Source organism: Syzygium oleosum, unplaced genomic scaffold (genome assembly GCF_021117445.2).
Source record: "Syzygium oleosum isolate NSW1041296 unplaced genomic scaffold, Sole_v2.1 Sole_v2.02, whole genome shotgun sequence".
Classification (NCBI taxonomy): domain Eukaryota; kingdom Viridiplantae; phylum Streptophyta; class Magnoliopsida; order Myrtales; family Myrtaceae; genus Syzygium; species Syzygium oleosum.
Genome location: NW_026607486.1, coordinates 14,923,157 through 14,994,347, shown reverse-complemented (window position 1 = coordinate 14,994,347; position 71,191 = coordinate 14,923,157). Strand labels below are relative to the sequence as shown.

At 40.4% G+C, this 71,191-nt stretch overlaps 6 protein-coding genes and 1 long non-coding RNA gene across 7 annotated transcripts in view; 3 read left to right on the top strand and 4 right to left on the bottom strand.

Moving 5' to 3' along the window:
- The first annotated feature begins 7,543 nt into the window (after window positions 1-7,543).
- Window positions 7,544-9,856, top strand: LOC130137403 (uncharacterized). The gene is made up of 2 exons (XR_008815846.1): window positions 7,544-7,580; window positions 9,693-9,856. It is a non-coding gene; the product is annotated as an uncharacterized LOC130137403 (long non-coding RNA).
- A 15,343-nt stretch (window positions 9,857-25,199) lies between these two features.
- On the top strand, window positions 25,200-26,032 carry LOC115686872 (MLP-like protein 28). Its single transcript, XM_030612288.2, has 2 exons — window positions 25,200-25,486; window positions 25,565-26,032. Exons 1-2 carry the CDS (start codon window positions 25,300-25,302, stop codon window positions 25,855-25,857), a joined length of 480 nt encoding a protein of 159 aa, XP_030468148.1. The 5' UTR covers window positions 25,200-25,299; the 3' UTR covers window positions 25,858-26,032.
- Window positions 26,033-32,952: 6,920 nt separating this feature from the next.
- On the bottom strand, window positions 32,953-35,411 carry LOC115686869 (protein C2-DOMAIN ABA-RELATED 5-like). Its single transcript, XM_030612286.2, has 3 exons — window positions 34,623-35,411; window positions 33,857-33,952; window positions 32,953-33,419 (listed from the first exon to the last, which is right to left on the bottom strand). Exons 1-3 carry the CDS (start codon window positions 34,731-34,733, stop codon window positions 33,126-33,128), a joined length of 501 nt encoding a protein of 166 aa, XP_030468146.1. The 5' UTR covers window positions 34,734-35,411; the 3' UTR covers window positions 32,953-33,125.
- Window positions 35,412-37,088: 1,677 nt separating this feature from the next.
- LOC115686870 (protein C2-DOMAIN ABA-RELATED 7-like) lies at window positions 37,089-39,160 on the bottom strand. Its single transcript, XM_030612287.2, has 3 exons — window positions 38,912-39,160; window positions 37,973-38,068; window positions 37,089-37,531 (listed from the first exon to the last, which is right to left on the bottom strand). Exons 1-3 carry the CDS (start codon window positions 39,020-39,022, stop codon window positions 37,238-37,240), a joined length of 501 nt encoding a protein of 166 aa, XP_030468147.1. The 5' UTR covers window positions 39,023-39,160; the 3' UTR covers window positions 37,089-37,237.
- A 4,721-nt stretch (window positions 39,161-43,881) lies between these two features.
- LOC115686875 (uncharacterized protein At4g22758-like) lies at window positions 43,882-45,166 on the top strand. The gene is made up of 2 exons (XM_030612292.2): window positions 43,882-44,518; window positions 44,794-45,166. Exons 1-2 carry the CDS (start codon window positions 44,272-44,274, stop codon window positions 44,970-44,972), a joined length of 426 nt encoding a protein of 141 aa, XP_030468152.1. The 5' UTR covers window positions 43,882-44,271; the 3' UTR covers window positions 44,973-45,166.
- Window positions 45,167-54,709: 9,543 nt separating this feature from the next.
- LOC115686887 (DELLA protein GAIP-like) lies at window positions 54,710-57,153 on the bottom strand. Its single transcript, XM_030612304.2, has one exon. It carries the CDS (start codon window positions 56,994-56,996, stop codon window positions 55,116-55,118), a length of 1,881 nt encoding a protein of 626 aa, XP_030468164.2. The 5' UTR covers window positions 56,997-57,153; the 3' UTR covers window positions 54,710-55,115.
- Window positions 57,154-69,771: 12,618 nt separating this feature from the next.
- The window catches only part of LOC115686906 (pectate lyase-like), a 2,748-nt gene continuing 1,328 nt past the window's right edge, over window positions 69,772-71,191 (bottom strand). Inside the window, exons 2-4 of the mRNA XM_030612327.2 lie at window positions 71,108-71,191; window positions 70,757-70,999; window positions 69,772-70,297 (exon numbers count right to left, since the gene is read on the bottom strand). The exon at window positions 71,108-71,191 is cut by the window's right edge and continues 568 nt beyond it. Of these exons, the coding sequence (XP_030468187.1) occupies window positions 70,079-70,297; window positions 70,757-70,999; window positions 71,108-71,191 (546 nt within the window). The 3' untranslated portion in view covers window positions 69,772-70,078. The remainder of the gene's footprint in view (window positions 70,298-70,756; window positions 71,000-71,107) is intronic.

The window sequence follows — 71,191 nt, the reverse complement described above, 5'->3', positions numbered from 1 at the left end:
TCCCAAAACTTGTCACGAAAGTTCAATTGAGTCCTAAAACTTTTAAATATTGCATTTTTTGACAAGTTTTAAGACTTAATTGTACTCTTCGAAAGTTTTAGGACTCAATTGCACTTTTGTGATAGGTTTTAAGACTTAATTCCCCTTTTTAAAAGTTTTATGACTTAATTGCACTTTCGTGCCAAATTTTAAGATTTTCAATACACTTATCCCAAAAAAAAGGGCAAAATCTTTCAGGATTTTGTTAAAGATTTGGTTTAACGAACCAATCTATATCTTCCAAACATGATGGACTTTGTATAAACCACCCGAATTCGAGACATGATTTAGGGTCCGTTTGTTTCGCGGAAAACATTTTTCGAGAAAACACTTTCTTCATTTTCTGGCGTTTGGTTTGCTTAGGAAAATGAGTCAACGGAAAATATTTTCCTAGTCAATGGAAAAGGTTTTCTTACCAAAGCTTAAATTTAGGAAAATGATTTCCTCTTTAAAAGAACCGGAAAACGTTTTCCAAAGTATGACTATATATCGGAGCTTGGACCCAAAACTCTACGCTTGGGCATGAAAACTCCAACATTGGCTCCCGAGTCCTAACATTTAGGACCAAGTCTTGGTGGGCGGGCTCGACACCTCAGAGTCCAAGGCCCGAGCACCCGGCACCCACACCCGGGTCCATCGAGGCTGAGCTCGAACCCCTAGTGGCCGTACCCGATGCTCAGGCACCCGAACTCGGGTCCATAAAGGCCATGCTCAGATCCCTGATGCTCGAGCTCTAATCCCGACCCTCCGGCCCGAATCCACAAAGGCCGTGCGCAAGTCCTCGGCGCTCGAGCTCGGGTCCTTAGTTAATGAAACTATTGTTTTTATAAAAATATTTAATTAAAAAATCAAATATTTATTAATTTATTTATTTTTTAAAAAATAAATTTTATTATTTTTTTAAAAATAGAATTATTTATTCTTTTCCTTTCTTTTCATTTCTTTTTCTTTTTTGTTTTTCTTTTCTTCCTTTTTCTTTTTCTTCTTCCTCAAGCCGATTGCCGGCCACGGCGACAGCCGGTGAGCTCGTGGCGACCTCTGGAGGCGAGCTCGCGGCGGCCTCTGGCGGCGAGCCTCGAGCTTGCCTACGGCCGGCGAGATCGCGGCCTCTGGCGGCGATCCTCGAGCTTGCCCGAGGATGGCGAGCTCGCAGCTCGTCGAATCCAGGAGAGCCCGGGCTCGGCCGAGGCCGGCCAGCTTGGGGATCGCCCGATCCGGGCGAGCTCGGGCTCAGCTGAGGCTGGCAAGCTCGAGCTCGCTTGTAGCCGTTGCCGGCCAGTCCCGGCTGAGGAAAAAGAAAAGGGCAAAAAAAAAAGAAAAAAAAAAAGAAAACTAAAAAATAAAAAAAGAATTGCAAATTTTTGAAAAAAAGAAAAAAAAATTAAAAATTCGAGTCTTTAAAAAAATATTAAAAAATTCGATTTTTTTTTGCCTGGAATAAAATCATGAGATTGAAATTATTCTCTAATGAAATCCAAACATCAGAAAACGATTTCCATCGTGTATCACCAAACAAAGAAAAACTAAGCGTATTACTGGAAAATGATTTTTGAGAAAATATTTTCCTTTATCATTGAGTTTTCCCCGAAACAACAATGCATCCGTGCTTCCAAGGAAAAGATTATCGATATTCCACGAGTCAATAATGCGGCCAATGCATAAGATATTTTTCCTAACAGGAAGACCGATAACCAGGTTTAAATCGTGGCTCCTTAGCAAATTTTGATCTCATTAACTTTTTTACCCATTCCACTAGTTAGCTACATCAAAAATAAATTTTGTTGCTTGATCCTCTCTCTGAAGAGATTATCATGTCATCGCACAGGTTCAAGTGATCCACCTAATTAAAGGGGCTAATTGGCGTCTTATGTTATCAATGCATGAAAAACTGTTATCAATGAAATATAAAGTTTTTTCTAGAATAGATTCGTATCATTAGTGTGTCGACATTTCTTCCTTAGGTTCCCCACATAACTAGTGCTTCGTTAGCTCTAAATAATGGACAGATAGGTGTCATATCTAGTGCTTCCTTAGGGAGGACTTGCAATTATTTTGCAGGTATTTGCACGCCTCACCATGTATAGATCACGCTCTATGGACCCTAAAGCTAGAACCATATAGAAATTAACGAATCGTTTGGCGAGACCGTGGGTATGCACTTAAAATATGATTGATTTGATATGAGGGAACGGGATTGAGCTTCGCTTATCACGTGGAAAGCACAATAAATAGTACGCGGCAATGACTTATGCATCGTCCTAGTGTGGTCCTATTTAGGATTTTTGCGTGAATCACATGTTATGGAAGCCCCTAGATAGTCAACAAGAAGGACAATTCTTCAACTGTCACATAAATATGGTGACATTGAGACATGCCACGCATAGATTCCTCAAAACTGGACACGCATATTAGGCCATGCTATATCTGATGATCCCAGTCTTAGTCTCCAATGAGAAACCTAACTTTGATGTTTCTAATTGATTCAATGACGACCACAAAGAATGGGGCTCTAGGACATCAATTTTATTCGTCACACTCAGGCTCTTGTTTACATCTTTTCAAGACGTAGAAAGGCAAAGTTTTGCTTTATTTTTAGGGGAATAGCACCACCAATACGTACTACTAGTTTATTTAGTGTTTTAGAAGATCAATAATTAAACTTAAGCGCACTATTCGAACAAGTTTATGTTAAATGGTTTAAGATGAACTTCCCGACCAGCAACCAGACTCAAATTAAACAACAATATGATTCACTAGTCATGAAACTCTCTAGTTTTATTTTAGAATCTCTAAAAAAAAAACAAATATTATCTACTGAGATTGATTTCCCAAACAAAAAAAATCCGCAGATAATTGGGGAAGCTGGAAGGACACTGTGGAAGCCATCGATAACACGGCGATGTCCATCACATTCACTTTGTTGGACGGAGTGCTGAAGGATAGAATCGACGACCATAATTGAATTCAATTACAGCGCAACTACTCCTCTTTTAACTTTGTACCATAAAACTTCCTCTCAATACGTAGGTTCCTCATCTGAACACACTTCCACCTTCAATTATTAGTATGCAAAAGATAAAAAAAAGAGAGAGAGAGAAATTGACTTGCTCGTATAGATACAGACTCTAAATGCGAATGTGCATATTCAATAATTGAAGTCACGGGCTCACAGCTAATATTTTTAGTTACTACTGCTTGAAACAATAAATGAGATCGGTGTTGATTCGACTATTTAATTTATTCCCATGACATCATTGTCATGACGTCATCATTGATATCATCGCTCACCGTAGTGAGCTTTCATTACCGGTGCATCTAACACTAGTTAATGCACCCTGTCGTGCGAGTTAATGTTTCCCACGTAAATTAAGCCCAAATGCACATTATTGATAAATAAATAATTCAATTTGAATGTAAAGCTCCCGGCACATCAGTACTCCTACTGTGTGGCTTGAAAAAAAGTAACAAAACTTCCAATAATACTCTGGCCAGCAACAACAAGCGTCTGAATCAATATAATGTGCGGCCAACATTCTTTGTTTTTTATTTTAAACGTCCACTGTACAGTTTTATTAAGAAGTCTAAGTCTTGATCAAACATTGGATAATTACGGAAAAACCACCGCCCGAAAGAAATCCACCTGCTTATTAAAAAAAGGAATAAATATATTAAAATTCCTAAAACCTGGCACGAAAATGCAATTGAGTTCTAAAACTTTCAAAAAGTACGATCAAGTCCTAAAATTTATCGCGAAAGTGCAATTAAGTACTAAAACTTTCAAAAAGTACAATCAAGTCCCAAAACTTGTCACGAAAATTCAATTGAGTCCTAAAACTTTTAAAGATTGCATTTTTTCACAAGTTTTAAGACTTAATTGCACTTTTCGAAAGTTTTAGGACTCAATTGCACTTTTGTGATGGGTTTTAAGACTTAATTCCACTTTTTGAAAGTTTTATGACTTAATTGCACTTTCGTGCCAAATTTTAGGATTTTCAATACACTTATCCCAAAAAAAAGAGCAAAATCTTTTAGGATTTTGTTAAAGATTTGGTTTAACGAACCAATCTATATCTTCCAAACAGGATGGACTTTCTATAAACCACCTGAATTCGAGACATGATTTAGGGTCCGTTTGTTTCGCGGAAAACATTTTTCGAGAAAACACTTTCTTCATTTTCTAGCGTTTGGTTTGCTTAGGAAAATGAGTCAACGGAAAATATTTTCCTAGTCAATGGAAAAGGTTTTCTTACCAAAGCTTAAATTTAGGAAAGTGATTTCCTCTTTAAAAGAACCGGAAAACGTTTTCCCAAGTATGACTATCTATCAGAGCTTGGACCCGAAACTCTACGCTTGAGCACGAAAACTCCAACATTGGCTCCCGAGTCCTGACATTCAGGACCAAGTCTTGGTGGCCGGGCTCGAGACCTCGGAGTCCAAAGCCCGAGCACCCGGCACCCACACCCGGGTCCATCGAGGCTGAGCTCGAACCCCTGGTGCTCGTACCCGATGCTCAGGCACCCGAACTCGGGTCCATAAGGGCCATGCTCAGGTCCCCGGTGCTCGAGCTCTAGTCCCAACCCTCCGGCCCGAATCCACAAAGGCCGTGCGCAAGTCCTCGGCGCTCGAGGTCGGGTCCTTAGTTAATGAAACTATTGTTTTTATAAAAATATTTAATGAAAAAATCGAATATTTATTAATTTATTTATTTTTTAAAAAATAAAATTTTATTATTTTTAAAAAAATAGAATTATTTATTCTTTTCCTTTCTTTTCTTTCTTTTTCTTTTTTTTTTCTTTTCTTCCTTTTTCTTTTTCTTCTTCCTCAAGCCGATTGCCGGCCACGACAACAGCCGGTGAGCTCGTGGCGACCTCTGGAGGCGAGCTCGCAGCGGCCTCTGGCGGCGAACCTCGAGCTTGCCTAAGGCCGGCGAGATCGCGGCCTCTGGCGGCGATCCTCGAGCTCGCCCGAGGATGGCGAGCTCGCGGCTCATCGAATCCAGGAGAGCCTAGGCTCGGCCGAGGCCGGCCAGCTTGGGGCTCGCCCGATCCGGGCGAGCTTGGGCTCAGCTGAGGCTGGCAAGCTCGAGCTCGCTTGTAGTCGTTGCCGGCCAATCCCAGCTGAGGAAATAGAAAAGGGCAGAAAAAAAGAGAAAAAATAAAACTAAAAAATAAAAAAAAATTCCAATTTTTTTCAAAAAAAGAAAAGAAAAAAGAAAAAATAATTAAAAATTCGAGTCTTTAAAAAAATATTAAAAAATCAACTTTTTTTTGCCTGGAATAAAATCATGAGATTGAAATTATTCTCTGATGAAATCCAAACATCAGAAAACGATTTCCATCGTGTATCACCAAACAAAGAAAAACTAAGCGTATTCCTGGAAAATGATTTTTCAGAAAATATTTTCCTTTATCATTGAGTTTTCCTCGAAACAACAATTCATCCGTGGATCCAAGGAAAAGATTATCGATATTCCACGAGTCAATAATGCGGCCAATGCATAAGATATTTTTCCTAACACGAAGACCGATAACCAGTTTTAAATCGTGGCTCCTTAGCAAATTTTGATCTCATTAACTTTTTTACCCATTCCACTAGTTAGCTACATCAAAAATAAATTTTTTTACTTGATTCTCTCGCTGAAGAGATTATCATGTCATCGCACAGGTTCAAGTGATCCACCTAATTAAAGGGGCTAATTGGCGTCTTATGTTATCAATGCATGAAAAACTGTGATCAATGAAATATAAAGTTTTTTCTAGAATAGATTCGTATCATTAATGTGTCGACATTTCTTCCTTAGGTTCCCCACATAGCTAGTGCTTCGTTAGCTCTAAATAATGGACAGATATGTGTCATATCTAGTGCTTCCTTAGGGAGGACTTGCAATTATTTTGCAGGTATTTGCACGCCTCACCATGTATAGATCACGTTCTATGGACCGTAAAGCTAGATCCATATAGAAATTAATGATTCGTTTGGCGAGACCGTGGGTATGCACTTAAAATATGATTGATTTGATATGAGGGAACGGGATTGAGCTTCGCTTATCACGTGGAAAGCACAATAAATAGTACGCGGCAATGACTTATGCATCGTCCTAGTGTGGTCCTATTTAGGATTTTTGCGTGAATCACATGTTATGGAAGCCCCTAGATAGTCAACAAGAAGGACAATTCTTCAACCGTCACATAAATATGGTGACATTGAGACATGCCACGCATAGATTCCTCAAAACTGGACACCCATATTAGGCCATGCTATATCTGATGATCCCAGTCTTAGTCTCCAATGAGAAACCTAACTTTGATGTTTCTAATTGATTCAATGACGACCACAAAGAATGGGGCTCTAGGACATCAATTTTGTTCGTCACACTCAGGCTCTTGTTTACATCTTTTCAAGACGTAGAAAAGCAAAGTTTTGCTTTATTTTTAGGGGAATAGCACCACCAATACGTACTACTAGTTTATTTAGTGTTTTAGAAGATCAATAATTAAACTTTAGCGCACTATTCGAACAAGTTTATGTTAAATGGTTTAAGATGAACTTCCCGACCAGCAACCAGACTCAAAACAACAATATGATTCACGAGTCATGAAACTCTCTAGTTTTATTTTAGAATCTCTAAAAAAAAACAAATATTGGCTACTGAGATTGATTTCCCAAAAAAAAAAAAATCCCGCAGATAATTGGGGAAGCTGGAAGGACACTGTGGAAGCCATCAATAACACGGCGATGTCCATCACATTCACTTTGTTGGACGGAGTGCTGAAGGATAGAATCGACGACCATAATTGAATTCAATTACAGCACCACTAGTCCTCTTTTAACTTTGTACCATAAAACTGCCTCTCAATACGTAGGTTCCTCACCTGAACACACTTCCACCTTCAATTATTAGTATACAAAAGATAAAAAGAGAGAGAGAGAAATTGACTTGCTCGTATAGATACAGACTCTAAATGTGAATGTGCATATTCAATATTTGAAGTCACGGGCTCATAGCCAATATCTTTAGTTACAACTGCTTAAGACAATAAATGATATCGGTCTTGGTTCGACCATTTAATTTATCCACATGACTTCATTGTCATGACGTCATCATTGATATCATTACTCACCGTAGTGAGCTTTCATTACCGGTGCATCTGACACTAATTAATGCGCGCACCCTGTCGTGCGAGGTTTTGGGTGTGAGCGATTCGAAAAAATGTAAAATCGCTAACCAGAAGGCCCAAGCATTTCTATAAATTGGCTTCAGTGCCAGCTGCCCATTTGTACAGTTCTAGCTACAACATCCACTTTCTCTACATAGTTTCCGAACCTTTTTTTATTTACAAGAGCAAAAAGAGAGAATATGGCGCACTCGGCCGCGAATCTATCGGGGGGTTCTTTGGTGCGTCAATTGGAGTTGAATGCATCAACTGATGGGTTATATGAAATCTTCGGGACCAATTTGGAGCTCTTCCAAGAATTCTGTCCTGGACTTATGAATGTGACAAGGTTCGAAGATGATACATGGCTCTGAACTTGGATTGGTGGTAGGTCCAAAAAATTGTCACTTAATCTAGTCACATTAATTCCCATATCCCATTTCATATCTTTCTCTTCTTTCTTTCTTAATTAATTAGTTGTCTCGGCGTCTTATTAATCACAAAAACGGTAATTTTCTCCGTGTTCTTTGTTTTGTGATTGACAGTTCCATCGATAAACAATGCGATTGTCGTTGATAATTCATTGTCATGAGTTCAACAACTACAGCTAACGTATAACGCCAGTGTCAATCATTAATCTTTCATCCCGTGGAAGATCTCGACATTTGATTATTGTTCCATGAGCTTTGATTTGGGAACCCTAGGACATAGCTTCGATTAATGATCACTAACGTTGGATAAGTTTTTTCGTTGTATAGTCTTTACTAGTTTCTAAGTTGAGGAGGCGAGAAGACACACATGTATTACGCATGTGAATTCTAACTGAACTGGAGTCCTATGTTAATTTAAGGATTAGCATGTAGTGATAATTTTCACCACCTTTAAATGGGACTTGGCACATGCCATTTCTAAAGAAGTACTTTTTTCTGACTTGATGTGTTGAAGTAAAACTAGTAAAGATACATGTGCGTTGGTCGTGAGGAATGTCGTGACTTCAAAGGTTTGAGATGTGTACTTCCTTTTTAGAAGAAAAAGGAACTTATTTGTATCGAAATGTTATTCTTTGTGGATGGACGATAAAAAAAGAGTCTTAGATCTTTCTCTTTCATTATATTTTCTTTATTTTTTTTCTAGCTGAATTGAGTTAGCTGAAATGAACAAACTTGGAAATTTTTTTAACTAAACCGAGATAGGAAAGTAGTAACCCATGGATCGCTAGATTGCCTAAAGATGGTATTAGGAAATAGGGAAATGCCTACATAACGGTCAGTCACTTTTTGCATGAGTAACGGAGCATCATTAACCAAAAAAAGTGTTGCTTGGAACCTTATGACCGGCTTGTCCAATTCCTACAACATTGTCTTTTAATTTTGGACGCAAACTAAGAAAGAATTTCAAGAAAATGTAAATAATAATAATACCACCACCACTACTAATAATAATAATAATAATAATAATAATAAGACACCCGTTTTAGATAAAATATTTCTATTTATAGTAGAAACTTATTACTTAGACTTTTCTCTAAGTTTTGAAAACGAATCAATTGTACAATTCATATTTGCTATTGAAAATTTTGAACATTTTCCAAATATTTCGTGATAAATAAAGGTCAAAGAGATAGTGTCGTAAAATTTAAAAAATGTGAAGAACGAACCAATTCTGATATTTCAATAATTCAAAATTTTCAAGTATTTCATGACGATGTTTAACGAAGTTTTATTGTAACCAAGTGCAACAACGAATTTTTTAATATTGCGGTTATGATAGCATACGAAGAATTTCCGATTTATGTTATAAGTGCAAAACTTTATTAAAAGTGAACATTTATATTTATAATATGCGAATTTCCGGCGTTTGACTACGTGATGTCTTTTTTTTTTGTTTAATTTTGAATCAATATCCACCGTCTAAAATTCGTTTTGGTCATGCTAGTAGGATTCCAAAAAATTCATTTAACTTTTTAATAGCCAACGAGAATCATTATATAAATGGTTTAAAAAAATGAGCACAGTAAAAATGAAAGCTGCAATTTATGATTATGCTAGTTCCTTTTGTCGGTCTACGCACCAGTATTTCAAAAGCTTCTTTTCTCCTGGGGATCCATGTCCTGGAGGAATTATGTGTTTTTATTTCCTTTCATAAAATCAGGGTTGAAGCAGTCTTGGTGAAGTAACTGCTGATGGATCTCACCTCAGTCCCGGTTGGCTGTTGCCACGTAAAGAAACAAGCGGTGGAAAATCCTCCGTCATTCTCAGTGTAACAGCGCCGTTATCTTAGCAGGACCCTAGAAAATTGTGTTTTAGAAGATCAATAATTAAACTTAAGAGCCTTTCGAACAGATTTATGTTAAATGGTCTAAGATGAACCTCCTGACCAGTTATGAGACTGAAAATGATAATATGATTCACGAGCCATGAAGCTATCTTGTTTTATTTTAGAATCTATAAAATATATATATGATTATTGAGATTGTTTTACAAAAAAAACATACCGCAGGCGCAAACTGGAAAATCAAAGTGGAATGCATTGAACAGACGAAGTTCGTCACATGGACTTGGTTCGACATAGAAGTGCCCAAAAAAATTTACGATACCCTGACGGTGAATTTTGAGTTCTCTGCGGAACACAATGGCTGCAAGGTGACAGTGACACTGACTTACTCGAAAGATCCGGTTCCCAACTATTGGGAACTATTCCCTTGCTCAAGGCGGCAGCCAACTATTCCCTCAGGCATTGAAAAAATATGCTTAAAATGGTGAACCAATTACGCGCGGTTAAAGTATTCAATAACATGCTATGGAAGCATGAAAAGATGTTTAGTTGCCTACTACTAAGTGTGTAAGCTTTCACCAATGCATGGTGTATGTACTCCAGTTTAAATATATAATATAAGTAGTGCTTTGTGTGTCTAAGTTCAGCCAGTTGTGTTTACAATTTGTTTTTTTTGCATGTGGTATGATAATTTCGTATTTTTTGTGGCTGAAATTTGCTTTCCAGTACGTGAAAAATTAAAAAAAGACCATAGACAAACCAAAACGTTCGAAACGAGTGATGCAAATTTTACCATATTCTTATATTACTACTCCATTCAAATTATTTTATGTAAAAGAGATGCATACAACATAAATCTGGTGGAGGTTGGTTTACAGCAGTCGAGGAATGAAATTTTTTTGTGTGAAAATTAGGCGCACAACTCAAGTTCAACTCCTCAAATCACTCGGAGCAAATCAGAAGTTCATGTCAGTTGGACCATTCACCTAGACTTAGAAATTGCGTTTTACCATATCCTTGAGATTAGTGAGGTTTTTCATGAAATTCGATGCTGATGTCTCTTGGACACTTGTTTCTGAGAACTACTTCGAAACCGTTGACGAATGAGCTCCTGCTACCTATCTTTGTTCTATTTATGTTTGAGATTGTTGAATAAATTTGGGTCATTTCTTTTCCTGCTAGCTGTCTTTGTTCTGTCTATCTTTGTCCCTTTGAAGCTTTTCTCCTTTCTATGATTTTCACTCGTCAATCGGCTCCTTTATATCGGTTGTCGAACTTGATGTCCTCAAGGACACAATTGTTTGTGATTTGTGCATTACCTGTAAAGAATTATGGACTACATACTTAAAAAGAAAAAAAAACAGAATATGTCACCGGTTTCAGGACTAGGTGGGCCGATTCCCGGTTTCAAAAACGGGGAACCGGTCCCTGGTTCCTAGGTGAGAACTGGCCTACCTGGGAACTGATCACCTCAGAATGAACAAAACATTGTAATTTCTAGTAATATGAACTCAATCCAGCGAAAGGGATCTAAGAAAACGCCAATATAGAACATTGAAACATAACCAAGTCCAACTTATGGTGAAAGTATAATATTTTACTTTCTTTTTAGTTGAAGAACTTTTCTCTTCTCAATTTCTACATAGTGGGTTTATATGAAGCTTTTCACATTGGTGCGTTTGTTTCGCGAGAAATGAATGGTTCAGAAAATATTTTCCTAAAAATAATCGCTTTTATCGTTCCAAAATAGAATGAACGAAAAATAATTTCATCGTTCACGAAAATATTTATACTTGAATTATTGTCGATAATGAAAATATTTTTTGTTGACTAATTATTTCAAGCGATATGAACGATTATTTTTAGAAAAATATTTTCTGCGAAACAAACGGAGCCCAAAATAAGTGTTACAAATCAAGCACATGAAATTTGAAAAACCAATTCGTGGAAATCATTTTGATAAAAACAAACACACCCTAATTTTACATTTCCGCAATATGCATGTTTTCTAATCATCAAATTAGAGACCGGTAACGTGAAAATTTCCTCCATCGTAAAGCATGATCCGAAGTGAAAATGAGGCGGGAAAGAAAAACATTCTTTCAGAAATTGACCCTCGCGGAAGAAAATTCATTCTTTTAGCACCGAAAGGCAGAACCGTCACGGCAAAGTATTAAAGTTGGCATGTTGCGATTCGTTATTTTTCAGAGGCAGATCTTATGGCTGCAATGCAAAGAAGTGAGAAAATGGGTGACATTCTTGTACTTAATGGACGCTGAACTCAGACCCAAGTTGAGCTCAATCTTAGCAAAACATGCCTCAAATGTAGCTAAGTCCAAGATAAGGCTCGAAAGAACCCTCATAATGGGCTTAGCTCAGACTATTATTTTGACCTCCATTTCCAATAGTGATTGGATGTTAGTAGCAGCAATTTGAATATGTTATCGGCCAATGCATTAAGTTAGGTGATTGAGTAAGCTCTATACAATTTTTCTCGTGCACCATAGAATTTCTTTTCTTCTTTTGGCATAATGCACGCTTTTCCTCTGCATGATCTATCGGTTTTGTCCCTCGCCGATTATGGGGTGAAGTATCCATGTCTCACTTCATCATATCTAGAAAATTTGCAAGCAAAGACTTATTCAATCCACCGAAACTATCACACAACGTGAGGATCGCTCGATCCATTAGTTCATCTACTAAACTCGGTCAATGCATTCATATTCCAAGGCAATCCACAGACGATCACAACACGCGCCGTCTTCACCAGCGATCCCTCGAGAAACTCACAGGCGTCGAGAGCCGCCGGCGAGGTCGATCCACGCCAGCTGGATCTCCACCTCGCTGGACTCAACATTACTCAACCGGAGCGCCATGTCCTGGTAGATCTTGCCGTCTTTCCACACGATCGAGCTCTCATCCGCCAGGCAGTTGCCCTTTGAATGCTGGACTCTGGCGACCATGGTGGGGGTCAGGAGGTTCTCCAGGTGCATCTCTATGGCATCTATGTACGGCTTTATGTCGATCTTGGCCTCTCCCATTTTGTGGTTCACGGTGAATGTGTCCTTGTCATAAACAGTCTGCAAAAGAGCATAGTTCGATAGGACTATTACTACTCTGGTGGATGTTTACTGTGTGACTTCAAACTTCTTCAATCCCTAAAATTGATGTATATTATATTTAACATTTGAAAACTCGGTTCAAGAGCGATTCAACAGGCGATCCTCCTGAAATATCGTTCCAGAGTGATCATTTTAAACTAAGTGGGCGCATACAGAATATGAATCAATGGAAACTCTAGAACAGAATGTTGAATCATCTCAGATGTTTGGCAAATTCTGGGCATCATCCGCTTCGGGGTTCATTTCGGGAGGGTCTCCAAGCAGCGTGTCCTTAACTCATTGCTAAGCATGTCGAACACTAAATTAATTGAACAATCTAAAAACACGAATGTCGCGACCTCACCTCCCGCGGTGCCCCACCCAGGGTTCGGCTAATGGATTATTAAGCCTAGACTTAACTCGGGCTCTTCCAAGCCCATACCAATTCACAACTTAGGTTCAAGTTCTTAACATGCAAAATTATTTCAATCAGGAGTCGCCACTAATCTATTTTTTGCTGGGTCGATTAGAAATCCAAGTAAAGTATTGGGAGAATTACTTTACTCCTACAAACCAGAGATTATGAATTCGGAGACTTTGTTACACTAGATTACTCTAATGCCCTTTCAGTACCTTTTCTCTTTTATTTCAAAAATATTTGCAGGCAGCTTGGATTGATTCTAAACCTATCTACTAACATGCGATGTGATCATACGGGTGCGCAACCAATAATATAACACTCAATAAAGCAAAGCACTAAATAAATTGCAAAGATGAGGAAAACTTACCTCGAAGCAATGAAAGCTTCTGCAATGTTAGTTAGAAAATCACATCAACAGCTCTAATATGATTTCTAATTAACACGCAATTTCACTCAAATCCTTTTTTAGGGTTTTCTCCGATTCAATGAAAACTAAACTTTATGCAATGCATTATACGTCTAACATGACATGCGACATACAATTTATTTAAATGCCCTAATTCTAGCAACAATTAAATGCACTATCTCTAATATGACACGCAAATGGACCTAGGCATTAGATTTCTAATGACGAGAATTAATTAATATGCAACTACTCTAATATGACATGCACGTGGTATTTTTATATTTTTTAATTTAAATTCGGAATAAATAATTAACCTAATTTAAACATGTAATAATAATATCTAAGAAAAGAATCTAATATATTCTAAGAAAATAATCAAAATTTATCCTAAACATGCAATATATTATCTACTCAAATTTTACTTAATCTTTTTTGTATTTTTTATGGAAAGATGATCAATTTAATTCAAACAAAAGACGGAAAGAAATAGCAATGAAATGAACACGACACCCAATCACAAGAAATATTATCCATATCCATTTAAATTTAGAAACGATAGATTGACAAATCATATCTCGGGCATGAGGATCGGATTGGCCAATCTTCCGCACAATCGCGAATCATATCTCTGGCGGAAGATCGGATTGACGATTTCCGTGCGGTCACGAATCATATCTCGGGCGAGAGATCGGATTGATGACCATAGCACGTTATGAAATTAGGAAATAATTCCTAATTTAAATCTACCTGAGGATTTCATGGATATGAATAATATTCGAAGATCCAAACAATACTGCAATTTCACAAATTAGGCAACAAAATATACGAAAATCGAATTAATGAAGATTCTTACCTAATTCGCAACACCACCTGAATAGCGTTTCCAATTTCAAACTCGACGGGATGGCTCGGATTGCGATGGCCGACGGTGGTGCTCGTGGTGATGGGCTCCTCGGCTCGGTGAACTAGCAGTGTGGCCGAAGATGAGGTCTCGACCAAAGGGATCTCGGTGTTCAGCTGTGTGGTGGTTCACGATGGTGTCGCAACAGCAAGGTGGACTCCACGAACCACTGCGGATCAGTGGAAGCAGCAACTCCTGGGTTGTCGTCGAAGGTGGGCACAGCAGCGGCAACTTCTTCACGGACTGCCGCCGACTTACTTAAATGACACAGCGATGAGCGGAAGAACAGCCACGAGGCGGTCCGAAAGCAGCAAGAAACAGAGTCTGGTCGTGGAGCTCTCGGTCGTGATCGTGGAGACACGCACCCGAGGAAGCAGATAAATCTTCTCTCTCTTCTCTCTTGTCTCTTCTTTCTGTGTTTCTTGTGTGTGATCAGACACAAAAGAAAAGCCCCCCTCTTTCTTGTCCGTAGGTGGTCTTTTATAGGGGAGAGTGTCTTGGTTTCATATAAAGAAAGGAGATCTTATTTCCTTTTGTGGTTACTTCGAAAATACCATACCTTTGTTCTTTCCTTCCTGCTTACACCTATAGACGCGTGAAGCTCTTCTTGACAGTATACTCTTTCTTGGTTTGTGAAAGATAAATTGCTCAAATAATATATGTCCTCACGTGAATATTTCTTTCCCAGTTGCTCTTCTTTTTTACTATTTTCCATTGACCGACGAAATCTTGTTTATTTCCACAAATATCCGAAAAACAAAGCCTATGAAATCGTGGACATCCTCAGGAAATCATGAAAGATATTTTTGCACATGTGCCCAACCGAAAATATATTGACCGAGAATTACACACCAAAATTTGGGAAAGTTTAACATGTTCTTGCACGTTATATATTCCACTCTTGGTCGCATCTCTCCAGGCCACGAACCTCCATGCATATATTCCGAAAATTCTTCATAAATGTAATTCATTTGGTGATAATTAATGAAATTACAAATTATTTCCATTTTGAAGGCATGTTGAAGTATATCAAACTAGCCCGGTGATGATTTCCAACCATAAAAAGAAAATATCATCCAAGGAGAAATTCTGAGGACTGGGCTTCCTCATACTCCCTCCAAAAAAAGGCTTTGAAAAAAATGGAAGCATTTTACAGTTAAGAAAAAAAAAAACTTTTCCAAAGCGTGCATCAAATAAACCTTGTTTGGTTGTCTGACTCGTTTACTTCATGTCTCAGAGCATAATTCTCCAGCTTGTTGTGATGAAAAATTGACACATCGAGTTCTATTGATGATGAACTTGTGGGGCAAAGGATGAACACCTACTTGGGCATGATACTATCTCCGAAGAGCGAAAATGAGTGCTCAGCAGTAGGGGATGACGTACTGAGGGGCATGTCGAACTGTAATGATGATAGTGGACCGAAAAATCTGTCTGAGATAATGCCATGGTTCTAAGTGGAATGAACAAACAGAATCTTCTATGTCTCAATTCACACTTGCTTAGTACCCTATTAATGCACGCTTTTTTGTGCAGGGGTAAAAGTAACGATGGAGCATTCATGTGTCTATCCTTTCCAAATAAGGGCAATCAAAGGACTCTCGTTCCTACGGACACTCTTCTTGTTTGATATTGTTGAGCAATGACATGTTCTTGAAATGGATGTTATGCTTCTTGTGCATTTAATGAAATATTTGAGTTATGAACCTTTGCATGCTTAGAACCAATAGCTTCTTAAAATACTCATATCTTTCAAAAGTGAGTTTTGCATGATGATTTACCTGTTTAACTCATCAGGTACACTGAGAATTATCATAATGGACAATTTAATGAATGAGGTGGAATTGCTTAAGTGTGCTAGACGATGAGATGTGTCGGGATGATGAAAGGCAACCCATGTTTCATACACAATCCCTTCTTTATACACCGTGAGATGAGAGGAAAAATTCAATGTCTACAAGGTAAAGGGTTTTCTCGCGAAAGGTACGCTTTCCAAAATAACAAGAGGCATTTTATTTCTCTATCCTAAACAGTATGGTTATCCATTGTCTCGCCCCTTTGAGCCTAAACACTTGGAGAATTTTTTTCAAATTACCTCTGTCAAGAACCACCCCATATCGAGGTCAATTGGAGGAAAGTCATCATGAGGTGAGAAAAATGGATAAAAATTTTCTTGCTCACACTTACATCAATCTTTAAGTGTTGCTATTTCCTATGAACTCATACGAAATTTAAGTGCCTTAGGATGATGAAGAGCATTTCTTTCTCTATCCTACACACTTATATCCATTGTATAGCTCACTTGAGCCTGCAATTTAATTTCATAAAAACCCAGTTGGTGATCATCCTCCACACTGGAGTAAGGTAAAAGCCATCACTGTCCACGCAGTATATCCGGAGCGCCAATAGAAGACGAAGACCTTGAGAGTTCAAATGTTAGTCATTCGATCAAAATAAGCCAAAGTGTGGTTGGCCAATGTATGCATTGTAGACAGTGTGTGTCAAAAGTCAAAAAAAAATGAAATGATGAAAAAAAATGAAATATAGGGCATGAAAAAGCAGTGTGCCTGGTAAAATCAAGGCCAATGCTCATGAACAAAAATTTGTAAAAAAAAAGAGAACTTCAGAGGAAAAAAATGTCAAGATATGACATGTCAAAATCATGAAGATATCCCAGTGGAGCAGTAGTCCTACAAGTCTCGAAGGAATCAAGTGACGAACTCTCGAGGCCAATAGAGCATATACCAAGAAGACAATCCCTGGCGAAGAAGAGGACCGGTGATAATGCCTAGATGATCACCAACTCTCACCCTTTTACACACATTTTGAGCCTAACAATCCTTTCATTTCTTGACCCATGAACCTAGCCTACATTACGTCCCTTACAAAGTCTCTTCGGATTATGGCACTTGAATTAACGTAGAATTCATATGTTTATAAGCATGGCTCGAAGAAGTGTGAGCAAGGCTATTTCTGTTTCATTTTGCAGGGTCTTGACTTGTAAACCCGGAGATGATTGCGGAGTATTTTTTTTATAGCCTTGACTTGGACAGTCTCCTTTGTTAAGCCATTGACCAAGCCCACATTACGGTCCTGATGAAGACCTCTCAAATTGGTAAGGTCGTACTGCTTGCGAGAATACTTGGACCATTGTCGACATAATGATGGTGAGATAGAGTGATTCTCATAAAATAGCCCTCCTGAATGAGAGTGAGTGAAAGCCCTTTCTAATTAAAAGTCTCTCGTTTAGCATTTTTAAGAAATCCACATTATGAGTGAAAATTGTCTTAATGATAATTCTCCCCAGTGGAAATTTGGTGATGCAAATATGGTAAAACCATAATGCATAAACCTCAATAGAATTGATAAATTCTGAAATATGTGTTCTAGAGTAGTCATGATTGCTAATCTCTTTGATGAATGCATATGCGTTTTTGCTCTAGTCATGTCCGACAGGTAATGTTTCCTCGAAGATTGAAGAGTTCCCAACGCTCGAGTTGCTATATGAAGCTTCGAATTCGTCTAAATATTTTTCAACATTCAAATATCTGATTGAAGTTTGAGGTATCATTTCCGAAAATCCGAAGGGAATTTTTTATCCTATTAATCATATCTGATTGCAGTTTCAGATATCTTTTCGAAGATCCAAAGGGAATCATCGAGCCCATTCAAATATCTAACTGAAGTTTCAGATATTATTTTCGAAAATCCGAAGGGAATTTCCAATCCTATTAATCATATCTGATTGCAGTTTCAGGTATCTTTTCGAAAATCCGAGGGGAATTTTCAAACCTATTAGTTTCTTTTCGAAAGTCCGAAGAGAGTTTTCTAATCTTTCAAACATCTGAGTGGGTTTCCAGATGTCTTTTTCTCAACCGCCTGAGTGGTTTTCCAGGTTGTCCATCCAATCATCTGAGTGGGTTTCCAGATGATTTTTCTCGACTGCTTGAGTGGTTTTCCAGGTTGTTTATGCAATCATCTGAATGGGTTTCCAGATGACTTTTTCTCGACTGCCTGAGTGATTTTCCAGGTTGTCAATCCAAATATCTGAGTGAGTTTCCAAATGACTTTTTCTCGACTGCCTGAGTGATTTTTCGGATTGTCCAACCAATCATCTGAGTGGATTTCCAAATGACTTTTCTCGACTATTTGAGTCGTTTTCTAGGTTGTCTATGCAATCATCTGAGTGGGTTTCCAGATGACTTTATCCAACTACCTGAGTGGATAGGTTTCCAGGTTGTTTATCAATCATCTGAGTGGGTTTCTAGATGACTTTTCCAATTACCTAAGTGGTTTTTCAGGTTGTCTATCCAAACACCTGAGTGGTTTTCCAGGTTGTCTATTCAAACACCTAAAAAAATCTCCAAGCCTCAAATGTCTGAGTGGAATTCCAGATATTTGGCTAGTCTTCAAAAGTTGTTTCATACCCAAATTTACTTTCCCAAATCCACAGGTAAGTAAGTGCAGGTATGTTTTCTATCTTTACATTAGCATTTGCATTTCATATTACATTAGAAAATGGGTGTGAGCTCATTGAGATCCCATTTGCTCGAAAAAAAAATTTCTCATTGTACTTGCATAGTCAAAATTTAGGTATCATATTGTCTTTGAATGAAACCTCTTCGAGCTCCCCTTCAAAGAGGGGCAGCTGTTGATACCTAAATTTTGGCGATCCGGTTAATCGTTTGTTGCATAAAAATTAGGGATAGATCCCGATCTCTAGAAAAAAAAAATTAGTTAAATTGCATATAGATTAGGAGCATTTGAATTAGTATTTAGGCTCATATAGCTGCATTTGCATTGGACCGGCGGCGGATGGATTTAAGTGAATGGTTTTGAGCTTAATTGATTGGACTCAACCCAAAAGATTAAATGTTTGTCCAAGCCCATTGAATACATATATGGCCGAAATTTACATTAGAGAGCAAGTTTGAATAATTGAATTATCAAATTATTAAATAATATACTTGGAAGATAATTCATATTATTCTATGAATATTCAGCTAGAGGAAATAATCAGAAAATTGCCTAAGTTGAGTATCAGAATTAGGAAATAATATATCTTGGCTCTTGCAAGATAACCCTGACTAACTCTTATAAATAGATGTGTTAGGGTTCGCAATAAAAGGAGGCCACACAATTTCATACACGGACACAAGAAAGCGAGAGAGAACCACAAAAGAGAGGAGATTTACGCATGATCTCTCAAAAATTTTCTCCGGCATCCACTGAGCTACGTCTGCAAGTAACACCACTTTGATGCCCCTTGAATACATTGGCATTTCCCTGCTCTTGGATCATCATCCGCGAGGAGCTTCACCAGCGTTCGCACTTTGGAGTATATCAACCCACTTCACTAGTGGTTGAAATTCGATCAAAGAACGCGAGAATTCTTAGCTCTCCGATTCACGATCATCCATGGAGCCAATGAGTCTCAACCAAAGGAAGACCACATGAAAAGTGGACAACGTCCAGCTTGAAGCGGTGCAAATTTAGCCGTTAGCGGGGGATAGTGGAAGATTTGAGACAAAGGCCACGTTTTGTCAACTGGGAAGAAGTCAAAAGGGAGTAGAGGTTTCCATGCGGGAACCCACACGTTGAGAGAGAAAGACAAAGGAGTTTGCCCTCTCCCTTCCGCGGTTGCGGCTGTTACGCCTCCCACATCTACGACGGGCCTGCTCAATGCACGCTATAATCCAGCCCGACGATAGCTAGGCATGGTGAAAATTCTCTCAGATTTGCTGACCATTGTTCGACGCCCACTGGTTCATACCGTGCTTCGATACTTCACCAAGCAACACTGGAGCCACACCGCGACGCCAACGAGCTGCACGTGATCCACAGCAAGCTCGACGCGGAGAGAAACTGCTCGTGATCCACCGCTAGCCACCATCCGTCGAGTCTCGTGATCCGCAATCCGGATCCGTCGTCCGTCCGAATTTGGAAACGCTATTCGAGCAATATTGTGGATCAGGTAAGAATTTTCATTATTCAATTTTCATATATTTTGTTGCCTAATTTGTGAAATTGCAATCTTGTTTAAATCTTTGAGTAATATTACCATATCCATGAAAACTCCCAAGTACCCTTAAATTAGGAATTATTTCCTAATTTCGTAACGTGCTATGGTCGACAGTTCGATTTCATGCCCGAAATATGACTCGCAATCGCATGGAAAATCGTCGATCCGATCTCCCGCCCGAGATATGATTCGTGATTGTGCGGAAGATTGACCAATCCGATCCTCATGCCCGAGATATGATTTGTCAATCTATTGTTTCTAAATTTAAATGGATATGGATAATATTTCTTGTGATTGGGTGTCGTGTTCACTTTATTTCTTTCCGTGTTTTGTTTGAATTGAATTGATTGTCTTTCCATAAAAAAAAATACAAAAAGATTAGGTAAAATTTGAGTAGTTAATATATTGCATGTTTAGATTAAATTTTGATTATTTTCTTAGAATAGATTAGATCCTTTTCTTAGATTTTATTATTACATGCTTAAATTAGGTTAATTATTTATTTCGAATTTAAATTAAAAAAATATTTAAAAAAATAGCACGTGCATGTCATATTAGGGCGGTAGTTGCATTTTAATTAATTCTCATCATTAGAAATCTCACATCTAGGTTCATTTGCATGCCATATTAGAGATAGTGCATTTAATTGTTGTTAGAATTATAAATCGTATGTCACATGTCATACTAGACGTAGAATGCATTGTATAAAGTTTAGTTTTCGTTAAATCATAGAAAATCCTAAAAAAGATTTGAGTGAAATTGTATGTTAATTAGAAATCATATTAGGATTGTCAATGTAATTTTCTAACTAACATTGCAGATGCTTTCGCTGCTTTGAGGTAAGCTTCTATCTTGCAATTTATTTATTACTTCGGATTATTGAGTGTTATATTATTGGTTGCGCACCCGCATGACCACCTCGCATGTTAGTGGATAAGTTTAAAATCAATCCAAGCTGCCTGCAAATATTTTTTTTTTTGAAATAAAAGAAAAAATGTACCGAAAGGGCATTAGAGTAATCTAGTGTAACCAAGTCCCCAGATCCATAATCTCTGGTTTGTAGGAGTAAAGTAATTCTCCCGATACTTTACTTGGGTTTCTAATCGACCCACCAAAAAATAGATTAGTGGCGACTCCTAATTGAAATGATTTGCATGTTAAAAACTTAAACCCTAAGTCGCGAATTGGTAGGACTTGGGAGAGCCCGAGCTAGGTTTAGGCTTAGTAATCCATTAGCCGAACCCCTAAGTGGTGCACCGCGGAGGTTAGGTCGAGACACATATATACCATTCAGGTGATGTTAGCAAAATGGTGCGTACTATATAGTAATATAATAAATTATGGAACCTCACACCGCGCAAAATGATGAAACCATCGGCTAGATAACGTAGGTGAATGAGTAAGAACTTGATCCTTATCCTAAAGACCACATGATTTGAGTGTTATTATGTGCATTTCTGATGTGTGATTATATATGGAAAGTGTCATGCTATATTTTGTCACCCATATCGGCAGCGACAATGTCCCGTGAGTCGGGATGCCAGGAAGTATTTGGGATACCTCGGAGTAAAGATGCCCCGTGTGTTGGGATGCCCCGAAATTGGGATGCCTCGGGAGTCGGATGAAATGAGATGAAATAATGATTATGTTGCATGATTATGTGCACACGTGTCTCTTAAAAAACCAAAATGTGGGTAGACATGCATCACTACATGTTATGTCATCCGCTTGCAATGAAGTGAATAATTTTATGCAACATTGTTCATCGACTTTCATGGGCATATGTGACAGGAAGAATAATGCATTTATTCTTTCATTTGCCTCCTATATTTATTTTGTTCTCGTCTCGATTTAACATTGCTTTGTGGTTACCAGGTTGAATAGGGAATTAATCTCCTACTTTAGACATAGAAATTTCATTTATTGGACTTTGGCTTATTCCTTATTTTACATATTTGTAAAATGGATCACTCTCCACCCCTGCAGTTTGGACTTCCTGCATATTTTGACTGCAAATATCAAAACGTTTTAATACTTGAATCAGCATTAATTTATACTGAGTGTAGTTCGGTGATATGGATCGACGTAGGTATATCTTGGTGGATCCCTCATCAATTTGTTGCTCAGTATTTTAACATCGACAGGGAGTTGGTTGGACCACTTAGAGACTTCGATTGTCCCCTTTAGGGTTGTCAAAAAAGCCCGCGCCGGCCCGGCTCGGCCCGCGCCGACCCGGCCCGACCCTAAATTTTGGGGTATTTTGGATTGGGTCTTAGTCTTCTTCTAATAGGGCTTTTAGATGTGGGTATTATTAGGGTTGGGGTAGGGTCAGCCCCGACCCATTGACACCTTAGACCCACCCACAAAACTCTCTCTTTCCCCTTCTCTCTCCTCTCTCACGATGAAACCCTAGATCTAAGCCAACAGAAGGACTGTTCTTAATCGCCTGAGCAAAGAGGCGCCATGGCTTCGAAGCTCAGAGAAGTCACGACGGCGCTAGCAATCGCGGCCACCAGGCGCCCCCTCACCACGCCGCTCCAATCTCGGTCGTTTGTCGCTGCCGCCGCCTCGTGGCCCGGCGACGATGGGACATCCGCGTCCCCTAGCTCCGGCAGCTCTGGCGAGCTGTACCGGGAGCTGTGGGCACTGCGTGATTGGACGAAGTCCCCGCTAGCCGTGAACCTGAGCTCCAGCACCCGAAACGGCGACCGTGCGCGGCTGCTGGGCTAATGGACGGCTGGCTTCACGGGCAATGGGGGCTTCGGGGCCTCCGGGAGCGACGGCCTCGTATGTGCACCTCACCGGCAGAGGAGGCAGTGGCGGTGGCGTAGGCGGCTGAGCTGGAGATTTCGCCGCTGGTGGAGGCGGAGGAGACGTTGGAGACGGAGGCGTGCGGAGAAAGAACGTGTCCACCGGGATCACTTTGACATCATCCTCATCGATGGCACTTCGCCATCTCCGAAGGGGGTTTACTTGCTGCTGACCTCAAAATCGTCTAAGAATAAATTAAACCCGGCCCGGCCCGACCCGACCCGACCCTCTCTTGGGTGTGCACGGTGAACAGGGTCTCGGGTGGGTCTGGGCGGGTCAAGCACGACCCTGTAAGTTTCGGGTCGGGTCGGGTATCAAGAAAGCCCGACCCGACACGACCCATTGACACCCCTAGTCCCCTTAGCTTCGATGACGACGGCTTGTCAATGGGCGAAGTTGTCGATCCATAGTTTTTTTTTTTTGGACGTATCAATCCATAGTATAGTAGCACTACTTTGTGTAAGCAAGTTTTTGGGCGTAAGAGTATGGAGTAGTATCGATAAGATGCGACCTTCTTCCTAGAGTTCATGCCTTGTATTTTGTTGTTTGTGGTACTTGTATTGATTCTTGGAAGAGGGAAGATAATGGAAAAGTGCATATGTATATTATTCAAACTTACGTTTCTCGTGCGATGTATTTATTGCGCTTCCGCATGCTAATAATAATTACGAGTATTATTGGAATGGGCACGTGTCACTTGTGACATTATGAAGTGTCACAGTTAGCACTTATCAACCCTCTCAATCCTTTCATTTATAAAAGAAAATGCATGAGAATATATGACAATTGACCCTTATGGCTTGTGCTGCGTTACCTAGCCACGGCACACCTCATGTGGAGAGATTTCTTAACTACTAATATCTTGATAGTGATGCAGTGCGCCGATCTAGGATCTAAGAATTTACGGTGGCGAGGAGTAGTTATACTCGAACAAAATAATCCACAGCGAGTGAAACCCTTAAGGCTACGTTTGGTAATCAGGATAAAATTCGGAATAGGATAAATTTTATCCTATCCCATGTTTAGTGCATGCTCAAGTTAGGATAAAGTTGGATATAGGAGGGATATAGCCCGAATAAAATTATCCCATGGGAAAGGTGGAATAAAGATAGATAGGATTTCTAATATACATAATATAAAAGTTATTTTTCTCGAATAACAAAATTTTTAAATTAATAAAATTAAAATAATATTTGAATATAAATAATGTTTGAATTTTAATATATAAAAAATATGGAATGCCAAAGCACTCATTAGGTAAATCACCTTTTACTATCCTTTTACAAAATACATGAGAAGATATGACAGCCGGAGACCATTCCGATATAACATATAATCACAATTATATCTTTTTTTTTATAAAGTCCACGGCCGTCAAAATCAGAAGTCAGAGAAATCTTTCAGAAATTTATGTCTTTAGATAAATTTTCAGAACAGTCATGTTGAAAATGATAGGTCTATTAAAACGAATATACTAAACTCTGATCGGTGTTGAAAAACTTCACTGGACACCTATAAAAATAAATTCTGACTTTTACTTTAAAAGCATGTTGTGTAGAATAGTGCAATATTACCAAATCAGACTTTTCAGTGGCCCAATAATTTCGGCTTGACGTGCGTGTGATTCGAGAACCCTAGTAAAAAAGATTAAAGATAAATTAAATAAGTATAAAGCAGCAATCATCCAAAGTTCTGAAAATCTCACTTGAACATACGTATGACATCACAGTGAAACATGATCCATTCATTAACAATCATACACAATCAATAACCAAATTTTTTTATTCATGTAAATTAAGACTGAGTTGGTGGAGAAGGTGGACCGACGATATTTCTTGAAGATTATTAACTAGCATTGTTGATTGTTACTTATTTTCACCTTTTCATATATAGGCATATAAATTTTTCCCTTTTTCTCCAAAATGCATAAGTATACATTAATTTAGTTGCATCAATGGTGGATAATAACATCCTACGACTTGTCATATAACTATTGGATATTGACGTAGATTTTCCTTATTATTAACTCAGTTTTTTTCCTTGCATAAAAAGGAAACAACAAAGACGTCGATATGTACTTGTGTATATAAATATCACAGTCGAAGCACACATACTTTCTTCGTATCAGTTTGATCACTGAGTATCTATCACAAAAGGAGAAAAAAAAAGAATGACAGTCCACGGGAAGATGGAGATAGACTTGGAGATCAGGGCTCCGGCGGACAAGTTCCACAACGTCTTCAGCTGCCGGCCCCACCACATCTCGAAGATGTCCACCGATAAGATCCAGGGCGTCGATTTGCACGAAGGCGACTGGGGCAAGGCCGGATCCGTCATCTGCTGGAGCTACACCCACGGTAAATATTCGAATAATACAAATTGAAATGGGCTTTCATCTGGTAACTTTAACCTTTCGCGTCCAATGAACTTCACAGATGGAGAAACTAAGGTCGCGAAAGAGGTGATAGAAGCCATAGACGACGAGAAGAACTCGACGACATTCAGAGTGATCGAAGGCGACCTGATGAAGCTGTACAAGAACTTTGTCCTCGTCGTCCAGGCCACGCCCAAGGAAAGAGGCGGAAGCGTCGTCCACTGGACACTCGAGTACGAAAAGCTGAGCGAGGAGGTGACTGAGCCCTACTCGCTGCTTCAGTTCTGCGTCCATGTCAGCAAGGACATGGATGTTCACCTCATGGAACAGGCTCAGGTTCAGGCTCAGGCCTAGCAGAAACTAAGGAACTGGGTTTTTATTTATACGCGCTGGTTTGCAGTCTCTGTTGAGTTTGATGTTATGTATGTTTGAACATGTGTTACAACGTGTCTATAGTGAAAGGAATATGCTTGTGCTATGTGTGGTTCTTGGGGTTCTCGTGGGGAAAACTAATGTAATGATCTTCAAACAGATCGTTGAATATCTCTACTGTTTCCATGTGTTTGTGGGACTTCATTCATAGTTCAAGGGATGATATGCGTCGTAAAATGATTTGTTCAGCGATCCAACAAACGTAATTATTCGGGTGTGCAACACCAAACTTCAAGGGGCTGTTTTCCTCTCCATCTCTGATCTGTAAATCCTTCTCACAACATCTTGATAGTCAACTTTCTTTTTTAAAAATTTCACACGTAATAAACCTACCAACCCAATAAAGAAAGCGAATAAAGAATCCCAGTTTCATCACTCTTGCGTGTGTACCATCTCAAGTCGAAGCCAATCAGAGGTCGCCTGTGGCAGATCTGAGGTTGTGGTGGCTTGGGAGGGAGGGGGAGGGGGCAGCGCATGGGGGAGTTTTAGCTGTTGAGTTTTGTGCATGTTAAAGTAATACATGAGTCGCCTTTGAACGTGTAAACCACCGGTTATAGTGCGGCGATGGATGAACAAAACAATGTAATTTCTAGTAATATGAACTCAATCCGTCCAAAGGGGTCCAAGAAAATCCTAATATTGAACATTGAAACAAAACCAAGTCCAACTTATGGTAAAAGGATAATGTTTTACGTCATTTTTAGCCGAAGAAGTTTTCTCATCTCACTTTCTGAATAGTGGGGTTTATATAAAACTTTTCACAACGAGAAAAGTGTTACAAATACGATGACGACAAACAGCGAACCGTGCACATGAAATTTGAAAAATCATTTCATGGAAATCATTTTGATAAAGACAAACACACCCTAATTTTACATTTCGGTGATACGCATATTTCTAATTATCAAATTAGAGACTGATAACAGGAATATTTCCTCCAATGTAAAACTTGATCCTAAGTGAAAACTAGGCGGGTCAAAAATATTCTTTCAGAAATTCACCCTCACGGAAGAAAATTCATTCTTTTAATACGAAAAGGTAGAAACGTCACAGCCAAGGATTAATGTTGGCTTGTTACAATTCGTTATATTTTAGAGGCAGATCTTATGGTTGCAAAGAAGTGAGAGTTGATTCATCTGATGCGATTGAGAAAATGGGCGAGTTACTGTTGGGGAGAACTGGGCAATAAGTCACCAAGAACTAACCCAATTTAGGATTCATTTCTTCCCCAAAACTAAACCGATCAAAATTGACTTAACACCAGCAACAACCAGCAATATATTCCAGCAATACATTATCAAAATAAGTAAATATAATGTTGAAATGTTAAAGAGACACGGCAACAACAATACCAAGATTTTTACGTGGAAAACCCAATGCAGGAAAAACCACAAACCACTCAAAAAACTTCCACTAATTACCAAGAACAATATGATAACAAAGGTTCTTCTCTAGCCACACACTAGAGGCTCAACATCAATAATACAACAATATTTCATCACCACAAAGGTGGATTAACACGAATGGAGCAAAAAAATCTAACCATGGTTGGAGATTACAAGAGATAATTTGGAGAAGGATTTCAACAAATGATGCCGATTAACTTGTAGACCTTGGTTGTACGGACAATATATTGAAATTTGAGCCAATTATGCCAATGTTTGGCCGTCGAATCTCCGCCGGAAGTCATAGCCCTCTTTCCCTTCTTCTCTGCATGTTCTTCTCGGTGAACACACTCTCTCCCTCTTATCTCTTACATGCAAGAGAGTTCGATCTCTTCCTTTTCTTCTCCTTTGACTTTTTGACCTCCTTTTCTTTTGCTTTTTTGTATTATTATTTTTGTTAGCTGGGCCTCACATAGAGGCGGACCCAGCCAACAATCTCCCCCTCCATCTCATGTGGGCAATTCCATCATATGCCTGCTTTGTTTCTACAAAAGTTTAGTTTGACCATGGGCAAGATTTTGGTCATCATTCAGATTCATTGTCGTCAGTGTGGACATTCTCAAACAGGAAGAGCTTCTCTTCTAATTTCTCTCTGATTCAGTGATATTTCACATCAATATGTTTCGATCTCGAGTGCAAAATTGGATTTTTGATAAGATAGATAGCACTTATGCTATCACAATACAAAACAAACTTCCCTTGCTTCAAGCCCAACTATTGTAGAAATTTCTGTATCCGTAAGAGTTCCTTACCTCCTTCGGTAATAGCAATGTACTATGCTTCAGTCGTCGATAAAGCAACACATTTTGCAATCTTGATTGCTACGAAACCGCTCCCCCTACAAAAGTCATCATTTAACCTTACATGAACTATCGAGAGTCAATGACACCAGCATAGCCTACATCTGAATAGCCACACAACTCAAGCTTTCCATTTCCATAATATAAGCATAATTTGGAAGTACCTTTGAGATACCTCAAAATCCATTTAACAACGGTCTAATGCTCTTTGCCTAGATTTGAGAAAACCCACTCATGACACCAATTGCATGAGTAATATCTGGTCTTGTACAAACCATGGTATACATCAAACTACCCACAGCCGATGCATAATGAATTTTTATCATTTCTTCCTTCTCTTTCTCACTTGTAAGACTCTTTACTACTTAACTTGAAATGGCCAACAAGTGGAGTAATTACCGGTTTACATGTGCTCATGTTGAATCTTTCCAGCACACTTCTAATGTACTTCTCCTGAGATAGTCAAAGTTAAATGTTTTTCTTGTCACGAGAAATTCTCATGCCAAGGATTTGCTTAGCCAATTCTAAACCCTTTATTGCAAAAGCTTTACATAACTCATTTTTTAAACTCTTAATTTTCTTAGCATCATGCCTAACTATCAACTGGCCATCCACATAGAGTAGGAGGATAATAAAATCATTATTTGAGAATCTATCCATAAAGATACAAGATCAGAGTTGGTCTCACCATATCCATGATTTTCCATGAATAATTCAAACTTCGTGTACCTTTGTATTGGTGCTTACTTCAGACCATTTAAGTTTTTCCTCAACCTGCATACAAGATGCTCATTGCCTCAGCTTTAAAATCTTCTAGTTGCTCCATATATATTTCTTCTTCTAAGTCTTCATGAAAAAAAGATGTATTTACGTCAAGCTTTTCGATTTCTAAATTCGAACTGGCTGTCCACCCAAGAACAATTCAAATAGAAGGTATTTTTACAATTAATGAAAAGATCTTTTCAAAATTAATTCCTTTCTTCCGACGAAAACCCTTTACAACAAGCCTAGTCTTGTATCGTAGTTGCAAACTACTTTGTTCCATCTTTAACTTGTACAACCACTTATCTTTTTGTGTTCTCTTGCCCTTAGGCAACTTCACCAATTCAAATGTGTTGTTTTCATGCAAAGATTTGAGCTCCCACTCATTCTTTTAATCACATGACATAGCATCTTCATAAGTTTCTAGCTCTCCTGCATTAGTGAGTAACAGATACTCGTGCGATTGATATCTTTGTGAAGGTTACATTCTCTTGCAAATCTTCTCATTTGAGGAAGGACTAGTTGTTCTTGCTTAACTGGCTCCTCTAGCTCAGCTGGTTGCTCTTACTCAATTGATTGTTCTGGCTCAATTATTTCACCTATCTCAGCTAAAAAATCAACATTTTATGAGGACTCACCATCTTCATGATTTCCATGCACTTCTTCCCCGTGATTTCCAACCAATACGACAGGAGGATTTGGGATGAAACTAATAAAGTGTTAACCAACATTCTTTGTCCTCCCTGGCTTGTCTATATCTTCAACAGTTTGATGCTAAAAAAACGCCACATCTTGACTTCTAATGACTTTCTTTGCTGCCGGATCCCATAACCTATAACCAAACTCTTCATGTCCATAGCCCAAGAAGATACACTGGTTAGACTTGTCATTAAGCTTGGACTTTTCATCTCTTGGAACATGTACAAATGCCCAGCAAACGAACACTTCCATATAATTGTATGAAACATCTTTCCCACTCCAAACTCTTTGCGGAACATTTCCATGAAGAGGAATTCATGGGGAAAGGTTTATCAAGTCCACTATTGTTCTCATCGCTTCACCCCTAAATGACTTAAGCAACCTCGCTTGAGAGAGCATACACCGAATACGATCATTAATTGTACGGTTTATTCTCTTAGCTACTCCATTATGTTGTGGAGTTTTCAAAACAGTCTTCTCAAACTTGATACCATAATCTTTACAATAATATTCAAACGGGCCTCTATATTCACCGCCGTTATCAACCCGAACATATTCAACTTCTTCCCGCTTTCTCTTTTCATGTTGATATGAAATTGTTTGAAAGTTACAAGCACCTAGTCTTTGGATTTCAAAACAATAGCCCACACTTTTCTAGAGCAATCATTAATAAATGTCACAAAGTATAATGCACCACCAAGTGTTCTAGCATCAATACAACAAACATTAATGTGAACTAAAAAGTATATCTAATTTTGTGTATGGAGAAGAATTATGAAATGAGAGTCTATGTTGCTTACATGTTAGGCAATGAGTACATTCCTTCAGATTTCTTTCCTTTAATGAGAGAAAATTCTCTCTAGCAAAAGTTCCAAGCCTCTTCTCGCTGAGATGACCAAGTCTCATATGTCCTAGGTCAAATGAGGAGTCATCCACTGCATTTACCTCTTCTCTAATCAACTTAGCTTGCATGGTGTAGAGAGTGCATGTATTTTTGCCCTTAGCCACTACCATTGAACCTTTAGTCAATTTCCATTTGCCATTATAGAAGAAATTGCAGTAACCAAATCATCAAAGTTACTTGTGGAGATCAAGTGAAGTCGAATGTCCGGAACATGTCTCATATTTTTTCAGAAGCATATTACATCAACATCGGTCTTCAAATAAACATCTCTCATGCCGATAACCTTGGAAACACTAGTGTTTCCCATCCTGACACAACCAAAACCACCGCTGCAATAGGATGTGAAGTAGTCACGCCGTGAGATGACATGAAATGAGGCTGAAAAATCAACAACGCAACTAAAGTCTTAGCATATAAGGTTTACACAGACATCATCACAAATGAATACAATATCGACATTGGCTGCAACTGTCTCTGTAACCTGTTTCTCTTCTTTCTTTCAATCTCCATTTCTATAATGGAATTTATCTCTCTTTGGCAACCTGCATTCTCTAGCATAATGTCCCACCTTGCCACAATTGTAACACTTCACATTCCTCCTCGACCTTCCTCTAGACTTGCCTCTTTATCACAATTCTGAAAATTTTTCGATTGATTTATCCCCCTATTTTTCGTGATGAGAACCTCCGAATGAGAAGCATAATTCATGCATTTTCTCCTTGTTTCTTCATTGAACAAGCTTCCTTTAACCATGCTCATAGAAAGCATACCATAAGGAGCCAAATTGTTTAATGCCACAACCAAGGTGTCCTAACTGTAAAGAAGAGTACCAAGCAATGACAAGTCCATAACTCATCTCCAAGATTAATTTCCAGATTTGTCAACTGATTTATAGCACCTTGAAATTCACTCAAATGTTCTGACATGCTACTCCATTTATTGTATCTCGAATTTACAAGTCTTTTAACTAAAAGTACTTATTTTGTGGGGTTCTCCTCTGGTAGAGATCTTGTAATTTCTTCTACAAAGTTTCAGCATTTGTTCCTTGAGCAACATGATGAAAAACGCTATCATCAATCCATTGTCAAATACACCCAACAGTTTTTCGATTCATTCACACCTATTCTTTGTCTTCATTGTTTCCTTTAGCCTCATCGGTATCGACGGGATCATATGAATCTTTATAGTATAATATGTATTCTATTCGAGGCTTCTAAATAGAGTAATTCAAGGCATTTAACTTAAACATTGTGCTGCTATCCTCCATTCAATTCAGCTACTCACGTCGGCTCTAACACCACTTTGTTGGTGAGAACCAAACAATAACTCATCAAGAACTAACCTAATCCAAGATTAATTTCTTCCCCAAAACTAAACTGACCAAAATCGACTTAACCTCAGCAACAACCAACTGTATATTCCAACAATACAAACTCAAAATAAGTAAATATAATGCTAAAATATCAAAGTTACACGACAATAACTACACCAAGATTTTTATGTGGAAAACCCAATAAAAAACTTTCGCTAATCACCAAGAATAGTAGGATACACAAAGGTTCTTCTCTAGTCATACACTAAAGACTCAACATCAACAATATAATGGTATTTCATCGCCACGAAGGCGAATTAACACAAACGGAGCAAGAAAATCTAACCATGGTTGGAGATTACGAGAGATAACTTGGAGAAGGATTTCAACAACTGAAGCCGATTAATTTGTAGACTTTGGTTGCACAAACAATATACTAAAATTTGAGCCAATTTCAATAACGTTTGGCCATCAAATTTTCGCCGGAAGCTGCAGCCCTATTTCCCTTCTCTTCCGCAGGTTCTTCTTGGTGAACTCTCTCTCTCTCTCTCTCTCTCTCTCTCTCTCTCTCTCTCTCTCTAACATGCAAGAGAGTTCAGTCTCTTCATTTTCTTTTCCTTTGACTTTGACTGCTTTTTTATTTGCTTTTATTTTTATTATTATTATTATTTATGTTAGTTGGGCCCTACAAAGATGCTAACCAGGCCAACACGTACCTTTTTTTTTATCGAAAGGCCAACACGTACTTAACGGACGCTGAACTCAGACCCAAGTTGAGCTCAAGCTTAGCAAAACTTGCCTCAAATGTAGCTAAGTCCAAGATAAGGCTCGAAAGAACCCTCGTAATGGGCTTAGCTCAGATCATTATTTTGACCTACATTTCACATAGTTATTGGATGTTAGTAGCAGCAATTTGAATATGTTATCAGCCAAGGCATTAAGTTAGGTGATTGAGTAAGCTCCATACAATATTTTTCTCGTGCACCATAGAATTTCTTTTCTTCTTTTGGCATAATGCACGCTTTTCTTCCGCATGATCTATCGGTTTTGTCCCTCGCCAATTAAGGGGTGAAGGATCCATGTCTCAATTCATCATATCTGAAAATATGCAAGCAAAAACTTATTCAATCCACCGAAACTATCACACAACGAGAGGATCGCTCAATCCATTAGTTCATCTACTAAACTCAGTCAATGTATTCATATTCCAATGCAATCCAGAGACGATCACAACACGCGCCGTCTTCACCAGAGATCCCTCGAGAAACTCACAGGCGTTGAGAGCCGCTGGCGAGGTCAATCCACTCCAGCTGGATCTCCACCTCACCAGACTCGACATTACTCAACCGGAGCACCATGTCCTGGTAGATCTTGCCGTCTTTCCACACAATCGAGCTCTCGTCCACCAGGCAGTTGCCCTTCGAAGGCTGGACTCTAGCAACTGTGGTGGGGGTCGGGAGGTTCTCCAGGCGCATCTCTATAGCATCTATGTACGGCTTGATGTCGATCTTGGCCTCTCCCATTTTGTCGTCCACGGTGAATGTGTCCTTGTCATAAACAGTCTGCGAAAGAGTATAGTTCGATAGGACTATCACTACCCCGGTCAATGCTTACAGTGTGACTTCAAACTTCTTCAATCCCTAAAAGTGATGCATGTTATATTTGACATTTGAAAACTCGGTTCAAGAGCAATTCAATAGGCGATCCTCCTGAAGTATCGTTCCAGAGTGATCATTTTAAACTAAGCGGACACAAACAGAATATGAATGAATGGAAACTCTAGAACAGAATATTGAGTCATCTCAAATGTTTCTGGGCATCATCCGATTCGGGTTCATTTCAGGAGGGTCTCCAAGTGGCGTGTCCTTAACTCATTTCTAAGCATGTCGCACGCTAAAATTAATTGAACAATCTAAAAACAAGAATTGAAACGACTTAACATGGTTATTCGCAAAATCGACACATTAAGCATGATGAACGTGAAGGAAGCAACACTGACTAGGTTGATTGGAATGTTGGGGTCTGTTATGGAAAGAGTCAAGTCATCGTTCCATTCAGGGTTGCAATTGTTTTTCACCACCCGAGTCTTCAATTTCTGCAATCACATATATAAATTCCAGGTGACGTCAGCAAAATGGTCTGTACTATATAGTCATATACCACACAAAATGATGAAACCATCGGCTAGATAATGTTTGAGTTAGGTGAATGAGCAAGAACTTGATCCTAATCCTGAAGCCTAAGTAAGGAACTTAATGCCAATTACAAAGATACAAAGACAAATTCAAAGTCATATTTATTTACATACTCGAACTTTCAAAATAAAACCCGCATTTCCCTTTTAAACAATGAATTTAAAAGGAAAAAAAAATCGGATTGATCAGTAAGGCACCACTTATAGAATCCAACAGGTCAACATGATCTGTTTAAGCCAATTTGTACAACCAGGCAAATGATGTCCCTCATATTACAGCATGATCTTCATCATGGAGGGATCTGAATTTTTTTCCTCGATAACAAGATGAAATCCATTCTCATCAAGACGACGAAAATTTGCGCAAACACAAGGGCTTTAATCATCCCACAAGAAAAGAAAAAAATCTTCCAAGCATAGGAATTAGGAAAGATCCACTTTCTCTTAGGTCAAGAAAAGGGCTGTAGAGAGATTCAATCGATGATGGCACCCACAAATTTGTCTAATCATAATCGGGTACGAACAGCACTAATCAAAGAATTACAATGGACAGAGAGAGAGAGAGGGTGACCTGATAAGCCATGGAGACGACAACGTAAGGATCGCTGCTAAGGGTGTCGCGGACGACGAGGTTGATGCCTCGCTTCACCCGGATTTTCAGAAGCCCCATTATGTTCTCCATTCTCCTCTTCTTCTTCTCCTCGTCCTTCTTCTTGCAGACACCTAACCCAACACACACCAACAATAGAGGGCGAGGGAGAGAGAGATGATGGCTTCTTATCTATCCTGATTCTCCGTCTCCTCTTTTTCTCCTCCTTTTCTTGTTTTTCCCTGCTATAGAATGGAGGTGGACATTAAGATTAATAATAGTGGACAGGGCTCTCCTTGGGAAAAAATCATGGCGAGACACGTGCAAGGTCGTGAACCCGCACGCGAATCACCAGGAACAATTTTTGTGGTGGAGACGTGCTCGTCGGTACAAAAGGGTCATTGACAGAAATATGCTTCCTCCTCTGTCTTCTTTTCTCGTTTTATCGTTTTGTGGGTCGGTGGACGCACCACTCACACACCCACAAAGGGAATCTTAGTGCTACGCAATGAATAGAATGTGTCTCGCTTTGTTAGGAAAAAGGTGGATAATCTGGACATGTTCCTTTGCTTTTACTGTTTTTTTCCACAAGTATATCTTGGCATCTTTGCCACAGTTGACACCAGTCGTTATGTTTGAGCCATCCACATCGGTAGAAATTTTACATTGGGACAATCTGTGTGTGGTGTGGAGTCGTGGACATACATTGATAATGCTTGTGAAGTGTAGGGGTTTTCACCATGTGAACTATGTGTCAAGGGAACCGTCTTCATCCACATTATCCAAAAGAATACATTTCTTTTTCGAATTACTTTTCATGTAAATCGCAATAACCACAATCATTATGTATTTCTTTTTTTTTATCCTTTTTCAGTCCTCGTATTCTTTTTAGACTAGTGGCTGCTTTTTTTTTTTTTTGGTAAAGTGACTAGTGGCTGCTTTATGCTGCACAGATGTGAATTTTTTCGGGAAAATTGTCAAAAAAGTCCTAAACCTATTGTCGGCCGGCGGCCACGTCAGCGCCGGCCGGCCAAAATTGGCCGGAAGGACTGAATTGGCAAGAATTAAAAAGGTTTAGGACTGAATTGACAAACTTAAAAGGTTTAGGACTGAATTGGCCGCCGTACAATAGGTTTAGGACTTTTTTGACAATTTTCTCAAATTTTTTCGATTGTGTAAAATAGAATGTGTATTTTGGCATAGCATAAATCATATGTTAAATTATATCCCTATATCATATAAATCTTTCTCTTTTGAAAAAATAGAAGAAAAATTCTCGGTTTATATTGTCTACTATTGTGTAGAGATTTAATAGCAATTAGAAAATTTCTTACTATCGTTGTTATACGATGATAAAAAAAATTATATGTAATTAACAATATTATAGATAATAATAAAAACCTTTCGAGGAAATATTTAATAGAAAAAGTTATAACAAATATTAGTACATCCAATAATTGCTAATTCGTAACACTAATGGTCGCTAGACACTCGAGCAAACTTTTTTGCTAAATCTAAGATTTTCCAGATCCCATGTGTCTCGGGTTCAAATTCATAACAGGCCTCGATAGGATTTTCGCAGTTGCCACCGCGAGTCTCTCATAGAGAGAGAGTGACGACAACGATAATGACAAAGACAACGGTTGTTTGTGGTGGTGGTGGACAAAGCTAGCACGACAGATATGGAGCTCTTCGATAGTAGCATGGCTGGAGAGAGAGAGAGAGAGAGTGTGTGTGTGTGTGTTAAGTATAGTGTCAATCTTATAAGTTTTTCAAGCATTAAAAGCTTGTGAAGCACGAAAATATACGATGTGGTCTATAAATCATGTAAATCAAATTCATCTCAACCATTGATCATGTGAGTCTTGCAGTGAGAGATCCACATAATTGAATTGATGAGATGATATTGATTTTCATGATTTATAAATCATCCAATTACTTCTCGTGCAACACGGGTTCATCGGGTCCCATTTGGTCACGAACAGCGTGGATGATTCCGGAAACGAGGAGTACCCATCTATCAATGTAATCAAGACAAGAGAGCCTGTTGAGCGGCTTCCCTTACCACATCCGCAGGCCGTATACGTGCACACGCAGCACTCAGAAGCCCAATCAAGAGAAATACTTGTGACTAAGCTTTTTCGATTATTTACCTGATAATACTTGTGACTAAGTCAATCAGGCATGTGGCCCTGCTAGTAAAGAGATTTGGGGGTGGGGGTGGGGCCGGAGAGTACCAAGTCCGAGATTCAATCACCGTGAACATCGTATACACATTTACATAAAAGAGAAGAGTAAGACAAAAAAAAAATGAAATTCCTTTTCAAGTGAGAAAATGATTTCAAATTATTATTAGCTTCATGGTTCGTCGTCGTGACGTGGGTATTTGAAATTAATAATGCAACCGAATATGTCACGGAAGCTAATAGTCTTTCAATAGATTACTAGTTAGGCGGGAAAATATTTATAAGATTGCGTTTTTCATAAATTCAGCACGTACTAACGAGAAAATATTTATAAAGCAGAACGACTCGAATTTAGAGACTGATCCAGAGGTAACCGTTGAAGATTTGAGGTTTGGCACAAGGTGACCCGACTCACAGGCGCCGAGAGCTGTCGAGGACGTGGATCCACTCCAGCTGGACCTCCACCTTGCCGCACTCGACGTTACGCAACCCAAGCACCATGTCCTGGTAGATCTTGCCGTCTCTCCACACGATCGAGCTCTCATCCGCCAGGCAATTGTCCCTGGAAGGCTGGATCCTGGCAATCGTGGTGGGGGTCGGGAGGTTCTCCAGCCGCCTCTCTATAACATCCATGTAAGGCTTGATGTCGATCTTGGCCTCTCCCATTTTGTCGTCCGCGGTGAACATGTCCTTGTCGTAAACAGCCTGCGAAAAATCATGCAATAGGACTATTACTTTCTCTAGTGTATGCTTATTATGGGACATAAAAAGTGCTTTAATCCCTAAAAAGAAGCACAGCGATGAATATTATTTTCAGAGTATTGTGAAGTTAGGATAGATGTGCTTCGCTTTCGGCAATATTTCCGAATGGAGTTCACAAGTTCATAAGGTTCTAACTACACAAATCAACAGGCGATCCTCCGGAAAAATTGTTTCCGAAGCAACCAGTTTAAACAAAGTGCAAACATACAGAATGAGAATATGAAGGAAACTCTCCAACAGAAGGTTCGAATCATCTCTAGCACGTCGAACACGAAATAATTGGACAATCTAGAAACACAAATTGAAACGACCTAACATGGTTGTTCACAGAATAGACACGAGCGAGTAAGAACGAATGATGAATTTGATCGAAGAAACACTTACTAGATTGATTGGAATGTTGGGGTCTGTAATGGAAAGAGTCTGCTCATCTTTCCATTCTGGGTTGCAGCTGTTTTTCACCACCCGAGTCTTCCATTTCTGCACCCATATTTATACCATTCAGGTGCCGTGAGCAAGATGGTACATACCATATAGTCATATTATAAAGGGAAAATTCCAAATAAAGGTTTGAAATGCCCTTATTTTCTTAAATAAGGGCCTGAAGTGGACTTTGTATCAAATAAGGACCTGAAGTTGCATATTAGTCTCAAATAAGGGCCTAAAGTAGATTTTGTGTCAAATAAGGACATGAAGTGACTATATCTGATTCAAAGAAGGGCCTGACTTTTCTTATGGTAAGGGCATTTTCATCTTTTAACTTTTTTGAATTTTTTTCCTTTTTTCTGGTTTTCCCTTCTTCCCCGGTGGCCGTCCGGCCGACCACCGGCGAAGCTCGGCGAGGGCTGGCCAAGGGTCGCCCTCGCCTGATCTAGCGAGGGCCGCCCTTGCCGGCAATAGTCGAGGAACGGCCTCGCCAAATCTGGGCGAGGTGGGTCGCCTTGCCAGATCGAAACCATTGGCTTAATAACGTTTGAGTTAGGTCAATGAGGAAAACTTTATCATAATCCCGAACCCTAAATGAGAAACTCAATGCCAGCCGGAAAGAACCAAAGACGTATTCAAAGTCAAACACTCTTATCAAGTGGCTATATACATACTCAGTGGCCGATCGAAGGTAATTCAACCTCATGACCTCGCGATCTGAGGTCAATGAACGCTAGAACAAACTTTTTCGCTAAATCTAAGGATTTTCAGATCTCTCGTGTCTGAAATTCAAAATTGCAACGACCCTCGATTTGAGGATCTTCGCAATCGCCGCCGCTAGCCCTCATCGAGATCGAGAGATCAAGAGAGAGAGAAAGAGAGTGAGAGAGGTGCGACCTGATGAGCCATGGAGACGACAACGTAAGGATCGCTGCTAAGAATGTCGCGGACAGCGAGGTCGATGCCTCGCTTCACCTGAATTTTCAAAAGCCCTGTTATGTTCTCCATTCTCTTCTTCTTGTTCTTCTTGCAGACACCAAACACACAGCAACAGCGATATGATGGAGAGAGAGATCACACGTTACAGAGGACACCAATCTGTGGCTTCTTATTGACCTTGTCTTTTTCTCTGCTTTTTCTATCTTGAGTAGAAATTGAAATTAAAAATGGCGGACGGTGCTCTTCTTAGAACAAAATCATAAGAAAGCTTGGCGATTTCAATCATGTGAAAAACGTGCAAGCTCGTGAACTTACACCCGTACCATTTGGCAGGGGAAGCTAGCTGGAGGTAGGAACCCATCATGGTCCCGCGAATCACCTGGAAAGATCTTGTGATACACTGATACATACGCGCCTCGGTACAAAAGGCTCATTGATGGAAAGCCTGCCTCTTTCACAGGTATAGTTTGGCGTGTTGCTATTAGGCAACACCCAGCTACAGCTGCATAAACTATAAAAAAAAAATTTATGATCGAGCTATCCACATTATTACGAATTTTACATTGTGAATCAAAAACTTATATGATTCTTGATCGAAAAGATCATTGATGTACGTGGAGACGATGGAGCCACAGTGACCTGCAAATAGCTTAGGTTGATAGTGAACTACATGTGTATCACAGCAAATTTATGCTGAAAATTTATGCTGAACATAGAGCAGATGCATTGGCATAGTCATTAATTATCTCGACTGGAATCTCCCTATGACTTCCCGTAGCTCCAATGTAGACATTGGTCTGCAAAAAGAAAAATGGTTACTAGAGAGCTAAGCGTGTGTCAAAGCAAACTATAGTGAAGTTACATCAGATGCATTGGCAGAATCATCAATCACTTCCACTGGTATCTCCTACCTTCACTACTATAGTCATTGACCTACAAGAAACATATGCTACTAGAGAGCTATAGATAGATCTCAAAGCAAACTCATGGGAATCACATTCACTGGAACTTGCTGGAGATGCATTGGCATTTGTCTCAGAGCCATTAATCACTCCAACTGGAATTAGATTTCACGAACTACCTTGCTAATGCACGCACTAGATTGAACAGTTTCCTAAATAAATACAAGGGTAAAGGTTACTATGCAAAACTTAACACGAGTCGGAGAGAGAGAGAGAACATAGTGACAGAGACAACGGCGGTTTGTGGTGGTGGACGCAGCTAGCAAGCACCTGTGGAAGTCTTTGGCGATGGCATGAGTTGAGAGACTGTGTATGCGCGCGTGGAGTGTCAAGGCATAGTTTTCAGGCACATAAAATTTGTGAAACACGAAAAATATTGGATGGTCTATAAATCATATGGATCAAATCCATCTCAACCATTGATCATGTGAGTCTCATGGTGGGATTCACGTAATTAATTGTTGAGCCGATGACTGGATTTGAAATGAGGGCCCGCACTCATTTGATGGATTTTCAATTGATCTTTAGCCCAATCAAGACAAGAGAGCCTGTTGATCCACAGGCCACATATGGCACACGCATTCCCTCAAAGCCCAATTCAAGGTTTTAAACCAATTAGTCTAAGCTTTTCTTAATAGTTCCCTTTGACAACATATAGTTAGATTGGCTCCGTTTCGTTTGTTCGAATGGAATTGTTTTCATGCGAGAAAATGATTTCGAATCATTTTTATTATTACCCCCATGTCCGGTGTAAAAATATAATTTACACGTTTGTCCTTAGATGGAAGACATGCGTATTTGAATTTAATTATGCAACCGCATCTTTTCACGTATGAACTCTATATCAAAATGTGACCACTTAAATAGATAACTAGTTTGTGACAAAAAAGTTTACAATACTAAACTCTTCAGGACTCGAGTACCTTAGCTATTACAATGTTTAACCTGATATAGCTGCGCAACAGACTCAGTTGGGAATCATTGGATGTCGATGATTAACATAAGGATCGTAGAGACCAGGGTTTGGCTTCTAGGGTACCAATGGCGATTCAGGGATCTAATGCGGATACCTTGGATCGTGGTTCGGCAGCTAGCTACCCATGTTGGATCCAGTTCACCAACACCCTCATATTCTCCAATATGAAACCATCTTCCTCCTCCCTAGCAAAAGTCAAAAGAAGGAATTCAATGAACGGTCGATGCTTTTGTCTGCAAAAACAATGGCCGGCGTTGGGTCCTCGGGGAATCGTTGTAAGTCGAGGGCATCTCAATAATGGAGGCGTGTGGAAGAACAATCATAGCTTAAAAACTAAGATACAAAAAAGTAAAAACGCAACATAAAGCTTTTGATTCGTATTGAATGGTGCTACTAATGTCGCCCTGGAAAGACCAAGACTTACCAGCCTCTCGCGTCGATTTCTCTCCGCCGACTTAAAGAAATCGAATTTTCGTCGCCCCTTTTGGAATATGCTTCCCTCTTTTGGATGCACCGCATTTTTTAAAAAATTTGATTAAGAAAAACAAAGCGGAAATCAAATGTTAAAATGACTTCATTTGAGTGCTAAGTTAGGTCGGATTTGTCAGGACGGCGAGAGGCCAACATAGACGGCGCTTGGAAGTAAATGGTCAAGGCCTTGCGATTGACTTTGCAGCAACCATGTTGAAAGTGTGTGAAAACGAATTGAACAAGCATCTTAAAACCATGTGAGCCTCGTGCAAATTGTTACCAATGCCAAATTTAGAATACGAATCACCAAGAAAAAAAAAAGAGAAATTTGAAGATTATCGTTTATTTGTGCTGATTTTCACACATCATGTGAGCCTTGTGCAAATCATTACCAATGCAAAATTTAGAAATTGGTCACCAAGAAAAAAAAAGAATTTTGAAGATTATCATATGTTTGCGCTGGCTTCCACAAATCATGTGATCGTCGTACAAATCATTACCAATGCCAAATATAGAATATTAATCACCAAGAAAAAAAAAAGAATTTCGAAGATTATCATATGTCTGTGCCGACTTCGACGATATATGTTAGGTTCAAAACTGATCTTAATTTGGTCAAAGGGAACTTTCTTTGTTCTTGTTCCCATAGGTCTCCAACACACCCCATGCCTTAGCTCCTAACAATTTTACGATCTATTCAACACCTTCATTTAATAGCTCGATATCGACTCGGAGACGATTGCATTTGGGTCCTCCAACTTTAGCTACGCAGGTCAAAACCTTATCTTGAGGGAAAACATGACACTTATTAATTTCACTAACAATGCCTAACCTTTCGAGTGCGAAAAGGGCATCTCATGCATCGATCGGATGATCAGCGTGGGGCAACGAGTCAATCACAATATCCCCGCACAAAGAGATTCTCGATGGTCATTGCAATTGGAATTTTTGTAATATCCCGATACAATAAGCTAACTTTGATTACTCCACGCATCAATGGTATAATCGGTACCCATTCACCAAACGATCTTTTTCCATAAGCAATTAATAACGTTTTGTGAATTTGACCATATTCCCACGAAAATTAATTAGCTCAAATTTCTCATGCATGAAAAGGACAAAGTAGCTTCGATTAATTTTTAATTTGATGCAATCAAAGAAGGAAGATACCGGTGAATGTGTAATTTTTTGGCAATTACGTTCGTTCCGTTGACGAAGGACTGTTTTTGTCTCGAGGCTGCTTGTATAAAAAAAAAATACTTTTGACACACTTATTAGATTTCTAAATTGAGTGGCATGTATGGTGTGCGATGATTGATCCATCACACTATATCTACCTTGTAAGTCGTGCATAAAAATGATTTCTCCTTATATAGAGACAACATTCGTCAAATATCTTTAACCCCTCCCCCCCTCTCCCCCTAAAGATGTATTGATGTCGGAATTACCTATACTTTTGCTCGTTTTACAATTGAGCCCTAATCTTATTTTTTTCAATCAAGTATCTCAATTTCTAAATGTGGATCAATTTGAGGCCCTTGTTAAAATCGCGGACCGAAAAATGTCTACTTGAACACTAACACCACTAAATGACCGTTAATAGACCACATTGGCATTGTTGGGGTTTATCCTACATCGATTGTGAAATGGGCTGGAGCTAGTGATCAGTTAATAAGTGTAAGAGAAAGTCTCAATCTTTGAGCTAATTTTTTAGGTAAGAAATGCCCAAAATCACTCGACATTGGCGTGGCCTCTCGAGAAGATGCTACCTCAGCAGACATATTGGATGTTTAAAATTGTCTAATTTCTCGTAATTGACTTTTGCTTAGAAACGAGGAGCATAATTGTCCAAAAAGCCGGAATAACTACATTGGCAAATGTCAAAAGATTTAGAACTGAATTAATAATATTGAAAAGTTTACAACTGAATTAGTCACCGTAGAATAGATTTAATATTTTTTGAACAATTTTCTTGTAAATAAGCTTGGGTTAATACCACAAAAAACCCCAAATTAATACATCTGTGACAAATTTACCCCAAACTAAAATCCCAAACTGGTACACCTATGATAATTTTACCATCTGTTAGTTTTCTTTAAATTTTACCATCAAATTTCTGAGTTGGATGACACGTGGCAGTTGATGGGTATATCAGTTTAGAGTTTTACCTCTGTTTGTCACATGTATACTAGTTTTTGATTTTTTATGATATTATTTCAATTTAATGGAAGGTAACTTTGTCGCAAATGTACTAATTTAGGTTTTTGTTGGTTAAAAAATTAGTTTTTGGTAAATTTGTCAAGAATATACCAGTTTGGAGTTTTTCGTGATCAAAAAATTAGCTTCGGGTAAATTTGTTATAAGTGTACCGATTTGGGGTTTTTTATGGTATTAACCAATAAGCTTGATCTCTAACTGTGCTTAAATTTTGCTAAGTGAGCGACCAACCACAGCAAAATCACAGGACATTGCAAAAATTTTGATATGGGTGTGACCCTCTCCTTAAATACCATCGCCCCATAAGAGAACCGGTCATTCACCAAAACCTGAAGATTCGCAATCTGCCTTCTTTACTCCTTCCTTCTCTTTCAATCTCTCACCGGTATCATTGGCTCTCTCTCTCTCTCTCTCTCTTTCTTTCTAAATCGACGGCGAGATCAAGGAGGTCTTGTGAATGTTGGGAATCCTGAACGACGTTGAAGACCGGGGTTTGATGCTCTCCCACCGCGATCTCCACCGGAGGGCGAGCTCGCTCGCTTTCGGTTTTGGCTCCTGCAAACTAGGCTGGTACTATCGTTGCCTTGGCCTCGACCCCTGAATTCTAGCATAGTAGATCCGTTTAGGCTTCCGGAGGCAAGAGAAACGTTTCTTTCTTTGTTTTGGTCGAGATCGAGATCGAGAGAGAGAGAATGCTGGCTCATAACGGCAAGCAGCAGAGGAAGAGCCAGAGCGGGAAGGGTAACGTGAGCAGGTTGCTGATCAGCATCAACGTGATGGGGAGCCCCGGGCCGATCCGGTTCGTGGTGAGCGAGGACGAGCTGGTGGGCTCGGTCATCGACACGGCCCTGCGATCCTACGCTCGCCAGGGTCGCCTCCCGGTTCTCGGGTCTGACCCCGGCGACTTCTTGCTCTACTGCGCCAACGCCGAATCAGATGGTAAAACGCATATTAGCTTTTTCACCCCTATCTCAGTTTTCAAGGTTCGCTGTCCTTTCTTCTTGTTTTATTTGAACGTGCTTTCGGTTGATGAAGTTAAGTTTTGTTATACAAATTCGATGAATTTAAGGTTAAATATTTACAGTTTTAATAATCGATACTATACTTTAGAAACTAAAAAGAAAAAATTCTACAAGAGTAGACAAAGCTTAAAGAATAAGGAGAAGTTCTGTAGAAGACCCCTTATGATTGTTACTTGTTGATCTTTGATGCAGCTCTGAGTCCATGGGAGACAATCGGGTCGCAGGGGGCTCGGAATTTTCTCCTGTGGAAGAAGCAGAAGGCGGAGGAGGCGAGCAAGGGTAGCCCGCCGGCGGCAATCGGCCAGAAGGGGAGTGGGAGCTGGAAGGCGTGGATCAATAAGTCCCTCAATCTCAAGATTCCTTCACATTAGTCACCAAACGACAATACTTTTAGCTCTCTGTGTCCATAAATTTGCAGATTTTGTCAGTTCTTAGATTTTCTTGATTGATGCTTTTGGTTTTTGTCGTGAAGAAGCAAAGAAGCAATCCTTTTTTCCTGAATTCATGCTTTCCATTTGCAATCGTGTACATGTTCATTATGCTATTATAGAAACTCAGTCCAAAAGTGCGAGGATCAAGTCTCACATCTGTATGTTGTCGAAGCCTAATGAAATAAAGCCAATTTGAGGCTCAAACGAATTCCCCTTAGTTCTGCCTTCAGTGCAGAGCAGAACCCCTCAGCGTTCATGAACGCACCTAGCCGCTCGCCAACCTCGTCACGAATGAGTCCGCCAGCAGCCGCTAAGCCCGGGTTGCCTCTAGAGGCCCCGCCCGTGTCAAGCTTCACCTACTCCACTGGCGGAGTCCATCCAACAAAAGCATCTGTTTTTCCATGGATTACCAGATATCCGCATCTCAGCTAACCTCGCCTGTAATTATCGAAAAGCTCGCAGCTGTGACTTTAGATTGAAAAGTACTCTTATTTGTACGTTGCCGCAAAGACCAGCAAGCTACACCGGATGCTACCGACCAAAGCGAATCTCCTTGAGAGTAATGGTTGTGGAGATTTAGAAACAGCCGCCTTCTAATACTGCAGTTAAAGAAAGTATATGCTTCAAGGCACTCGCGATCATTTCGGACCATATGGTCGTATCGTATGTGCAATCTCTAACTCTAAGCACATTTAAAACCGCCTTGTCCGTGTGAGGGCATAGGCCACGAAGCGGATGACCCGTAAGCCTGCGTTTATAGCGATCCTCTCGTCAGTAAGTAGTCTCTTTCATGAACCACAAAGGACGGTGTTCTTCCTCTAACCATCTGGATCAGCTACGATGGTACCCCCGCTCTCTTCCTCAAACCAAGCAGCATTCATGACGCTTCACGGCCCACAGTCCCGAACCCCCCCGCGATCTTCGGGTCAACATGAAGTTTCCCGAACCGATCGAACGTGTTCTTCTCTTTGTCATCACGAATTTCCTGCGACTTCGCCCGATTTGATTCGCACGCTTAAGTCGCTTTGCATCATGCGGGGATCGGTGAAAACATTGCCGCAGACCGATCTCAGCATGTAAACGGGCCTTGCCATTTCAGAAACCGATGAGGGCTTACATAGGAGGGCAAGAGAAAAGGCTCGAATTTGCTGCAGGGACATGAGTCCAGCATCACTTGAGTTATACGGGCCCAAAAGGAAGAGATATCTCCACTTTCTTAAGTTTAACATTTCTTCGTGTAATCAGCCCCGCAAATTCCGATGGAGTTAGTCACATAACATTACTTTATCATTCGTCTCTGCGGCCCGTAATGTTCACGTACATTCATAAATAAAACCTTTATGCTATACATTATGTTATATATAAAGCCAACGGTCAAATTTGATTTCTGCTTTTCATACGACCGGAAAACCCTTATTCCATCTCGATATGTAAAGAGTAAAGATTAGCTTATTTATTACTAATAGATAAAACTCGATAGCTTTGGGCGATTACTTAACAGATCTCTTATTTTTTATGGGGACATGTCCTCAGCTTTGAAATTCATATACATATTGTCTGCTAAAAATCATTCAAATTCGTCATCATTCGTCCCTTGCCTGTGGCCAATCGCTGGCTACCGCCGTAGCTAGCCGAAGAAGAAAGGAAAGGAAAAAAAAATGAAAAAGAGAAAAAGAGAAAAAAAATAATTAGAAATTCATTTTTTAAAATATTTTTATAAGAATGAATGTTTCATTAACTAAAGACCCGACTCTGAGCGCCGAGGACCCACACTCTGCCTTTGTGAGCCCGGGCTTGTGTGCCGAGGACCCAAGCACGGCATTTATGGACACGGAGATTGGGTGTTGAGACATCAAGCACAAGCACCAAGGCTTCGGGCCTAGCCTCGATGGACCTGGGCTTGGGCCGGGGCACCGGGGTCCCAAGCTTGGCCTTGATGGACCCTGGCCCAGGCGCCGAAGACCTGGTCCTGAATGCCGGGGACCCGAGAACCAATGTTGGGGTTTTCGCACCCAAGTATAGAATTTCAGATCAAAACGCTAATATCTACTCATATTTTGGAAAATGTTTTCCAGTTTTTCAAAGAAGGAAATCATTTTCTTGAATTTAAACATGGGTTTTACATTGACTCATTTTCTTAAGCGAATCAAACATCGAAAAACGCTAAAAAATGAGAAAAATGTTTTTCGCGAAACAAACAGAACCTTAATGTGCAATCCTTTTCGAATCTGTGCACAATATATTTCCGGTTACAATAAAAAGAAAAAGGTTGAGTACATTTAGTGTCTGACCTCACTTAATTATTAACTTGCTCTAAACGCGATTAGCCAATATGAAAAATCCAAAACCTTACTTTACGTGATGATTAAGCATCAATGGCAAAGATTATTTAACAGAAGATATCACTCGTTTGAAAAGGAACCGATCTCAACTCCTTTCGTGCGGGACTTGGCTATCTCGTGTTGTGGCGTGCTTTGTGGTAAAAAGCGAAGGAGAAAAAACCAAAGAAAAGAAGAAGACATCAGAAGCACTAACGATCACAGTGATGCTAAATTTATAAAACACCAGATTCAAGTGCTGACCCACAAAAGAAGAAGAGAAACTCTATCGCAGGTGTTCGAAGAGCCATACAAGTGTACGCATGTACAGAGAGACGAGGTGACGAGGTGCACAGACGTTTGATTTTTCGATTCACAAAATGCAAGTAATCTCGTATCGGAACCTCGTGTCCGAGTTCCCATTTGCATTTTGCTCATTCTCGAGTTTAAATGGCGGACATATATTTCGTTTATCTACTGAAGACGGGCCCTTTTCTGGTCGTCACGGATCGAGGGTCTTTTAGTCTTCCATCCAATGGAAACTTCTCGTGCGACGTCGCGCTCGGCCTTAGCTGTAAAATGCTTGGATGGAATATGCTCTGTTGGAACTGAGGATAAGGGAATGTCTTTGACAACACTTTGACCATTCGTGTGGATTTTGTGGACTAATCTCGACCAGAGAAAAACGAGCGAAGAGCAACAGGAGGAGGAGGGAAAGAAAGCTGGAACGATGGAGATGGTCAAAAGGGAATCGTTTAAAAAGACGGCGTCTCGCGCTGAAAAACATGCACCGCTATTGCAGCACGAGCGGTCGATCCTGATTGACGGCAACCAATTCCACGGGTGGTTTGACAAAACCGAACCGCATTGGGCCCCGTCGGTGACGAATCGAGGATCGACTTGTGGAACGTGGAAATTTCAGCGCCTCCAATGTGCTCGTGTAGCAAATCATCCCGTGGAAAGATATTCACGGATGTTCCCCCTATTTTAGCCGAAATTCGACAAGCGGTCCTCGGTTTTTCGGCGCCTCTTCTTCTATGCCTCTCGTCGGAGACGGAGACCCGGCCCCGTCTTCGAGAGGATAGAACCCTTTTTGTGTTTCGTGACGAGTGCTCTGAAGGGAGGTCTCCCTAGCGAATCTGGTCCGGGGTTTAGCAGCGTGTTAAGCCCTGAAATGGAATTCGTCGAAAGACGGCACCCAGTAATTAAAGATTTCGGGCCACTCGCTCATCGACCCTCGAACCCGGGATCCTTAAGGGCTCCATTTGCGTAGCTCCCGATGCAAAAAAAGGGGTCGGAGCCATCCGTGCCCTCGCCGGTTGACTGGCCGGGGGCATAAATAAAATTTTCGAAAAGTTAAGGGGATATCCCGTTGAATTTCGTTAAAGTTGTGGAGCTGTTGGTGAAAATTACTCATTGTATTATGGACAACGTCGCGGTTTATACGTTACACATTGTTTATCATCATAGACCGATGGCGCGACGGATGGTCCAACAAGGAGATGAGCCACTACATGGATGTGGTGGACCAGAAAACGATCACAAAGAATATGGAGATAAACCCCACAAATTCGACAATTCTTCTTAGCTTAGATGATGTTGAATTGACTCTGCAAACCAATGGTCCCCAAAACAAAAAAGAGAAAAAAAATCGGAACGTCCATCCTAATGGATGATCATTATTGGAGAGAGTAAAGGTGACGTCCGGAGTCCGACTTGTTAGAATATTTAGATATTTGATCGCGTGTTATTCTGACAGTTTAAACTTTTAAAACAGTTAGCGATGGAAAAATTACGGATTCATACGTTAAAAATTACTTACGGATAAAAGGAGATGAAAATCAATCAATACCATAAGATGGATGCATCACTCCACGCCCTGCCCCCTACTAGACCTGATGTGTGGATCCGTATCCGCACTAAGGTCGATTGATTTAACGTGAAATGAAAATCAACTATGGATGACACATGACGGACGATTTTTTTTATTTTTTTTGGGCTAGATGATAACAAGTGGAGAAGGGGAAATTGAGTGGAACTCACGGAAGTCCTTTTAGCTACTAGATATTTAAAATGAAGCTAAGAGCATAGTCGAATGACATTATAATACTTTTCCAAGTATAAATTATTTGACTAGAACGATACTGGCATGGTGGTGGGTCGAGGAGTCATTTTCAATCGTCAACCCTCTTCAAGAATTTGCACCTATCAAAACAAGTAATTTATTTTCCGACGAAAAGACCATATCTATATCGATTGATATCCTCGAATTTTTTTTTATTAATTTGGGTCGAAGAAGCAATTGCCAAAAATGACTGGCTAGTGGCTATACTCCTCACCTTTCATATACATGATGATTCCGAAGAAAATGTTTTCTAGATTTTCCTAATTGTGTTGAGATAGTATAAACGGTGCGAAGTAGGATGAGAAAACACGTCGAGTGTTGATAGTTTCTGTAGCTACCGTGTTTTGTAAAAAATTCATTTAATTTGACATTAAGAATTTTGCAAATACATATTTAAGTACCGAGTTCGTGAGCTTTCATTTGTCGCGGTGCAAAACCTTTTTCATTTCAATTACGTTCAAATGAATTTTAAATAATTGATAAGATTTATGGTCATAAGATGATACTTTAATTTAACAAAGCCATGTTTAAAGATGGAAGCTTTATGAATTTATAGTAATGAAAAAATTCGTGTGCTGGGGAGCCCCGGATAATTAAATAAACCATTCTAAACCACACCTTTCTCCGGATCTTCCATCGAAAGATTCTAAGAAAAAACTTATGAAGAGGACAAGGAGTCCAAAGATCGATGAGAAGAGAGAATAGATTAAACATAAATTTAGAGAAAAGATAAATCCTAAATTTTTTTTTAGATAATCGTATACTGAGAATATAAGAAAAATAACGACATGATAAATTCATGAAATTAAATTCAAGATATTTTTTTCATTATTTGTAAATTATTCCTTATTTTCTCGAAAACTTTATTTCGAATCTATTGCACTTTTGGATCATCAAATAAATAGAAACAATGCGAAAATTGTTTAAAGGTTAATACCATGAAAAATCCAAATTGATGTACCCGTGACAAATTTATCCTAAATTAATTGTTTGATTATCAAAAACCCCAAACTGATACACTTGTGATAAATTTACCCACCGTTAGTTTCAGTTAAATTTTACTGTAAAATTGCTAAGTTGAATGACACGTGGCAATTAACGAATGTACCGGTTTGGGGTTTTACCCTCTACTTGCCACAGATATACCAGTTTGTGATTTTTCGTGGCATTAATTGAATTTAACGAAAACTAACGGAAGATAAAATTGTCACAACTGTACCGGTTTGAGGTTTTTGGTGATCAAAATATTAATTTGGAGTAAATTTAGTACAAGTGTACTGAATTAAAGTTTTTTATGGTCAAAAAATTAATTTGAGATAAATTTATTATAGATGTACTGATTTAGGAATTTTTCGTTGTAGTAACCCTTATTTTAAACAAAGGCGGATGAAGCTAAAATTCCTTTTTATCTTTACTTTCAAAAACTAAATGCCAAATATGTAATTAAATAAACCATTCTAAACCACACCTTTCTCCGGATATTCCATCGAAAGATACCAAGAAAAAACTAATGAAGAGGACAAGGAGTCCAAAGATCGATGAGAAGAGAGAATAGATTAAACATAAATATAGAGAAAAGATAAATCCTAAATTGTTTTTTAGATAATCGTATACCGAGAATATAAGAAAAATAACGACATGATAAATTCATGAAATTAAATTCAAGATATTTTTTTCATTATTTGTAAATTATTCCTTACTTTCTCGAAAACTCTATTTCGAATCTATTGCACTTTTGGATCATCAAATAAATAGAAAACAATGTGAAAACTGTTTAAAGGTTAATACCATGAAAAATCCAAATTGGTATACCCGTGACAAATTTACCTTAAATTAATTTTTTGACTATCAAAAACCTCAAACTGGTACACTTGTGACAAATTTACCCACCGTTAGTTTTCGTTAAATTTTACCATAAAATTGCTGAGTTGAATGACACGTGGCAATTAACGAGCGTATCGGTATAAGATTCTACCCTCTGTTTGTCACAGGTATACCAGTTTGTGATTTTTTGTAGTATTAATCCAATTTAACGAAAACTAACGGAAGGTAAATTTGTTATAACTATATCGGTTTGAGGTTTTTTGGTGGTCAAAATATTAATTTTGGGTAAATTTATTATAAGTGTACCAAATTAAAGTTTTTTATGATCAAAAAATTAATTTGAGATAAATTTATTATATATATACTGATTTAGAAATTTTTCGTTATATTAACCCTTATTTTAAACAAAGACGGATGAAGCTAAAATCCCTTTTTATCTTTACTTTCAAAAACTAAATGCCAAATATGTAATTAAAAAATATATTAGAAAAAACAAAAACAAAGGCATGCGCAGAAATTGATAACTGGGGGGTTACACCTAAAAACATTTTGATAATTTCACCTAAAATTATCTGGACTGTTCTGGCAGTGTCAGAATTACCCGACAAGTGCGAGCTGGCAATTTTGGTACGATCCGCAGGTATTTTTAATTAAATAATTAGGGGAATATTTTGGTTTTATATATGGTCTTGGTCCAGCGGTTGACTCCGGTCAACCCGGCCTTCCTCCCTACCCCCATATGCCATGTGTGTCCTAACGAAAGCCAAATTGCCCCCTCCCACATTGGCAAATTCTGAAGTAAATCCGCCTTTCTGGAAATGTGGTCCGTCTTTATTTTATTTTCGCTTCTTTTTTTTCAAAAATCATATATATTTATATGCATGGATCTCAAGGAGAGATTTGTCTTTTTCTTATGCCGAAACTATTTTCAAATATGTCTTTAACGTATGCATTTTAACGGGATATTGAACAGAATGCTAACGAAAGATAGATTTTAGTCGGGGGAACCAGTTTAGATTAAAGGGTTGAATGAAGATTAGAGCGAGCGTCGGGATTCGATTAAGTACTTAAATTTGTTAACTAAGGATCCTACTTCTCTGATAATAAGTTTCTCAAGACATTTGGTGACGATATTCAAAACTCTACATTTTCATAAAGTAACCTATAATTGTAGAAAATTGCTTGATGGTAATACTATCCACATCCATCTCTAAGACATAGTGTTGCCCTCCTAAAACCTGACATTTGATAATCAATGAGATTAACAGGCATGATTATATGATGAAGCGTTTAGTTAATCCGATCTCTCAAATTCGATTAGGGCACGGATGAAAACTACGAAATTGTCATGGGAAAATTATCAATAAAGTCTTAAACCTATTGTACTTGTGCCAATTTAGTCATAAATCTTTCGATTTTGCCAATTTAATCATAAACATTTTGATAATTTGTCAATTCATTGCCAAACCTACCAATTATGTTGATTTAGTCATAAACTTTTGACGATTTACTAATTTTGGCCGGAAAACGTTGACATAACAGTTTAGTCAGCGTTAGGCATCCTACATGACACGGCAAGCAACGACATCGACACTTTTTTATTTTCTGAATTTTCTTTTATTTTCGTCTTCACTTTTCTTTTTTCTTTCCTCTTTTTTTTTCTAGATTTAATCACCCTCGCCCGTGCCGTATAAGACGGCCGACGCGGGCTAGACACCACGCCAGCGTTATTCCGCCAAAATTGGTCGGAATGACAAAATCGGTAAATTATTAAAAGATTTAGGAATAAATTGGTACAATCGAAAGATTCAAGACTCGATTGACAAATTATCGAAAGATTCGTAACGGAATTGACATGAGCACGATAAATTTAAGAATTTTTTTTGGTAATTTCGTGAGGATGGAAAAAAAGAAAAAAGAAATGCGGATGCCGTTTCTTTGAATTTCGAATTTCAATTTGGGGGTTTTGCTTTCGAACGCGTGTTGTCTTGTCAACTTGGGTCATTTTGAGTACTCTTTGGTTTGCCCTTTTTGGCAGTTTCGGGGCTCGTGGAATCTCAACTCTTAAGACTTGCGTATAACGTTAATTTAAATATGCTTTAGTCACACAACAGAGGCAACGACGCCGCACTACTCGCAGCTACTTAATTATAGATTATCCTCTTAATTTATGATTAATCCAACCAAGTCTCAGCGAAACCTAATCCCATCATATTTAATCGAGTTTTGTCTAGCTCTTTGAGCATGCTTGTATTGACCTCTCGCGTCTCGGGTGACGTGGCACGCCCCCAAGTGCGAAAAACCCTTCCCCTTTTACCCCTTTGCACTCGAAATTTCCGTCACGGACTTCCATCGGATCGTACAGATCACTCGAACCGAAATACCCTCTCCCTCCTCTCGAGAAAACACGATTCCTTCGCGAACCGACCAGTTCGACGGCCTCGATCCGGCTCGGCGTGCTGCGGGGCCGAAGTTTCGGAAGAGCATTTCGCCCCGCCTTCGAAGGAGGGAAAGCGGCGAATAGGGAAAAAGAAGGCGAGAACTTTCTAATTGTGCGAGTCGGGAAAACCTTTTCCCAAACACCAAAAGGAAAAGGAAAGTTAAATGTAGGAGGTAGCTGTACTTAGTGGTGGGGGGCCGACTTTTTACTTTGGAGTTGATACACACTCTCAATTAGTTAAAAAAGTCAAGATCCTAAAGTTCACATTAATCCCAAGGAGAGGGAAAAGCTCGTAAAGTCTTCCCCCTATGCATTCCCCTCTCTCTCTCGCCCAAGCTTTTTGGCTTTCCCCAATTCCTACAGCCAAAACCCATCATAAAGCGGTCGGCCAGAAGAACCATGTCCCGATTCATTTCCTTGGGGACCGACTCAGCACCTGGAAAGCGACGTGGGAAAAAAAGGGCAACGTGGGGAAGCTCGCGTTAGCAAACTGAGTGAGCATTTGATTCCGATTAGATCAGTCGAAACAGGTCTTGGGTCCAATTTTTTAACTCATAATCGATGAGCTGAGTCGCTATATGAATCAGTTCTATTTAGTGAATGGATTATAAATGAATTAAAATGGTAAAATACAAACAATTGTGTGTTAGTTGTCAACTTATTTAAGAACTTTGTTTAAACCCAATTCACCTCTTCATTCTCTCTGGCCCTCACTCTCTCCCTCTCGCATGCTCACTCCGATTGTTTCTAGATTTTGAGTCACTAGATTAGTATCGCGTGAAAATCGATCAGAACACATTAAACAGGTCGATTCGAGTCGAATCGTCTTCCATTCAAACCGCCAATTTGACCCGGTCTAATTCCGATGAAGCAAAGATCCGGAACTTGCTGCGTCCCCGCATCGCATCAGATGAAAGCAAGGATCGAGGACCCTATCTGTTTTTTTACACATCGTTTCATAGCCAAGCAGTCGAATGAAAAGCGAAATAGCTTCTTCTATTCCCTTATTACACCACAGCTACACACCCATTTAAATTACACATTCACCCTCTTGAATATATCCCCTCGAAATTACACAAAATGGTACCAAAAAAAAAAAGGAAAAAAAATTAATATTAAAAAAAAACCTACTAATTCGAGCTAAAAAGAAAAACTAGAATATTTCTACTTTTTTTTTTCAACTTTCTTTTTCGGGGGGGTGTCGGGTTGGGGTGGAGGGGCCGGAGACAAGCGGTGAGTGGCGGGTCTCTGTCAGTGTCTGAAACCAGCTCAGAGTCGCACGTTGACACGCCCACCACTAGGCCTCGGTGGCGGTGGTGGTGGTGGTGGGGGGGACCCCTGCGTCGTCGCCGTCGCCGTCGCCCACGCGCCACCGGTCAGCCGACCCGCCACGCCGAGGTGGCGATGAGCGGCCGCGTGTGCCACCCGAGCGTGAGGCACCCGCCGTTCTCCTCCACCCGGTACCCGTCCCCGCCGGCGAACAGGGCCAGCAGCATGCTCGCCTGCTTGAACGCGTTGGACCCGAGGTGGACCGGGGCGAACCCGGCCGAGTCGAGGCGGGCCCGCCACTGGGCCAGGGTCTCGTGGCGCTCGACCCGGTCCGGACCCTCGCACGCCACCACGTTGCAGATCTGCTTCCCCAGGTAGACCTCCGACATGGCCTTGTCCTGCGTGCTGGCGCAGCCCTCCAGGGAGTCGAACAGGGTGGAGTAGTAGTGCAGCGACTCGTTGAACCGGTCCACGAAGACCGGCCCGTTGTGGTTGGCCTCCTGCTCCACCACCGTCACGATCTCCGGCCGCACCTGCCGCACCACGCCCAGCACCTTCTCCATCGCCCCCGGCCGGGCCAGCAGCTTGTGCAGCTCGAACACCGAGTTGACCGCCACCGCCTCGGCGTCGCTCGGCCTCAGCTCCAGGATCGCCGCGTCTAGGTCGGCGAGGCTGTTGGCGACGAACCCGCGGTACTCGAACTCGACGTGGATGGTCTCGGCCAGCTGGGCAAGCTTCCAGCCCACCTCCTGGAGGCGGTCGGAGTTGTCCGGGGCGGGGGGGCCGATCCCCGTGAGGCGGAAGGAGGGCGGTCCGCCGGGGCGGAGGGCGAGGGCCTGCATCAGGGCCGGCCACTGGAGGCCCTGGTTCATGCTGAAGTCGATCACGTGGACACGGCTCTTGCCCTCGAAGGCCTCCAGGATGGCCTGGTTCGCGGTGAAGTGGGCGAATTTGAGGTACGGGCAGGTCTCGTAGAAGTGCATCTGGAGGGAGTCGGTGAGGGAGTGGTCCAAGGGGGCGTTCTGCGGGTAGACCTGGTAGATCCGCCGCGCCAGCGCCTCCGCGAAGAAGGTGGCGACCTTCCTCATCACCCCGGCCTGCGAGATCGCCAAGAACCCGATTTGCTTCACCAGCGCCTCGGCGATGCCGAGGTTGCTCTGTTGGACGGCCTCGGCGCAGGCCATGAGCGCGTGCACGAGGCGGACCCCATTCTCCTGCGAGTCGACCAGGACGACCGGCCGAGTCGAATCCGTGGCGACTCCGGCGGCCGCATCGCCGGGAGAGGATTTCAAGCGCTTGGCCGTGATGGCGCTCGAGGAAGCAGAAGAAGAGGACGAAGACGCGAGGCGGGTTCGGGTTCGGGTTTGGGTTGGGGCTCGGCCGAACACGGCCTTACCGGGAATAGCCTTGAGATCGTAATCGGAAGACGACTCCTCATCGAACACGACCACCGAGGAGCCCATCTCCTGGACCGGGTCGTTCCTCCGTGAGCTCCTCCCGCTGCTCTGCAGCCGTTGGTCCGCCGCGGCCGCGAGGTCGACGGTGGTGACGGTGGAGGACTCCGCGCCGGCGAGGAACGGGTCGCCCACGGGCTGCGGCCGCGACGGCGGCGCCGCGGCGGCGGCGGGGACGGAGAGGGGGCCGCCGAAGCTGCCGGGGGGCAGGGGATTGAGCTCGGAGAGCATGCTCTCGAGCCAGGAGGAGAGGTCGGAGGGGTTGTAGTGGACGGTCTCGGAGGCGAGGTAGGAGAGGCCGTCCTCCTGGGCGCTGAACATGACCTCCTCCAGCTGCTCCAGCTTCTGGGCCACATCGGCCATGTCGGAGGACCGCACCTTGTAGCCCAGCATGGCCAGGAGCTCGTCGTCGCCGCCGCCGCCGCCCTCGTCCCACATCTTGGACTTCCCGGCGGCGGCGGCGGCGGCGGCGGCTGAGGAGGTGGAGGTGGAGGGGTCCGTCTGGGGGTATAGATGGTGGTGCTCCCGCTTCATCTTTGCCGTTCTCCGTCCGGGTTTTCGGATCTGGGTATGGCGGATCAACAGGTTTGGGAGCTCGGGGAAGCGGCGGAGGAGGAGGAGGAGGAGGAGGAATCTCTGGGCATTCGGGGATTGAAGGGGTCAGTTTCTTAGCTTCGTTTTTCACTACCGCTTTGAGTACTTCATCATCATCGTCATCATGAGACCCGAGAAAAAAATAAATAAGAAAATGAGGATAAAACTTATTTGGAAAAGAAAAAAGGAGAGGATAATAATAATAGTAATAATTTTGTAGCAAAAAAAAATAATAATTTGGGAAATGTTTACGGGAAAGGCTCGTGATAGGGCGCGAGCTCCGAGGCACCCCACCAGGGGCAGGCATTACAGCTACAGCTCGACCAGATAAGATGGAGGGAACGCATTTTCATCTGCCCTTTCTCTTTTTCTTTTTCTTCTTCTTTTTCCATTTTATTAACGTATTTTTGCTAAAAGATAATAACACGAACAATTTCTGAACTTTGAATTAACGTGCAATGTGATTTCTGAACTTTTAATTTATCTAATATATTTTTTAAACTTTAGTCTAATGTTTAATATGATCCATGAACTTTTAATTTATTCAATGTAGTCCATGGACTTTTTGTACTTATTTAATATGGTCCTTGAATTACATGAAAATGTTCAATGTAATTTTTAAACCTGAATTAATGAAATGACTACGGTGAACATTTTCATATAGTTCTAGGATGACATTGAACAAATTAAAAGTTCGGGGACCACATTGCATATTGGTTTAAGGTTTAGAGACCACATTGCACGCTGGGCCAAAGTTTAGGAACTGTTTGTGTCGTTTTCCTTTTGCTAACACTTATTGTGAAATTTTAATTGGATTTTGTTAAAAGTTGCTCCAAAGATAAATCGTTCGTCTCACCCCGATACGGTTAGGGGTGAGTGTGGTTCCAGGGTAGAACCGGGAACTGGAGAACCGGACCCGGTGGATCCGGTTCGGTTCCAGGTTCCATGGACAGAGGATCCGGTTCCCGATTCCTCATTTTTTGGAACCGGAATCGGGAACCGGAATCGGAACCGGGAACCGGGACCAAGAACCGAATCCTTAAAATATGTTTTCTCCCATTGGTCAACCAATAATCAAACTGTTGACTATGCTATCTTTCACCTGTAGATTTGGCATTCAGGTCATAACATTCCCAACTTGGACATTTTAGAATTTGCTTAAGAAATTTTTCTTGATAGTTAAAACAAATGTATGTGTTAACTCCCAAATAGGCAATCCAAGGACAACCTTTTTCTTTTGGTCTGACTATTTTCTCCCCTTTTTGAAAAAAGTAGAAAAATATATGATAGACTCGAGAAGTCTTCTTTCTATTTGATGAATATTATTACGGAATAGATGAAGTTTGGATCTCTTTCCGATACGGGCTTTTTTCCAAGTTTCTCTCTCTTTTGGTTATTTTTGTGTAGGTCTTCCTGGTATGTTCTTTTGTGTACTTCCAGTGTACTAGGGTTATACTTTTCTTATTCTTCCTTCAATTAACTTTACTTAGACAAAAAGATTATCTTACTCCTTTTGGCCGTTGAAAGACAAAATGTTTTCTCAAAGGAGTTGAGAGTTTACTATTCTACTGACATGGAGACAAGTTTAGTTTTACATCATTACTTCGGCATACGGAGTTGGAGGTTCTTGGAGCAATTGGCTCATCCTTTAAGCTTGAAATCCTTATAAGCATAATTGGAGGATCACCAGCCCTGGTCATGTGCCTATTCCATGTAAATTAACTTTTCTAGCTTCATCTTTACTGTTTCCTTTCAATATTGCAGGTGGTAGAGGAGCTTGGAGGAGCAACTTACTTTGATGACCAAAAACAAAAACTTTTCTACTTTGGAGGAGCTTGGAAAGGAGTATGTTTTGTACTTTTTGTTGAGAAAAATATGGCACCTTACCTTGGAATTTAAAGTCATATGTATTGCATCCCAACAATTGCTATTTATCGTTCTATCCCCTTTCTTTTAAGAAAAATGTGACTTTTCAATAACTAGTCTTTTGTATTCTTTTTTATGAATGTTCATTTTCGTTTTGATTAACTAAAAATAAAACCAAAAAAAAAAAAAGAACCTGTTGGAACCTGGAACCGACCCTGGAACCTATAACAGGGTAGGTTCCACGTTCCACGTTCTAACGGGTAGGTTCCAGGTTCCAAAAAATGAGGAACCTGTACCCGAGGGTAAGTTCCAGGTTTCAGGTAGAACCTGTGAGGAACCTGGAACCGCTCACCCCTAGATACGGTGTTCGAGATTCATTAGATAGTTGATCATTTACTAGTGAGGCCGCGTGAGACTCGACATATAATGGTTGAGATGGGAAAAGTCCAGCGAGCTCGGGTTTAAGAAAGAAATTTTCGTGCTTCAAAGACACCAGTTAATTAAAGAAAATTTGCAGCATCCTATGCACTACCCGTGTCTCATCATATGTGTTATCGCTAATTTGGAAACTGAATTGCTCCAACTTAAGTATTGTTTAGAAGAGAGACTCGTTAATGTATCCACTTCAGAAAAGAAAATAATTCTAGTTTTTCAAGATATTGGTTTATTTGACATTTGCAATCGTTGTATAAAGAATTTTATGTTTAGGTACTAAAAATGTCCTTAAGGCATGGCATCATCTGTTGGCTAATCAAATAAGAGAATTTAATAATTTTTAACGTTTCAACCATTTTTTTATGATTGACATAATCAAGTATTTTGAAAAATCAAAATGCACCTGATAGATACCTTACATCTTTAAGGTCTCTTTTCACAACACTCGACTTAGTAAATGCCTTGAAAAATTACTTTGTTTTAATCAAGAAATGGATGAGGAAGGATATTTACTATTTAGTTAGAATAGCCACCTTTTTTGAATTCATCGATATTGTACCTTCAGAACTCTTTCGCACAGAGCTAAATACACAGACCACAATCACAAGCAATTTCTACCTTGAGAGTTTGCATGCATGTAATACTAGCTCGTATTATTCATCATTGATTGCTAAAGAGGGTTTTTCAAGAGGTTACTTAGTGTAAATCATTCTTTATATTACTCCAATTTTTTTTAGGTTCCTATCAAGAGAAAATGTATAACGACGAGATGGTCTCTGAACCTTTTTTTGATACTTAGGCTCCGTTCGTTTGGCGGAAAATATTATATTTTTGGAAAATGTTTTCCCGGAAATCATTTTCCTAGAAAATGTTTTTCCGGAAGACAAATTTCCGGTGTTCGGCTGAAATATGAAAAGGTTTCGGAAAATATTTTTCAGCGTTCGGCAACGATCGCCATCGGCTGCGTTCTTTTTCCTTCTTCTTCTCCGGCAGGTCGCCGGCCACGGCCACGGCCGACGTCCGGCGACCGGCCAGAGGCGAGCTCTAGCGTTGCCACAGGCTGGCGAGGCCCCAGCTCGCCCGGCCGGCGAACCTCGCCCGAGGTCATCGGCGAGGCTCTGGCGAGGCCGAGCTCGCCGGTCGCCGGCCGCCGACTGGCTGAGGTAGAAGAAGCAGAAGCAAAAAAAAAATAAAAAATAGGAAGAAGTCTTCAGACTTCCGGAAAAATGACTTCCGCTTCTGAGAAGCGGAAGTCATTTTCCTCAAAACAATGAAGGATTTGGGGGTGGGGAAGGAAAATGTTTTCCCACGGAAAACATTTTCCGCCCCCGAACACCGGAAAACGCGAAAAATATTTTCCGGAAAAATATTTTTCCGGAAACGAACACAGCCTTATGATTTCGTAATTATTTTAATACTTAATGCGGCCATTCCATCATGTATATCGTCATTCCACGCGCATTTTTTTTTCATGGATCGTCGCATCAGTTTTTACTGGGTCAAAATAATGAAGTGGACAGTCACGTTATTTCTCAAGTTTTGTGAGTCCTTTTCTTTCCTTTTTGTTTTCCTTTTGTGGGCTAAAATAACGAGAACAAAAAATATATATTACTTGAAGTCACAAATGGGAAATCTAACATCAAGGGAACATTAATTATGGCCGCATCACTGACGGCATCATAACTTTTGATGGAAGGATCACACTAATTGGATTTATTTTTGGAAGGTTGAAGGTTAAAAATAGAGACTAAATTAAAAAAAAAAGAGAGAGAGAGAGTTATAAAAAATCACATTAAATACCAAAGAGAAAATTGCAAGAACCATCCACATCATTCTTGCCTATAAAAATAAGGTACAATGGAGGGAGGCGGCTCCCTATCCAAAAGTCCCTTTTTGTTGCTTTTTTAGGGCACTTCTTTTATGGATCTCGTAATTATTTTCCTTTGAGGGGGTGTTTGGATTTCCTGATTTTTTAGTTTCGGACTTTCCATAAAAGGTTTTCTCTGTTTACTCAGGTTTTTTTTTAATTTTTTTTTTTGGGGTTTTCACTGAAAAGATGAAATGCCATGTTATGGGAAAAGCAAAAGGTGTTGGTGTTGGTGTTGGTGTTGGTGGGTTCCCATAATGATGCTCTCCATTTATTGTGGTTTCCCAGTAATTATCAGCTTTGAGTTCATGGATGGTTCGGTTGGCGAGTCGCCAATTTGCTCCCTTTTGCTAGTGATTTCACACTAACCTCTTTCTAAATAGGGACCCTCGATGAATTTTTGGTGTTCGATTAAGAGGGAGCCTCACCAAAGGAAGGAAACTGTAGCTCTAACAGGGGCCTCCGCGGTTTGCCCGCTTGATATACAGGGACGGCAGGCGGGCGAACTCCATGAATGCGCTCCTTATTTTAATTTGCCGGTGCTCTATTCCCTCCAATTTCCTATGTATCTTTGTCTTTGTCTTGTCTAGAGAGAGAATACCCTTATGAAATTTTACATTCTAGTGATCCCGAAATCTGGACGATGATCGAGATGAAGCTTTTTAGGGACCTCTTCAGGTCCGTGGTTCCTATAATGATGCCCTCCATTTATTGTGGTTTCACTTTAATTATCAGCTCGAGTTCATGAATGATTTTGGTTGCCAAATCCCCCCAATTGCTCCTTTTGCAAGTGGTTTTCACAATAAAAAAAAATCATGTTTTTTCGCAATCTAATTGAAATTAACCAAACTCAAAGCACATTACACTCCCCTATTGTCTCGAGCCCGTGCCCTACAAATCGATCTCAATGCGGCCGAAACTTTGGGTGTCGCATCCCGGACCTGTATGTCGAATCAAGCCCTATTAATTAAACCATCTCAACTCGACTCTACTGAAACGCTTTAACGATACCCGATGATGCAACCGGAATACGAAGCAACCGTGCTTTGCTCCCAGCGAATTCATATTCTCTTATCCGATTAATGACATGCTGCGAGGTTCTCCAGTTTTTTGGTTCACAAATAAGATAGTTTTTTTTTTGGGTCTAGAACAAATAAGATAGTTGATAACCCTGTTTTCTAGCAATGAATACAGGACCACGTTCTGATAAAAGCCCTCATCACTATCATTACGGTGTTGCGCGGGTGTGTGGTGGGGGTGAAGAACGTGACCGCTGCTCCAGAGAACCGGCAGAGATAGGGAACTGAACTGACACCACCATCGCCCCTCCCCCCCCATCATTCTCACAGAAGAGAGAGAAAGAGGAGAGAGAGAGAGAGAGAGAGAGAGTCCCAGCCCCCAGGGCCTCGACCTGATCGTGATCTTGATTCTTGATGATGACGATGATGAGCAGGGCGAGTCAGTGCTCCCCGCGGGCCCCGCCACCACGTGAAGAGTGACACGTGTAAGTAACCCTCCGGAGCGGGACGGTGCTGTCTGGCCGGGGTCTGCGACAGGTGCTGTTTTTAGGGTGGTGGGAGGGCAGGGCAGGAAGAAGGGGGGGGGGGGGGGGGGGGCGGGGGACCTTCGGTATGCGCGCGTGCCGACGGACCCCATCAGCTGTCCCCTCTCACCGACACCGGACCGACGTGAGTTTTTTGCCTACGTACGGTGGCATGGATTCGGGCTTCGGCCGAGCCGAACGGACACGGTGCCGTGCTCTAATTCGAGTCGGCTCGACTTACAAATTCACTGCTCGAAATTCGATTTGCGTTTGATTTCAGGTTTTGCTTGTTTCGCGGAAACATTTTTTACCGTTTGAATTGCTTAAGAAAATTAGTTGGAAAATGTATTTCCCAATCAACGAAAAACTCATGTTTAAATTCAGGAAAATAATTTTTTCTTTAAAAAATCAAAAATAATTTTCATAACATGAGTAGATTTCGACGTTTGAATCTAGAACTCTAAGCTTGGCACAAGAATTCCAGCACTCATTCCTAGGCCCCTCTCAATGGACCTGTGGCTAGAGGCCGAACCCACCCTAGTGCCTAGGCCTGGGTCAAAAAATGTGGGGATCGGGACACTGGCCCCCCGACCAGAGTATATAGAGACTGGGCCCAAGACCTCGGTGCCCGTGCTTCGAGTTTTCGGCGCCTACGCTTCAATTCATAAAGGTCAGGCCTGGGTTTACAAAAACAGGACTTGGGACTGCAAAACCCATGCCCAGATCCCCGACGCTTGAACCTAAGTATGAATACATCAAGGCAAGGCTTGAGACGCTAGTGCCCGTGCACAGATCTACACGCCTAAGCCCAAGTCCATCAAGGCCACTTTGGTGCCCATCCTTGGGTCCCTGACAGCCGAGCTCGAGACCTCATTGTTTGTGTCCAAATCCCTCGTTCTTGAGTCCGGGTCCATCAAGATTGGGCTTGGGCCTAGGCACGAGACCTCGACGCTCACGTCTGGGTCCCTATGCCTAGGACCCTGGTGCTTATGCCTGATTCCCTAGTTATCCATGTGCAAGTTACTAGCACCCTAAATGATGCACGTCTATTTAAGAAATTAAATCGGCTTTTCCTTTCCAAACAACGAAAAGTACTTTTTTGTTATTTTTCAGATTTCAATTAAACACTAGAAAATATTATTATTTTCTGGAAAACATTTTCAAGAACCATAACATTTTTCGTGAAACAAATAGAGCTCTATTATTGGATCTTTTTGTTTGAGCTTGACTAGATTGGACTCGTTCGGAGGCCCCGCTAGCTGCGAGTGAGGCAGCCTTTACCTAGATCTAGTGAGGGCCTCTCTGCCCTCGCTTGCAGGCGGAGAGGGTTGTTGGCACAATGAAAAAAAAGCAAAAAATAATAATAAATTTAATTTTTTTAAAAAATTATAAAAAAATTATCCATGTCAATACTGATCGTGCCATGTAGGACGATTGTTGTCACATTAGCGATTTTCGATCAAGATTAGCCAGAAGGACTAAATTGGCAAAATGTTTATAACTAAATTGGCCAAATTAAAAAGTTTAAGACTGAATTGACACATGCACAACATATTTAAGACTTTTTTTGGTAATTTCCTCGATAACAATGCATTATTTCAATATTGAAAACAATAATTTCGAAAGACACTTGGTTTTGAGAATGAATTCTCTAGAGGGTTTTATTTCGGAAAGAAGTGTCCGAATGGGAGCTGTTATTTCATGCCATTCATTGTCGACAATCAAATGTAGGAATGACAATAACAATTTTATTCCTTGTTCTCTTCAATTCCTTAACCATTTCTATTCTTGTCTGCTTCTATCACATCGCACCAACTCGGTCGATTAGCTCCCTTCTCCTCCTGTTTGGGATCAAGGAAAACTCAAGGAAACACATACAGCTAAGCCTGATCAAGCAAGAATTTTGCCTAAAAGTAGCTAAATAAACAAGATTAACAACAAAACCCCATCGCTCGAGTCAACTGAGTTAGTGACCCCCTCCATAATACGTGCTTAAAGATGCCTCGATTCCTCATTAGTCGAGCTGAGTTGGATCGACAACCGATGACATAACCTAAACTGCACAAGAACAGAGACAGCTCACGTCCATTGGCCTAATCAAAATTACACCTTGGATATACCCGCCCGAGAAATATTCTTCTCGTTGATCTTTGCAGACTGGCTCTCTTTCTTTCATTTAATAATGGGCTCAAGGTTTTATAAGATCAAGGTCACATCGCATCGCGTCTGCATGATGAATAAACTATGCGATATCTTACAGATTCGAGCATTAAACTAATGGGGAATTGGCTCCCATCTCGGTGCACGATAGTGGGGGGAAACCCTAGCTCGACTCCATACATTATTGGGAAGACTGATTAGGGTTTTCTTTAAAAATATAAAGGGAATGGATCAATCAGCTCTTGTTTTCATGAGGTCTATTGCGCCGGCCGCGGATGGAATGGGGACGCTGATGTGCATGTCACCAAAACACTCCGTCGCTTATTGTATGCGATTAAGGGTCTCTGATGCAGACATCTTCGATTATTGAAGAGAGAGTTTTCATGTGAACCGAACTAATCTATGGTTTTGGTGACAAATCAAGCGTGATTAAAGAAGTTTAGAGGATGGATCATCTGCATGTTATCTCGATGGGCACTTGCATTTTGAAAAATGGTCATGTCATTTTCCATTAGTTGGGGGTGGGGTACGAGCGAGGAAATCTCAGATTTTTGAAAAGGCCGTTCGTTTTCTTTTCGAACCCTAGAAAACCCTTAATTCTAATTCAACTCACTAAGGCATGGATCAATCAATGTTGGTCCTACTATATCATTGCTGACCATCGGCACTATAAAGTCTGCATGAAATGGTGCGATGGTGTCGATTCGTCAATGAGATGGTCGCGAGACTGATAATGAATTAATTTGCGTAAACTTAAAATGCCTTTTGAAACGTGCATCTCGGACAAGGGGAAAAGTGCCAAAAAAGTCCTAAACCTTTTGCAATAATGCCAGTTTAGTTCTAAACCTTTTTTTGGTGCCAATTCAGTCCTAAACCTTTGCATTGGTGCCAATTTAGTCCTAAACCTTTTTTGGTGCCAATTCAGTTCTAAACCTTTTAAATTGGTGCCAATTCAGTTCTAAACCTTTTGTTTTTGTGCCAATTTTGTCCTTCCGGCCAATTTTGACCAGAATTTGCCGACGTGGACGCCTGCCGGCCGGCGGCCGTCACCGGCGCCGACGTGGCGCTGACGTGGACAACTTTAATAATATTTTACTATTTTTTTGAATTTTTATTTTTTTTCCTTTTTTTCTTTTTTTTTTCCTTTTTTTTTTATGGGTTTCTCCTCCTTCCTCTGGCCGGTCGCCGGATCGGCGACCGGCCAGAGGCCAAAGGCCGGCGAGCTCGACCTCGCCGGCCACTGGCGAGGCTCGCCCTCACCGGCCACTGGCGAGGGCGAGCCTGGCCTTGGTCGAGCGAGGCTCGACCTTTCCAGATCCGGAGAGGTCGGGCCTCGCCCGACCATGGCGAGGCTCGAACCCTCGCCTGCCGGCCGGCAGGCGTCTATGTTGATAAATTCCGGTCAAAATTGGCTGGAAGGACTAAATTGGCACAAAAACAAAAGGTTTAGGACTGAATTGACACCAATTTAAAAGGTTTAGGACTGAATTGGCACCAAAAAAAGGTTTAGGACTAAATTGGCACCAATGCAAAAGGTTTAGGACTGAATTGGCGCAAAAAAAAGGTTTAGGACTAAATTGGCACTAATGCAAAAGGTTTAGGACTTTTTTGGCATTTTTAGCCTCGGACAAGTGTTGGTTAAGGAACACGTGTGAGGATGTTGATGAACGAAATCTCGAATTTCGAAAATTGATATGGTAACATTAACAATTTAATTGTTTCATAACTCAACGAGTTTAAAGCATCCATTTCATGCTTTGAGTAAATCAGATCCATAATAACTGTAGTTTGGTAGATTTTGCAATCAAATCACCGGATTTTTAGTTTCGATTGCCCATTACAATATAAACTTTCAATTTTTCTTTTTGCAAAATGAAGCACTTTGACAAGAATCTGGCAAATTTCCAACAAGCCATGGACGTGGTAGACGCCATGTCATTGTAACGTGCACAACGCGTATTAATTTCGTGGGAAAATAATGACAACAATATGATCAAAGTCAATAGTGTACTGAGTGATTGAAGTCAAAATTGATGTAGCTAGCAAATATCACCTAGAGGGAGAGTAAATAGGTGATCTAAAACTTTTGATCAATTTTTTAAAGCGGAAACAAATGATCAAGATTAAAGTTTGAAACACATTCATAATCTGAGCAGATTTTATGGATAATGTACTAGTGTGCAGTATAAAAGATAGAATAAGAGTTTAGGGATAGAAAAACCGCACACAAGAAATTATAGTGGTTCGGCTTAGATCAAGCCTACGTCTACTCTTCCACGCTGACAGCCTACTGGCTAGATTCCACTATGTGATCAAGAGAGATTACAAGTTGTGAGTGATATCACTCTGTGAATGATAGAACTATTTATTTCACACAATCACTCTTACAAAATATCCCTTAAAATCTCAGTATTTGGCTCAAGAATGACAAGTAGTAGAATCGGAGTATGTTCAGACTTTAGACTTGTAAATTCTAAAACTTCGTTCTAACTTTTGCTCCTTGTTAATTTTCTTTTATACTCCTCCACTTCCAAATTAGCCGTTGGACAGTTTTCAGAGGATCATCTTCCAATCTTCAACTTGGATATATTTGTATAAAATCGATTGAGTAGCTCTTGGTTGACAAAATCTGAATCCCTGAATCTGGTCACCCATACAACCAAAATCTTAGTTTCCATAAGTAGAGTTTTATTCGTTGTGAGATATACTTGTCTTAATGTTGATTGTCAATCGATTTAGGACAATTTTGCATTATAAACTTTCCTTGCAAAATAGTCTTTTAAGATCGAATCAATCAAAACTTTCCTTCTGTAAAATCCACGCCAAATCGCTAGTCGTTATGTACATTCCGAGTAGTTTCAGAATCTGGATAACTTCTGGTTCTTGCTTCACATTTAGAACTTAAATCAGTCTGGGTCTTTAGTAAGGTCTGGACCTTTTAGAAGTAAAGTCCGAAGTTCTTCATCTGCTTAATATAAAGTCTAAATGACTTTTACAGTAAAGTCTGAAGTCTTCCTTCTGGTCCTCGTAGAATCTGAGTACCCAGAAAGTCTAATTCTCTCAAAGCATTGGAATTGCCATTTCCAGAATATATCTACCTGGATCAAAATACTTGAGAGTATTTATCAGGCTTACAAAATTCACATGGACAGTTTTGTCAACTTCAAAATATATTAGGAAGTTTCCTTAACAAAAATTCAATTGCTTAATTGCAAATGTCACCAAATTTCAATTACCATGGAGGAAATTTACTCGTTTATTTTAGATTAAAAGAGGCGTTATTGCTTTCCTTTCAAATTTTTAATATGATAAATTTCATCTTTGAATGACAGTTTTTGCTCTACTTCGATTTGCTTTACTGTGAAATTTATGTATTTGTCATGTATGAGCAATGAATACAATTTTCTTTAGATAAAAAAAAGGAATGATAGATTTTACCGGTATAATAAGTCCTAAACTTATTGTACGACGGCCAATTTAGCCTTAAACCTTTTAGTTTGACTAATTTAATCCTCAACCTTTAACAATTTGCTAATGTAGTTCTTCCCATCAATTTTGGTTGAAAATTGATGACGTGACGGTTCAGTCCGTGCCGACCCTCCTACAAGGCATGACTAGTACTGATGTGGACTCTTTTTGCATTTTTTAAAATTTTTCTGATTATTTTCTATTGTTTCCTTTTTTTCTTTTGTTTTACCTTTTCTTTTTTCTTTTTTCCTTATTTCCATCCGCTAAGCAAGGGCCACGATGCCCTCGTTGATCATAGGCAAGGTTCTCATTGGATTTGGTGAGGGCAACCCTCACCAGTCCTTGCCTGTGGCTGGTGACCTCCGCGGGCCATCATCAAGTCTCTAGCTACCTGCGAAGGAAAATAGGAAAAAAGAGTCAGAAAATTAAAAAAAAAACCGCAAAAAATGACAATGTTAGTGATTTCTGGCCAAAATTTATCAAAATGACTATATTGATAAATCGTTCAAAGGTTTAGGATTAAATTGGCCAGATTGAACAATTCAAGATTGAATTGACTGTCGTATAGTAGGTTTAGGTTTTTTTGGACAATTTTGCCTACCGGCACATGTTGGTGGTTTAAGTGGACGGTACGACACTTTTCTTCGAAAAAAATATTTTGTATGTCAGTGTGAGTGCTTTAAAAGATTTCAGATTTTCAACATCGAATTAAAAATTAAATTTGAAATGCTACAAGTAACAGATAAAGGAAAATAAACCTTAAAAATCACTTGAGACAAACCTGTAAGGTGAGTGAAAGTTATTCCAATAAGTTTTGCTTTTCTTATGATGAGAAGAAGATGAGCTTCTCATCTTAGATAGATAAACCCCGAACTAGGCAATATGCAAATTAAATCCTAAATAACTGGGTCAAACATGGATTGTTTACACATGATAGAGCGGAAAATCTACCCTATATTGTGCGTTCCATCTGCACAAATCGCTCTTTAATCACTAATTTAACCTCAATTTATTAACCTTGAATTTTTATTTCTCCTTTTCCAGTTTCTTTCCACCTATTTTCCATTTTTTTTACTAATTATCTCCGCTCACCCTAAAATTATTTCCAAATACCGCATGATGGCCATAGTGGGCCTGAGTGAGCCTCATGTGAACAAAGCTTGGCAATCAGTAGCTCTCTAGGCTCGGCCCAATTGACACCCTCAAACAAAGTTCCGGATAATTTCATGAGCATATATCATTGTTAGGTAGACGGTTCAATGGGGAAAATTTCGATTACATAGCTTACTTCAAGCATACATGTCACTCATCTAACGATGCCGTGCGTTGTTTCTAATACGACGGTGGACCTAATAATAATTGCATCGATTGTCCGATGTCGATAGGAGAATCTATTCGTAAATGAAAGAGGGTAAAGAATAATATTTTAGATACACTTTCTAATGTCACAAGAACATGATGGAGCAGCTTAACTGGGTTTTGTCCAGCATTTCCTCCGGTATTTTGATTCAGCATCCTTCTTGACCCAAAAACACTCTCGTCAGCTGTACAATCAAATCAAATAACTCAAAAGGAGTGACCTTGATCTAATGTATACCTACGTCTCCAAACCTCTGTCTAGTGACGACAGGGTTCTTCGCTTCCTTCGTTGCGATTGTCTGTATGTACAACTTTGTGCGCGTCTCAACACGGTTTGCCCTTTACGCAGTCGAGGGCACCTGCGAAGCGCGTGAGCCTCGTCACGAATGTACCCGGCTTTGCCTTGATCACGTTGTTCTTGTTGACGTTCCGGATTGGGCTCCCGGACTCGACAAAGAAGGCCCCGTTCAGCATCAGGTCGTCCTCCGATCTCCATGTCCACGACTTCCACATACTCTCAGGCGCATAGTCCCTCTTGGTCACCTGACCAAAGCCCATATATGGTTTGTCATTCAGATCACAGAGATGAGATTATCTTTTGGAGACACAAACTCAGAATATTACTCAAATGTACATGCACCCGTGCCGTGACATTATCATTATAAGTGTGCACAGTTTCCTGTTCTAGTGTTTAAAACCTTCACGTGCGCATGACTTTGATTCATGTCCAGGGAGATGCACGATAAAGAATTGCAGACTCGTGCTACGAGCAATGTGAGTAGGCAGAACTAATCACAACCCGAGAAAAATGTCGAAACATGTGTCGTTTCTCTTCTTTCTGGGTAGTCCAATGTATACCGACTCCGACTACATGTTAATGTATACACGAATCGATTCAACAGAACGTGTCTATGCAACAATTGATTAGGATATGACTTTATGATAGATGAAGCACAAATTTAGGGTTAATGCTGAATGTGGAGACAGTGGTTGATTAATTACCTCCTTACAATCTGGATCCAAGGGGGCAATGAAACGATTGCCCTGGCTGATGATGGTGGGGTGCTGGCTCCCACCGATGGCATACATGAGCCAATGAGTGTAGTCATTGTTGACCACATGAACGAAGCCCCACCTGCACCTCGGCATCCTCTGGACCAGCCCTTGCCCAAAGTGGTTGAACGCCACTGTTATCTGCATGCGTGCATCATCCGAGTAGCTGTCGCTCCCCCCAAATAGCATCACCTATGCGCATTCCCCCATATTTGTTAGTTGATCATACGCATGTTGATCGCAAAAAATTTGGTCATCACGTGGGGATTTCACCGACCCTTTGTCAATCTTACTTCTTACCTCGTTGTGCCTGGTGAAATGGCAGTTAGATATGGTGACGGCGGTGGACGCCTCGATCGCGTCGATCAGTCCGTCGTAGCAGTG

Excerpts from the sequence above, each read along its gene's own strand:
- LOC115686872 (XM_030612288.2), top strand. The coding sequence starts at position 25,300 with ATGACAGTCCACGGGAAGATGGAGATAGACTTGGAGATCAGGGCTCCG. Across the intron at positions 25,487-25,564 it reads CTGCTGGAGCTACACCCACG|ATGGAGAAACTAAGGTCGCG; the intron begins GTAAATATTCGA and ends TGAACTTCACAG.
- LOC115686869 (XM_030612286.2), bottom strand. The coding sequence starts at position 34,733 with ATGGAGAACATAATGGGGCTTCTGAAAATCCGGGTGAAGCGAGGCATC. Across the intron at positions 33,953-34,622 it reads TCGTCTCCATGGCTTATCAG|AAATTGAAGACTCGGGTGGT; the intron begins GTCACCCTCTCT and ends ATGTGATTGCAG. Across the intron at positions 33,420-33,856 it reads CCAACATTCCAATCAACCTA|ACTGTTTATGACAAGGACAC; the intron begins GTCAGTGTTGCT and ends ACTCTTTCGCAG.
- LOC115686870 (XM_030612287.2), bottom strand. The coding sequence starts at position 39,022 with ATGGAGAACATAACAGGGCTTTTGAAAATTCAGGTGAAGCGAGGCATC. Across the intron at positions 38,069-38,911 it reads TCGTCTCCATGGCTCATCAG|AAATGGAAGACTCGGGTGGT; the intron begins GTCGCACCTCTC and ends ATATGGGTGCAG. Across the intron at positions 37,532-37,972 it reads CCAACATTCCAATCAATCTA|GCTGTTTACGACAAGGACAT; the intron begins GTAAGTGTTTCT and ends GATTTTTCGCAG.
- LOC115686887 (XM_030612304.2), bottom strand. The coding sequence starts at position 56,996 with ATGAAGCGGGAGCACCACCATCTATACCCCCAGACGGACCCCTCCACC.
- LOC115686875 (XM_030612292.2), top strand. The coding sequence starts at position 44,272 with ATGCTGGCTCATAACGGCAAGCAGCAGAGGAAGAGCCAGAGCGGGAAG. Across the intron at positions 44,519-44,793 it reads CGCCAACGCCGAATCAGATG|CTCTGAGTCCATGGGAGACA; the intron begins GTAAAACGCATA and ends TCTTTGATGCAG.